Source organism: Abramis brama, assembly GCF_963993115.1.
Source record: "Abramis brama genome assembly, chromosome: 21".
Classification (NCBI taxonomy): Eukaryota; Metazoa; Chordata; class Actinopteri; order Cypriniformes; family Leuciscidae; genus Abramis; species Abramis brama.
In genome coordinates this window covers 32400538-32472626 of record NC_139983.1, presented here as the reverse complement: position 1 = coordinate 32472626, position 72089 = coordinate 32400538, and the positions used below count along the sequence as shown (strand labels likewise).

Below are 72089 nucleotides of genomic sequence, written 5' to 3'. Positions count from 1 at the left end.
GCGGCGCTTAGTGTGGCTCGGTGGACGCGAATTCGCCTCATTCGCGCGTCCACTTCGCTTCAAACTTTTGCTTTTTACAAGCGTCATATTGTTAACGAACTTTAACGATTTTTTTGCAACCGTTTCTTTGAAGAACATGACCGTAAATATGAACACAAGATTGAATGTGACAAAGAAAATTATTATTGGCAGTCATGTTGCCTCTGTAGCCGGTGTATGCAGGTACATTTCTCATACCCCTTTGTTTGAAGTGTGGTCCCGGAAAATATTTGTTTCAAGGGCTATCTGGCCTTTCCCCCTCCCCCTACCCCTCCCCCTCCAACCAAAAGAGAATCGAGACAACCCTACCCCTTCACGGGAACGCGCAAAACAGAGGGGAAGGGGAAAGTGAAGGGGTAAGGGGTAGAATTGGGATTGGCCCATAGTCTCGCTAACTTCCCTCCGTCTCGTTCACTCGAATGAACGTCATTGCTTAAATACACAAGTGCCTGCTACTGGTGGCTTTCTTGCTATGGGTTTACAGTAAATGAAACATCCTAAGCCCTTGATCACTTGTGGGTAAATTAAGTGTGAGCACTGACGTCATAATCGTGTTGCATTGTAGTCTATGTAGTTGCCCGACGTGTACATATGAGTAGACTCGCTCCCTCTGTCAAAATCGAGGGGTTGAGGGTCTGTTTAAATAAACTTTCTTTGCCCACTTGACGAAGTTGAATGCACTTCAAAACGGCGGTGCAGATTCCCCCAAGGAAGTTGTAGTATGTCTAGTTGCTTAGGGAAGTTGAAGTATGTCTAAAAGGCCCTGAACCAAATGGCTCACTTAATATGCACTAACGGTCTTGTGGACTTACACTGGCCGACGCGAGATCGTGAAGTCCACGAGACCAAAGAGTGTCCCATTTGTAATTTTAGCAGGGTGCTCTGCAGTCGATATGCGTCCTCGATAGGAAGACTGCGAGTGTTTAGGGTGCCATTTGGGACCGGGCCAAATTGGAGTTAAACGCAGCCTTGGTTGCATGAATGATTCAATGACTCCTGAATGAATCAGTGCTTTGAACGAATCGATTGAATGAATGAGTCAGTCGTGTGTCGCCACCTACTGGCATAACCTGCAGAAATAATGACTGAGCAATCCCCACCTCTAATACACTGACAAACAGTCCGTCTGGAAGAAAAGACAGATATAACAAATGTAATATTCTGCAATTCCAATCGTTTTTAACTAACAATTACATCTATGAGACCTTCCAATCAGGTTTTAAAACACTGCATAGTACGGAAACGGCCCTTGTAAAAGTCCTAAATGACATTTTAATGGCTACTGACTTGGGAGATTCTGTCATTTTAGTTATGCTAGACCTGTCTTCAGCCTTTGACACCATCGATTATGAAATTCTCATCTCTCGCTTGGAGTCATATGTGGGGCTTGGAGGAACGGTCTTAAATTGGTTCAAATCTTTTTTAACCAATATAACTTTTTCGGTTAAAATAGGAAATTCTAATTCATCATCACGCAAGCTAACCTGTGGTGTACCGCAGGGGTCTGTTCTTGCACCTACTCTCTTCTCTCTCTATCTGCTTCCCTTGGGATCTATCTTTAGGAAACACAACGTTTCTTTCCACTGCTACGCTGATGATATGCAAATCTATCTGCCTCTGACCTCCGAAAATGAGCATGCTCTTAGTTGTTTATCCGCGGGTCTGGACGACGTAAAATCATGGCTCTCAAAAAATTTCCTTTTTTTAAATTCAGATAAAACGGAAGTTATTGTCTTTAGCCCCTCCGAAACTAGTAGACAAAACTCACAAAATTTGGAGTTCTCAAATCTGAGTACCTCATCCCAAGTGCGTAATCTGGGTGTGATGATCGATAACAGTCTGAAATTTGACAGGCAAATTGCCTCTGTAGTGGGCTCTAGCTTTTTCTATCTACGCTTTCTCTCTAAAATTAAATCTTTTCTCTCTAACGCCTCTTTAGAGGTCGCTGTCCATGCCTTCATAACATCGAGGCTGGACTACTGCAACTCTCTATATTATGGTGTTGCTAAGACTCAAATTTCATGCCTACAAGTCGTTCAAAACGCAGCAGCGAGATTCCTGAAGGGATGTAAAAAGTTTGAGCATGTTACACCCCTTCTGAGATCCCTACATTGGTTACCTGTTCAGCATAGAATTGAATATAAAATTCTATTACTGGTTTACAAATCACTAAATAATCTTGCACCATTATATCTGTCGGACCTACTTCACCTATATACCCCTAAGCGAGGGCTTAGATCGGAAAACAAATTCCTCCTTCAGATTCCCAGAACCCGCTTGAAAAACAGGGGTAATAGAGCGTTTGAAGTGGCGGGCCCCACGTTGTGGAACAAACTCCCAATCCAAATTAAAATGGCTTCCACTTTATCTGAGTTTAAATCTGCTCTGAAAACTCATCTGTTTGATTCAGCTTTTAATATGTAATTGGATTTTTGTATTTATTGATTACAAGTGATCATTGATTGTTTCATTGTGTATTTGATTGTAATTATTGTACAGCACTTTGGTCGGTTGACAGCCGGTAGTAAATGTGCTCTATAAATAAACGGAACTTGAACTTGAACTTGAATATGTTTTACACATAATATTATGGAAGCTTGTTTCTGCCACAGAATTAAAAATAAAAAAGGTAATTGCGACTTTTTATCTCACAAATCTGACTTTTTTTCTCACAACTGCGAGTTTATTTCTCGCAATTCTGACATTATAACACACAATTGTGGCTTTATATCACGCAAGTCTGACTATATCTCGCAATTCTCACGGTATCTCGCAATTCTGACTTTATAACACACAATTGCGACTTTATATCACGCAATTCTGACTTTATAACACACAATTGTGACTTTATATCACGCAATTCTGACTTTATAACACACAATTGCGGCTTTATATCATGCAAGTCTGACTATATCTCGCAATTCTCACTGTATCTCGCAATTCTGACTTTATAACACACAATTGTGGCTTTATATCACGCAAGTCTGACTATATCTCGCAATTTTCACTGTATCTCGCAATTCTGACTTTATAACACAATTGCGAGTCTGACTTGCGAAAAAGTCGCAGTTACTTTTTTTATTTTTTATTCTGTGGTGGAAACAAACTTCCATATAATATAGACCTATATGCACATTTAAAAAATCCATATCGGTTGACTACAGGTGATTAAAAACTTTCCCTTAAACTGACATAATAATCTATTATAATTTCAAAATCCGTCCATTATCATTATTTCTATATTATACTTCTGTTCATTCCTGAAACGCATTTTGGATGGGCTGCAATCCCCAGCCCTCGCTGACACACTTTTGCGTGTGTAACACAGTCGAGGATGAGGACAAGCAGACTCCAGGAGATTATATAAAGACAACCTGGATGTCATTTGTTCAGCGCTTTGACCTAAAACACTTACACAAGAAGCACGTCTCCTTTAATATTCACTAGGCCACGAGGTCAATCCCAACTCAACTCACATTTACTTCAGACCGTCAGATAACTTCGAAATGAAAACATGATGCACAAACGCCATTGAGAAGAAACCGAACAATGCCTGTAGGATATTTTTATGCAGTTTTATATTTTCTGATCATGTGAGGGTGCCTGTAAAACATGCAACTATAACGCCATGCAATTCAATGCTCCCCATAATATGACTATATAATATTTATGATAATTGCAAGTAACTGCCAAGGCTATCTGAATAATGAAAGCATCTCTGCAGTCAACCGGCTCAAATATGAAAATTGGAGTACGGTGGCGAGCGCTTCACCAGCGCCATGGCAACAGGGGATGGAGGTGGTCTGTGACGGGGAGTTGGGCTAAAGCAATTTGAAGACAGGCACCAGGCACCGTGAAATCAGCTTGCAGAAGACGTCGCCGACTCAGACTCCTGCTTCTGTGCTCGCTGAAAATCCATTGAGACTACATGATCAAATATCTGATAGTTCAGCAGAGCAAACCACAGTCTATTGACTCTCTATCCACAGAAAACTCACAAACGTGCAACAATGTCCAATAATGAAGCCGGTTGTAAGTGACTGTAATGATTTCCTCGTCTCTCACTGGCGACAATCCGGCCTGCAGTGCATCTAAATATAGAAAATCATGTATTGATTCAATAGATGCTTGCTTTGCATAACAACCTTGGATGCTTTTACATTACTATTGGCCAGAGGCGGCTGTTCTGGAATTCCTCACGTATTTTATGGACAGGAAAAACTGTCGGTTTGTTTTCATTGCTTTCATTGATTTGCAAGTAGAATGTTATCTAAAAAAACAACTGTGACCTCTGGTTTCTCTGTCCATGTGCATGTATATTATACACATGATATCAGGGTGAACAACAAGAATGCGTTAATATTTATTTAAATTTAAGTGTGACCTAGACATGCTTTTGTAGGGCCCTATGAAATCCAATTTTTTTTTTTCAAAATTCCATTTTATTTATTTTTTCCAAATTCCGTTTTTCAGTTTTAATGTTTCTGGATTTCGTTTTTTCTTCCCGTTGACTCAATTTTAATGGTAAAATTCAATTTTAGTAATCAAAAAGCATGTCTAATTAATTGAAATCATGAAACGTATACAATTTAACAACGATTTATTAAAAGTTTAACAAAAATTGAATGTTTAGGGCCCTATGAAAAAAATTTTTTTCTCTCAAATTCCGTAAAAAAAAAAAAAACCAAATTCCATTATTTTTTACCAAATTCTGTTTTTCTGTTTTAAGTTTTCTGGATTCCATTTTAATGGCTTAATTAAATTTTGATAATAAAAAAGCATGTCTAATTAACTGAATTCATAAATACAAAAATGTATTATTTATTTTATTATTATTATTATTATTATTATTATTATTTGTTGTGTATTTTTATTTTTCTGGCAATCAATCAAATAAAGGCCTAAAACAAAACAAAATTTTTATTTATCTTTTAATAATATGAAATTAAACGAACTTTTTTTGCACAACTGAGCTTTACTCTTATGCAACAGTGTATAAGATTTTTTTTTGATTATTCCTTAAAAAATAAAGTTTTAATATTAATTTATTGTTATTATTATAAGTGTTAGTACTATTATTACATTGAGACGTATAGCTTAATTCTACTGCACAACAGTAATATATTTCTGTCATAATTTCTTCAAGTTAAACCGAACTTTTATTTTGACGGGTTGCCGTGAAGACCTTTGAGTTTCTGTCTGTTTATGATATGATAATACAGTAGTTTTTCTCAAATGAAAAGCAAAAATCCTCATGAAATGACTCTCAAAGCAGCTCTGGGGATGAAGTTCATGCATTAATGGACCTGCTTTTTATTCATTCATGAAAAATTTGACAAATTCCATGAAATTCCTCGTTATATAGTAAATTCTGTTTTTATGACTGATTCTGCGATTCCGTCAGTGTTCATAGGGCCCTACTTTTGTTTTCATGAATATCTATAAGCACAGATACTGTGCTTCAGGCAATAATTGAACACAGTTTTGGTGTCCTGCGAGTCCTTCAGAGTCCGTCACAATTAGTTATGTTTTATTCAATACCATCTGGTATCAGAAGATTGAGTCACTCATATGAACATTATTCTGATATTACTCACTGCTACTTTCACACATTCTGCACTTGACTCAAATGATATGATGGAGTTTGCTGGAATACGCTTGCACTCGACTGAATCATAATCGATTCTCTTATATAAAAGGGCAAGAGGAGAAAAAGAGAATATGCTGCCAAATCCACACTCAACCGACATGACCTCACTTCCTGTTGCCTTCGCTGTAGATCAACTTATGCATACATTTACACCGTAATTGTAATGCATTTTTTCAGTCTACAGATCTCAAGACTTTTTTTTCCCTGAATTAACATGCAAGACCAGAAACATGCATTATGAAAGTGGATAGGGTCAGTTTTGAATTTATGTTAAGTTGCATAATAAAAAACATAAATGCCAGTTTAGGCTCATCAAAAAAGGTGATTTAAAGGATTAGTTCACTTTCAAAAAATGTTTTGCTGATAATTTACTCACATGGAAGATATCCATGTCTTTGTTTCTTCAGTCGAAAAGAAATTAAGGTTTCTGAGGAAAACATTCCAGGATTTTTCTCCATATAATGGACTTCAATGGCAACCAATGGTTTGAAGGTTCAAATGTCCATCTCAATGCAGCTTCAAAGGCTCGACACGATCCCAGCCGAGAAATAAGGGTCTTATCTAGCGAAGATAATTGAAGTCCATTCTGTGTAGAAAAATCCTGGAATGTTTTCCTCAAAAACCTTAATTTCTTTTCGACTGAAGAAAGAAAGACATGGACATCTTGGATGACATCGGGGTGAGTAAATTATCAGCAAAACATTTTTTGAAAGTGAACTAATCCTTTAACATACTTTTACAGTATCAATGTTTTTTTTTAGTTTTTTTTCAATGTGTGGCAGGTGAGCACTTCATTTGCTGAAAACATTTAAACAGCTCAATGAGCTTAAATTATTATGATAAGATAAGATTGTGTTCTCTGACGCTTTCACTGCCGCTGTACTGATGTTATCTTACCAAACGTGCTTGTGATTTTGAGTTATTGTCTGGCGTCCCATAGAGCAGTTCTGCCTTTTAATACTATGTGACTTCCTGTTCTGCTCCTCACCCACACGCAACTCTATTCAGATCATTTCAGAGCAATTACTATTGAGCACAATCTATTAGATGCTGTTTATCAAATCTGCAGCTCCAGGTACATAAATCAATGGCAGAAAGCGATGGACGGACAGAAACACTTCAAATTAAAAATTCATCCATACTTCGATGAAAAGCTTTCATTGAAAGTGGGACGCCTCTATTAGCCAAACTCTGAGGCTATGTGAGCATTTGGCTGTCAGTGCTCCATCTGGACAATAGACTCAACCTCATTCCCTACAGACAGACATTGGAAAGTGACACCACACCAGATAAAATGAACAGCTTTGCTCTGATGAGATGTGCATTGTGCCTTTGATTCATTTAATGTCTCTTTTTAATGCTCAGGACACTTAAGGGTCTCAACCCACAGACCAGTGTTTTTATCATTTACAAAACTAAAAATACTAAAAACATTTAAGCTAGATGACATATACATGACAAAATGAAAAAATACATGTAATGTTAATTGAAATAAATTAGATGTTAAATAAATAAAAAATACATGCAATGTTAATGGAAATAAATTAGATGTTAAATAAAAATAAATAAATGTAATGTTAATTGAAATAAATTAAATGTTAAATACATAAATATAATGTTAATTGAAATAAATTAGATGTTAAATAAATCAAAATAAATACATGTAATGTTGATTTAAATAAATTAGATGTTAAATGAATGAATAAATAAATGCAATGTTAAAGGGGTCGTGAACTGGGAAACCAAATTTTCCTTGAGCTTTTGACATATAAAGGTCATCATACTATAAGAATATCCTGTAAGTTTCAGAACTGAAAACTTCCTTGTTAGTCAAAAAACAGCTTTTATTGTAACCAAGCCAAGAGAACGACTCGTTGTGGAATGTGAAAGACCGCCTCTGCGGAAGAAGATCAACGCCTACTTCATCATCGCAACTTTAGCCCCGCCCACTGGCGTTTTAGTGGGATGAGGAGGTGATACAGCATCACTGGACTAAAAATAACATTACTAAATCCTAATGCTAGGAATGTGGTTATTTATTTTCAACAATGTGAATGTCTCAGTTGAGCATTATTTATTTGTATTCTGTATATTTCACTGTGGATTCTTTGGTAAATCAGTCACTATTTCGGCGCAGGCTTTAAAAACAGACTTTTACGATATGGACTCGACAGTAATGTGACAACATGCAAGTTACCGTGTTCATTCTAATGCCTGATCTGTGACCAGTGATTTCTGATGTGATTCATGTACAGTCAGATGTTTTTTGTGTCGGTAAATCAAAGCAGTGACCTAACGGTCAACTTCACATTGTTTCACTTAGTATGAAAATAATTAGTTATTTAAATAACACAGTTATTTAAACTGTGATTAAATTATATATAGAAAGCGATCAAAGAACGCTACCTTTGCAATCACTGGAGCTTTCAATCAAACAGCGCAACTTTATCAGTGACTGAGTTCTGGACTCTCGCCAAAACTCCCGTTATAATCAACAAATCTCTTATTTACATCGTGTTTGCACTGTTAGTTGTGATGAAAGCATTAGTTAGTGTGCAGAAATCGAGTTGCAATGACGAGATCACTGCATTCATGCGCCCAACATGTCTGTGATCGGCTACAATGCTCATCACTGCAACCTCATGCCACAATGTAAATATGATGCTATAGATTTAAATATAATGCTATAATCACACTTTGAACGATTAGTTACCCTTGAGAGCTATCCACCTTACTCCTACGCCCCATGACGCTTTGCGCGAATTATGGGTGTAACTTCTGTTAAGCTGTAAACAATCAGTGAAAGGCACTGATTTTTTAATCGGTTAAAAAAGTGTCACAATGAGATGACATTAATCTACTCACCCTTCAACCATCGAACATTAAAAGGAAATTTAAAAGTGTAAGACTTTCAACAGACCGAATAACCCCAAAAATGCAAAATATGTAGTAATATATATCTGTATTATGTAACTTATGTTGCCTTAATCAAAAATGTTCATTAACTTCAGCATTACGTGATACTATTTCAAAGTGATTTCCGTCATTTTGACAGATTATAAATTGCATTTACCTGTGAAAACAAACCTGGAAAGAAACGTGAGGATTTGAGGAGAATAACGAGAGATTCACTGCATTCCAGTGAATTATTAATGGAATATATCGTAAATTAAATTCGGGAGAACAGACCACAAATGTGCAGTATATGTTGTCCTTTTTCATACTTTTACAACGGATTGGAAAGGGAAAAAAGAAAATAATCACGAGGAAAATAAAGCAGCGATTGAAAAGAGCTCTTGCCATAGATATTCTTGTTATAACATGTCACGTTAAAATACCAAGTATAACGTTACTTTCGTGATGTCTGAAAATAAATCATGAAGGAAAATTGACGGATCAGCTTTATTTGTAGGGCAACTTTATGATTTGAAATGATTCGTTTCAGCCTTTTTGAATGGAAGTTACCCAAACTGGAAGTGCCACCCATAATTCAAAACGCAGTAAGGTCGTCACGAATAAGGTGGATATTAGTAAAAACATGCTAAAAGTTTTCGAGAGAGTTCCACATGTAATACTCAGCTATTTTATATGCAAAGCTGTTAGCCAATCACAGCAGTGGGCGTTTACATTGACGTCTCACATAGACACGCCCCTTCAAACAGAGCGTTCAAATCAGAGGCTAAAATCAGGCTAGGAAAATGCCTTTTATTTCTAAATTGTGACCATTTTTGATGTAAAAATCATACTAACATTATAAGTGCACCCCAGGAAACATTATAAAACAATGAAAAAAATGCAGTTCATGACCCCTTTCATTGAAGTAAAATGTAAAATAAATAGAAATAAATTATGTAATGTTAATTAAAAAAATGTAAAATAAATGAATAAATATATAATAGAATGTTAATTGAAATAAAATGTTAAATAAATAAAAATAAATGAATGTAATGCTAACTGAAATAAATAAATAAATAAATAGATGTTAATTGAAATAAATTACATAACATAGGAATATTAGTTAGTTCTAAAGACATATCTTTTATTTTTTTACTAAAACTAAACTTTAAATAAAAATGAATAAAAAATAATTAGGCATATTAAAAAACTAATCAAAACAACAAAATTACCAAAGAATTAACCAAAACTATCAAATAATAAGATAATAGTAATGATACTAAAATAACTCTGACAACCTGATCAACAAATATCGCACACAAAACTGGGAAGAACTTGTGTAAATAAACAAATAATAATAATAATAATCCTCACACACGCTTCAATCACACTCCATTGGTTTCTGATTTGAGAAATGTTACCTTATTCTGATCGGTCCAGTACAGGAAGTATCCCTGCGGATCGACGCGCAATGTCACTGGGGTCACAGTAGAAGAATCCTGAGCAGAAAAATGACACTTTTAAGTCTAAATACACAGCAGATATAATATAAACATGGTTATGGACAACATATTCACAGCATGCATTAAAGGTCACGCGAAAAGATCACTTTTTCCCAGCACTGACATATTTCCTATTGGAACAGAAATTCAAGACGCTGAAAGAATGACGTAATCTCCCTGCCTTCTCGAAATACTTAAATATATGCATCTTTAAATGTTTTATATTTCTCTATTTTTAATTTGATTAGGCTGTTTGCAATGCTTCATGGGATTGTAGTTCTTTCCCTCATTAAAGCTGTATATGCAGTCTTTATTCAAACACTTTTTTCAAAGTTTGTAGTGTTGTGATTCTCCTTGTAGCTGGTTGGTTTGGTTTATGGCTTATAACGCTTTAACCAAGACTTAAAAAAATAAAAAATACTGAAAAAGTGGACAGGCACTGTTGAACTCTAAACCTTTAGTTTACATGAGCCATGATTTACCGCTTGCACAATCTTGGACAATCCACATCATGCATTTATGGATCTGAATGCAAAATTATGTCATCGGTACAGCTGGAGGAGAAAGATATCATTTCAAATGCTAAAAGTTTCCTTTCACTCCGGCATATAGAAGAGCTCAGAGCTAACCGATGGAATATAACCCATGATTTTGATATCAAGGGTCTGTAAAGTCGACTGCAGGAGGAGTTATTTTAAGCACACTGAACAAAAAGCGCAGCAAAATCAAAGTCTTCAGTGAACCGACGTCATGTTTCTGTGGGAGGTAAAGCCTAATCTTGCCTCGCGCAAGAAAAACACATGGGATTTCTGTGGCAATCCACTTGAAAACATGTTTCTCGATACGGTCTCGGGACGGACCAAAAGTCGAGGTTTGACTCAGACATTGCATAAGTGCTCTATATTAGCGTGATTCATGCTGGCTTGTGATAATTTCCCACTGGTAGAAGTCACAGAATTTCAAGAGGCAGGAAACGAGACGTCGGTCCTGTTTTAAACGCTTTTGAGCGGATCATCTGAACAGACAAGCAGCTGTGCTGTGAGGAGAGACGTCCCTTCAGAAAGAGATCTGGAATTGATTGTGTTATTTTAGATCTTGCGTGGGTCTGCACACATTCTAACTGCACATCTAAGTTGGGCGGCGCAGCATGTCTTAATGTAAGGCAGGCCAGGAAGACGGGAATATAAAGCATGAAAGTTGCCATAGCAACAGGCCAAGATTTCCAGTTTTATTTGCAGTGAAAAGCTTTTAAACGTCAACATTTTCAGCATAAGCTCATGTAAAGCTGCATGGCATTATGATGCTGATAGCAGTCAGACTCCTCCAGAATACTGCATTTATTTGAAGTGATTTAAGCTTGTAAAGGAACGCAAAATAAATCAGACCTCATTGAAAATATGGGGGTTTTGTTACTTTTAAACCTGGATAAAGTAAAACCAAGAATAGTAAGAAACTGCACTATCTCTAGGTCAAATAATTAGATGGAGATATTGACGGTCAGATTTTCTGGAGAACATGATCTTCAGGTTTTGTTCATGCATCTCCAGTTGCTGAAGAGAAACACGCCAACACATTCACTAATGCATCCTAATGTTTCTAAAGGGAATGTTGCCTGTGTGATTAAAATAACCAAGAATGGCTTTTATATTACGCTTTAAAGCATTACCTAATAGACAAAAGTACTGATGTTCCCAACATCAACAAATGTTTAACTTTGAATAATTTTACCGAACCACATCAAAACCTCTTAACAGTTGAGTTACAGTTAATGTTTGATTAAAAATAGAACCAAATATTCAAGCTCTGTTAAAAGTCCAAGAATTGGTCATTAAAAACACAGTTGATCAACCATGAAATGCAATATTGGGGAGGACATTCTTAAAACCTGTAACAAGATGAAGCATGTGCAATATAAGAAAAACTGAAATCTTGTCAATGCATGCTTTAGAACAAATATTTGACAATTGTCTTATATCAACGTGTCTCAATTCTCAGAGTGCAGTGAGTTTTTCCTGCTGGCAAACTCTCATCCAACAGGTGAATGTGAACATCCAGTGCTGGTGCTCAATCAATGCTCATGCAGCACTCACACAAAATGCGACACACTCAGTCTCCAAATGCATGCCTCTTTGTTAAGGTTTTCATATTACAGAACACAGTGAGGAATCATCTGAGCTTGTTGCATTAGTGCATTAGGTTTCTGTAAAGTGACAGCAGGGCTGAGATGCAGATACATGACTGCACATAAAGTAACCTGATGTCATTCTCATGAACCTCTGCAGAGACTCGGACAGACGGAGTCTGTGAAACATGCTGATGGACTTGAGAACTGGAAACTGATCTTATTGGCTCATTTCTCTCCCCTCTAACGCCAATAAAGGTCGATCAGGAGCTAACTGAGCGGGTCTGCGGCGTTTAATGTTGGACATGTTCATGTATACAATGCAAAATCCGCGCGAGCGATCAAACAAACAAACAAACAAACAAACCAAACGCCACGCGCGTTCACCGCAGAAGCATCATCATCATCATCATCATCATCATGTGCATTCACCCTCTGACAGCCGCAGACACACAGGCTAATAGTGACTTACCTCATCCCATTTCATAAACCTACTGCCTCGCTTCAGACTCTCGGACACGCGCACCGGCTTGAGTTGAAGCGCATGAACGCCAGGTTGAGCTCCAGCCATTCAAGCTTCAACATTTACAGCCAAAACAGCGTGGGGAAAATCAAGTCACTCTTCTTTCTTCTCCGGGAAGAAGCCAAAGCGGAGCGCACAGGAGGACAGCGGAACAGTTGTGGTGAATGGAAGCGCTTTACGCACGCGGATGCCCTTGGCATATGGACACATTACATGCCCGCGGTCTCACTCACTGAACGCCGCAGATTTGTGTTTCAGAACGGAAGGAGCAAATGAGCAGCAGAGAGAACCAGCGTTCATAAATGATGGAGAGAGAGAGAGAGAGAGAGTGTGTGTGTGTGTGTGAGTGTGTGTGTGTGTGTGAGTCCTCCGCACACTGACTCATGCGCGCGCTGAGATCCAGCGCCTCCTAGTGCGCAGCGCGTCCCTCCCCTGCTCAATAAACCTTCACAATTAAACATTTCATAACACCTCTGCAAAGAGAATCCAGGCAGGACACGTTGGGGGATTTTATTTCTAGCTATTTTAGCCCTATATAATTCGGCACTGGTTTATTTATTACAACAATTGCAAATAAATCAAAGTTTATTAATGAAAAGCACAATACAGCATGCTGCAGTAAGAAATAGAAGGGATATTAAAACGTATGGGCTATAAACTGGCTCGCTCGCTGTTTGCATTTAAATAGGCAAATATTTAAGAGTCTATGATTGTAGTGATTATTATGTTTCCAGCGTGTTAGATGTTTGGCAACAGTTCTTCTAACCCTAATAGAGTGTGTTCTTAAACAACCATGTAGAAAGACACATCATAGCCATATTCCAGGATGACAATGTCAAGATTCATCATGCTCAGATTGTGAAAGAATGGTTGTGAGGAGCATGAAGAATCATGTTCACACATGAATCTGCTCCTCTGAGTCCAGATCTTAAACTCATCGAAAGTGTTTGGGATGTGCTGGAGGAGACTTTACAGAGAGCTGGACTCTTGCATTGTCAATTCAAGATCTTGAGCAAACATTGATGCACCTCTTGATGGAAATATATGTTGTGATGTTATTTCCATCAAGATCTTATTTTGACAATGCAAGAGTATAGCACTCTGTAAAGTCTCCTCCAGCACAAACATATAACATGCTAAACAAAATAATCAGAGCAATAATGATCCAATCATAGACTCTTAAGTATTTGCCATTTAAATCCTTTTTTTTTTTTTTTTTTTTGCATTATGAATTTTGACCCTTTTTCATGACATTTAAGCACTTGTACACACTTACTTTCAGAATCTATTGTAATGTGAAAAAAGTAAAGTATTTATACAGTACATCATGGTATTTGTTTTACAGAATTACATTTTTTTTTTCTTTTGCTGTGAAAAAATACTTGTGTCCTGAAAATATAATTCTAATTAATGTGATAAGCATATTTAGGGCAATTACAAATAATTATTTGTTATGGACAACATTATACATTTCTCTTGTAATGTGATCACATTTAAATCATAAATATGTCGCAAAGTCTTTTTTTTTTTCTGCTCCACATCTGGGAATCTAAATCCTATATTATTCAACACTGAATACAGTATATTAATATCTCCTCTTCTTTTATCACTTATAAACAAATCTAAGCTTATTTATCTAATGCAAAACAACATGATTAATTTCTAGAAAATGACCTTGTCCTTCATGTTCAGTTAATGAATGTTACAATTAGGCTGCACCAATATTAATTCAGACCAGCAATAATAATTAGGCTTATGATATACTAATATTGTCAGATACGCCACATGATTACTGTTTATAATTATATAAGCCACATTTAAGCATCTTGTTTCTCTGGGAAGAAAAAATGCAATTATGTTATTGTTTTATATCAGCTTGCATTGACTAAAGTACATAAAGATGAATTTAGCTGTTATATAATGATATATATGCTATATGCTTCAGGTGTGGTTTAACAGAGGAGGTTAAAATTCTCACTGGAGCAAAATATATTAAAATCTTTAGGCTAAAACGTCATCTGAGCATTTTAGTTTTTATAATTTCTAAAGCAAACAGGTTTTTGCAAGTTACATACCAGTTGTGTTATGTAAGGCAGTTCCTGAACAGTGCTCACATAGAGGAAATAACGTAACTTGGTGAAATCCATCCCTAATTCATAGTGTGTGGGTTAGATTAGATAACACACCCTGAAATAGGTTTTTCTGAGAACACTATTGTAAAGCCTATAGTTATATACTGTAGACACAGAATGGTTTCTTGCCACATTAACAAACACTCATATAAATCACCAAAATAGATCAGCCATCAAATTAAAACCTTTAAGAGCTCCTGGTTAACAGAGAGTATTTTTTGTATTATATTACATGAATAAAAATAAAAATTGTCATATATATATATATATATATATATATATATATATATATGTTTTTATTTTTTTATATTTTTTTTTATATATATTAAAGCTAAAATATGTTTTGTTTATTTTCGTCGCTAAGGGTCGCTAACCTCTTACAATAACAAAGGCGTAGGTTGATGACGCAGTGATAAGCGGAATGATGGGACTTGCTGTCATGCTGATGGATCTAATAATGTTTATGGATGAGTGAAAACATTGATGTTTTTAACATGACTGTGGTGTGAAGCAGTGAGAGCTGAGTGTGATTGCTAATGAGAGACGGATATCAGCGCCACATGCGAGATCAACATTAGAATAACATACTGATCATATTCTAACATTTCATTATGTTGAGCTATATAAAATTGAGGTTTTTTATGTACATTTGCTCACCTGTCTAATAAAGTACATGCAAGAGCGGCATCTCTGTCAAGTTGAAGTTAGCCGCGGACGCTAGCTCTCGGCATCTTGAAAACGGCACGCCGATATTGATCATCGTTTTATTTCTCCTTTTGTCCCAAAGTCTGCTTGCCATGGTCCATAATGTTTGAACGAAACAACAATAGCGTGAGCGCGCCGCTAGACGTTCGCCATGGTTACTATGGCAGTACGAGCGGAAACCAGGGATAACGCAGATATTACATCATTGACAGGCGACACTGAACAGGGACTGGCACTTTTTAAAATTGTGAATTTCTCTGAATTTACAAATGTTTGGAAACATTTAGAATAATGGAAGTACATAGTTGAAAAAAAATATATAACACTGTGCAAGTGGTTTTTGGAGTGTAATAATATTGTAATAATACATGTGATAATAATAATAATAATAATAATAATAATAATATAGTAGTAGTAATAATAATAATATAGTACATTTTTTAATTGAATTATTATTTAACAACAATATAAAGATGAATGTGTATATAATAGTATAGTGTGTGTAGGCTCGTGTGTGTGCGCAGAAGCGCGTATAATCCTGCACATCTGTCGAGTTGTGCTTCTGCTGCTGTATTTCCTGCTTCTGCTGGATCATGTGCTCCTGCAGCGGCAATATGGCGGGACTGACACGCGCTGAACTGCAGGAATATGAATATGGCAGAAGTTCATGTTTCATGTGTATCTCTGCTGTATTTCTGCTGCTCGTGTGTCGTGTAAACGCTCAGACGGAGGATACTCATGTGCTGACAGTGGCCGATGCGAACTGGACGCTCATTCTGCAGGGCGAGTGGATGATCAAATTGTGAGTATGTGTGTGTGTGTGTGTGTGTGATCTCGGCAGGATTCTAGTGTGAATCATTGAGATGCGGTGATCAGATCACCAACGCGCGATTCTATGACGCTTTGATCTGCCGTGCTGCAACAATGTATCAGTTTACTGTAGTGTGTCGAAATAATAGCAATAACAATGTTTGTTATGCAGTGAAGTACGTGCTGAGCTGCAACCGGAAGTGTTTATAAACTCTGCTGCAATACTATACATGTAAATAAGCGCAAATCGTCATGTTATGCATTAAGCATCTACAAATATTAATATGCACAAATATTGTGGATGTTATTGTGTTTATACCGGCCTACAGTGAACATGATCACATCATCAGGGTTACGCCCACATTTACATCCAGTATGCAGGAAGTGAAATTATAGCCTGTATTATTTATGCATGCATGCAAATGAATCGCTGCTCTGTTTCATGTGATTTATTACAGTTATGCGCCTTGGTGCCCGGCGTGCCAACATTTACAAGCAGACTGGGACAATCTAGGAAGACAAAGTGAAAGTCTAGGCATATCAGTGGGCAGGGTGGACGTTACTCAACAACCAGGTCTGATTGACTAGCCATCTTTCTGTCTTATTGGCAGTGTGAAAAAACAGTATGGAAAATTTTATGGCATGCAAACAAAATATTTATTTGGCTACTTTATATGAAGTAACCATATGGTAATGCATATAAATTGGCTAATCCAGTGAATTAAATTATTTGAATACACTTTATTTTAAGGTGATGTAGTTACATTGTAATTACTTATATTTATTAACTACATGTACTTACTATAGAGTTACAGTTAGGGTTTGGTTTAGAGTTAGTTACTTGTAATTATGCATCATTTACTGTTATTACTATATTAAGTACATGTAGTACTGCTTAACTACACCTATACAAGTCGTCTGACATCAATGCAAAAACATCTTCACATTATGCAACAGTTGAGTTAAAACAAAAGCTAACACTATCAAACAGAGTGAGCCACATTCAGAGCTGTTGAGTTGACAGTAATTCTGCGCGTGAATGCCTCGTGAATGCCTCGAGTGTGAATGCCTGGTTTGCTCATGGTTTGATCATCTGCAGTGTGTCTGGCGTTTCAGAAGGAAGGAACACTGCTGGATTGTTTGCACACACACACAGCTCTTTAGTCTTTACTGACTCGCTTTAAGAGCTGTCATGTGGCTCAAATTAACTCTAATACAGTTGTGCTTTAAACATGACTGATGTCACTAAATTGAATTCCTACTGCAGTTATTATCAGCCATGTTTGTTGTGTACCATCATTGAGTGACATCATAAGCAGACGAAAGCCTTTAATATTAAAGAGGCCCTAGTATGCCCTTTTTCAAAGTGCTGATTCTGTTTTTGGACTCACAACACATTATGTTCCTCATATTCTCCATTGTTGCAGCTCCTCTCTTCCCAGTCTGTCAGTAACGCTCTGTTTCTCTCTATGAAGCCCCTCCTTCTGAAAAGCACACTGTGCTCTGATTGGTCGGCTGGATCAGTGTGTTGTGATTGGTCGAGCGCTTCGAGTGTGTTTGGGAAATGTCCCGCCCCTTTCCATAACTGCCAGTTTAACACACTACTAACTAACTCAACCAGGCCCCGCCCCTTTATTCTGCGTATGAATTATTTAAATGAGGAATATTGTGACGTGTTCGTCCCCGGAAGAAACTCGAGACTACAATGGAGGCGTTTCAGGAGTTCAGAAACACTGACTCTGATATAGAGAAGAACTGGAGCTTTTTCATGCGCAAACAGCAACATCACACACTAAAGAAAGAGGAACATGTGAAATAACATGATAGATCCCCATTATATCCGGACCGGTTTAGACAATTCCCTTTTGAACACAATTACAATTTAAAGACAATTTAAGCCACTAATGATGCAAATGTCGTCTTGTTCCTCCACCTTCAGCGGGTCTGGATGGTGTTTCTCCTGTAAATCTCAGAGAAAACGCCTTTTACTGTGTCTCGCTGTCAGAGAGCTGTCAGGCTTTCCTCATATTTCAGCTCCGCTATAGACCGTACACCGCCTTCCCATGCCGAAGGGAATTTTACGCCCAGTATAGGATGTGCTTGCATTTCTGCATCAATACATCCGTCCTCTCTTCTTTTGTTCTGCAGGTCTGAGTGGGAGGTTTCTGGTTACAACACTGCCGACTATTTTTCAGTAAGTCCTCAGATGGCTGAATTTATATTCCCTCTGGTGTTATGTTACAAAACTCGCTTTCACGACTCGCTTAAAATGTTCTTTCAGGTTCCATTTTTTAAAACTTAAAACAGTGCAAATGTATTTCACTGTAGTATAACAGAAAAACCCATCTCACCCACAGCGCTAAAGATGGGAATTTCCGCAAGTATGTTTCATCGCGGACTATTGAGGATATCCAAGCTTATGTTGTGGACAGAAAGTGGGCGACGGTTGAGCCGGTGCCAGGATGGAAGTCACCATCCTCTCTTCTGTAAATAAAGCCTTTCCTGTCTGCAAAAGAGCTGATGTGTTTGCATAATGAAATTCTGGATATAACATTTTCTTCTTTTACAGAATGTCAGGAATGGCTAATCTGTTTCGTCTCTCCGTGTGGATCCGAGTAAGAAACATTTCTGGCATCATTTGCTCATTCTAATCCCTTATGGCTTCATTTTTCCCATGGAACACAAAATAATATATTTGAAAGATGTTTACGCTGGTCCAAAAAGGACGAAAAACACCATAAAAATATCATATAACTATACTGATGCATCAATTTCCCAGTCTGCAGCAAAACACTTGAGACATAGAGCACTACTTTTAATATTTATATTCAGGGTTTGAAATTAACTTTTTCACTCACCGATCCTCATCACCAAAAATATGTTTGGTGGACAGATCAATACAGTACAAAGATCATCAACATTTTTTAGGATGTTGTAAAATAACTAAAATTTCTGTTAAGCAAACGCTTTTTAATCTTCGCTATTGCTTCAATATAAATGAACAAGCGTGCCGTTATTTGTTGTGTAGTGACGTGTGTGTTCAAGCCAGCCAGATATGAGCAGATTCTGAGTAATACGCTGTATTTAATATATCATGATGAATCACGAGTGGAGTATTTGCACTAAATCTGCACAGATTTGGCTTACACAAACTTCTCCAGCAAAGCGAGTGAACATAATAAGTAACACGCCAAATTGGCCAGTGATTTTACAGCGTTACTCGATACAGTTGATTTTTACCCGCATTTGGCGGGTTGGCGGGCGTTTAATTTAAACCCTGTTTACATTAATAATTATTACTAGTGAATAATTTAACAGTTGATATGCACTGCAAAAATAGTTTTCTATTTATTTAATGTCTTACATCAAGATACATTTATAAGACTGAAGAAGTCTTGTTTTCTGAAAAACATATCACCATAATTACTTGTTTATGCTTAGATAAGCTCTGTATGCTAACAGAGTTTATGGTTATAATAATAAAAAAAAATCTGCCAATGGGGTCAGAAAAATACATTTTAATTCAAAGGGAAAGCGAGATGACTCCACTGGCAGATCTTGTTTCTGGTTTTAAGCAAGAAGTTTCACTTCATTTTGATAATTTTTTTAGAAAACAAGATTCATTATCTTCTTGAGTGAATGTATCTTAATTTAAGAATGTTTAGATATTTGTACCGGGGGAAAAAAAGACATTGAGTGAGACTTTTTTTTCCAGCGTAACATGATCTAACAATGAAAAATACTTCTAAAGCATTTATAAATCTCAGTTAATGTTAATTTCAACATGTACTATATCATTTAATTTAATGGACCTGAGCTGTCATGAACTAACAATGAACAGTTGTATTTTTATACTAATGTTAACAAAGATTAATAAATACTGTAACACATGTATTGCATATTGTTAATGTTACTCAATGCATGTTAAATAATGTGAGCTTATTGTAAAGTGTTACTGCTACTTTTATGTCCTTTTTGGTGCTTTACGCTTTCATTCACTTAATGGAGCTTTATTTTATGAAAAAAATATATTTTACGTATATTGAATATATCCCTTTTTTGTCCATTTAACACAGCAAATCCACACGTACCTGACAAATGCTCTCGGCATTCCTTCTTGGGGTTCTTATGTGATATTTGCCATCATCACACTATTTATGGGACTGATACTCGGCCTGGTAAGTCTAAAAACATCATTTTCACAGTTTAGATGGGTTAATGTATTATTCATGTTTAAAGCATAAATTGATATACTTGACTCTATGCATGAAAGTATCTCATGCATAAATCTTCCTGCAAACGGACCATCCGTGGTACAGATCTAAAAAGACCGTTTACCAAAGGGACCCAACAAAGTGCACTTGACTTCATCTAATGCGAGCGCTCTATGAAGCAGATCGCACGTACAGACACATGATGATTTGCTGCAGAAGGAATTATATAATGCATGTTGAAATAAAGATGTTCCTACATTATACAACTGAGTTGCGTAATACTAGTCGATTCTGCGGCTCTTTTGAGGATACTGTGGGTGGTTCTCGCATGTAGTGGATCAAACTTTTGAAAGTGAACTTCCTCTTGTGGGTTTGGAATAATGACTCCATCTAATGGTAAATATCTCGATTAGATGCTGGTTCTGATCGCTGACTGCATTTGGCCATCCAGACCAAAGCATAGAGAAGACAAAACAGGTGAGATTAGAAGCACGTTTATTACTTACTTTGCTTTTATTGACTGTAAAATGTTTTTACAGATGTTGCAATTTCTATATTGCATGAATATCACACTGCTGTTTGGCTTTTATCATTATATATTGCATGCTATTTTTGGTATCACATTACAATAAGGTCCCATTAGTTAACAATAGTTCAACTTTCGCAGTGGTTTTAGCACGTTATTGAATATGCCATAGTTAATGTATTTGATCTTGGCGGATTAGATCTGCTATGCTTCTGTTGATTATTGCTGCTGCTCCAGAGTAAGGATGGACATGCTTATGCTAAAAGACACACACACACACACTGCTGTGAGCATGTAAGATATGATAAACATATGAATCCTGTAGCAGATCTAGGCAGGTGGAGCTGGGGAGGTGGAGGGGTTCAGAGGAACTCTGGTAGTTGCTGCAGGACTAGATTACAGCAAACAATGAACAGACTATTCAAATGTTGAGCAAGTAATCTCATTGGCTGCAGGATCAGCAGAGGCCAATCAGCTTGTGCCATGCGCTAATGATGTGATTGCTGGCAGACTGTATGTAAAGAGCGTATCATCCTGCGCCCTCTAGAGTTTCTTGACTGAATGCATTAATTGACATTAACAATAAGCAATACATTTGCTACAGTATTTATTCATACAACTGTTCATGGTTAGATCATGTTAGCTCAGGTTTAATAAATATGAAAAGATACAGCTTTTGATTTTAATAAAGTATTAGTATATGTTGCAATTAACAATTGCCTTAGAAGTGTCATGTAAGCTCATGTTAACCAATGTATTTAACTAATGTTAACAAATGAATCCCTTATGTAAAGTGATACTATTTTTTATTTTTTTTAAATATTCACTGATTATGATTTTCTTTGTGTATATTTGTACTGGAAAATAACACTTTCTTAAATCAAGATACATTTATTTAAAAATGAAAATACATAAGATATTAATTCTTGTTTTCTGGAAGAACAAAAAGATAAAAATAAATAAATAAGTAGTTTAAATAAAGTTTAAGCTTAAAGAAAGAAACAATATCTGCCAAATTACATAATTCAAAGGGAAAATAAGTTTTTGTGATAAGATTTTTTCTTGTTTTAAGGAAAAAGTCACTTAATTTTTATACTTTTTTTAGAAAACAAGACTTAATATTTTAATATTTTGCTTCACAAGTAAATGTATCTTGATTTAATAATGTTTAGATATTTATACTGGGTAAAAAAATACCATTTTATTTGTTTATTTTTTGCAGTATACACTACAGTTTGTACTTAAGTCAAACATATATATATATATATATATATATATATATATGAAGAGTTCAGATGCAAAAGCCTCTAAGTGCCATCTGAAATTTTCTTCTAGAATGATAATTTTTATCAAGCACATATATTTAAGTTCAGTAGTTTCACTTAAATGACAATTAATAGGTCATTTTCATTGCTATTTAAGTGAAATTACTGAACTTAAATATACGAGCTTGATAAAAATGATCATTCTAGAAGAAAATTTCAGATGGCACTTAGAGGCTTTTGCATCTGAACTCTTCATATATATATATATATGTATATATATTAAATGCACACTGAGTGATCGATTCACTGAAATTGACACTTTGAGCTGATGAACAGATGGAAATATTGTTGCTATATTTTGAAATCATTGTAAATATATTGTGCATATTCAATAGTAACGCCCAGCTCTACTTGTAAGTGCAACTTACTATACTTGGTCAATAAAGTCGAGAGCCGTTTCCCTGTTACAATGAATCATTTTAATCTTTGTACCTCTGCAGTTGTGATTGTGAAAGAGGAAGTGTCAGAGGAAGAGGTGGAGGAGAAACACACGTCTGACCTGGACAACGAGAGTGAGAGAGTGTCTGGAGACGACTCGACTGAAGAAGAAGGAGTGATGACAGACGGAGCAGGCAGTGGCAGTGAGCAGATGCCGTCAGCAGAGAGTTCAGTGAGGAAACGCAAACCACAGGGACCGGACACTGCTGAGGGAACCTAATGTGCTCATCTCAACCGAGTGCGGTTACCGCCAAAAACAAGAGGAAGCAGCCATAACTGCAGATATGCAAAGCAACGCCAGCTATCGGCTGATCTCTGCGCCATCCATGCAGAACACGGTTTGCCCATTTGACGCTTTCCTCGCATTTTACCTGCTTCTCGCTCCAGTTTAATTCATTTCAGTTTTTAAGACTAGTTGCTTTAAGTTAATGCTAAAAGTTGCCAAACATTGACAGACCTTCTTTTAGACTTTTAGAAGTTACGATAAAAACATGTTTACGATGTGTTTGGACGAATCTCAAAATCTGTCAAGAAATATCTGTCTCATATTTTACCTCAAAATCAAAAGCAAAAAAATGCAGCATATTAAGTATTATTGTTTTTTTGTGTGTTTTTTTTACATTGTGATATTTTTTATCATGATTAAAGGGATAGTTCACTTTGAAATAAAATTTTGGTATGTTTTAGCTTACCTCAAGGGCATCCAAGATGTAGGTGTCTTTTTTTCCGCAGTAGTTTCAATTTTTATATTTTTAGGTCAAACCGTTCTTGTCTGTCAGTCATTTCATGCAGGTCTATGGTCACTGTCTCAAAGAGCATGCACAAAGTCCAAATTAAAACAATTCCCCATCGTCCAAATTAAACAATTCCCCATCGTAAGTACACATTGATGGCCTAAGACACGAAACGAGCGGTTTGTGTGAGAAAACGAACAGTATTTATATCGTTGTTACCTCTTGAACACAGCCGCGTCCAAATGATATGAGGGCGCGGGCGGGTATAGAAATATACACTAGACGTCGCCTTGGCTACTGCAGTTCATTGGAACGAAACCGTAGCCAAGCGACATCTAGTGTATATATCTATACCCGCCCGCGGGCGGGTATAGAGTATACACTAGATGTCGCCTTCGCTACTGCAGTTCATTGGAACGAAACCGTAGCCAAGCGACATCTAGTGTATATATCTATACCCGCCCGCGCCCTCAGATCATTTGGACGCGGCTGTGTTCAAGAGGTAACAACGATATAAATACTGTTCGTTTTCTCACACAAACCGCTCGTTTCGTGTCTTAGGGCCATCAATGTGTACTTACGATGGGGAATTGTTTAATTTGGACGATGGGGAATTGTTTTAATTTGGACTCTGTGGATACTCTTTGAGACAGTGACCATAGACCTGCATTATATGACTGACAGACAAGAACGGTTTGACCTAAAAATATCAAAATTTAAACTACTGCGGAAAAAAAGACACCTACATCTTGGATGCCCTTGAGGTAAGCTAAAACATACCAAAATTTTATTTCAAAGTGAACTATCCCTTTAAGCACAATTATATTCATCATGGTAGTATTTGTTGAACTGGCTATATGCTGATTTTAATAAATTGTAAACTGTAATTTTTACATTTCTATATCTTTGCTGCAATATACTGTTTTATTCTGTAAAGTATTTTTTTAAATTACTGTATTACAGTATTGAGAATTGAGAATTACAGAACTCAAAACTAAAATATACTGATGCATTACAATAATGACTATATTAATATTAATATATTTGGAGAAATGTGCTTAACTGCATGACAATTTCACAATTTCTTAATGATCCTATAAATATCTGTTTTGTTTTATTATTATTTAATTTTTTTGAGTGAAATATGAAGGACATGTTCTTAGCAGGTTTAATGATTCATCCATTACACTGCTGTTTTACCACAATTTCTTAATTATTCTATATTTGCTGTAAAAATGAACACTTCCATGTTTATTCATGTTTCACATTCCTGTGCCGAAACTGAATTCCTGCATTTACAATCCTGACTGTTTTCAGAAGGAATGGTTTTTAAAGTATGATAAATATGAAGAGAATTTTTTGCACTATTGCATTCATCCACACATAATTCATATAGTGTTGAACAGCACAAACTGTCCGTAATCATTGTTACATAAACACGGCAGATTATCAGAAGGATGTTTTTGTGCACCAGGTCTCAGGATAAGTATTTATCAATGGTATGATGACGTTGTTTTGTACAGTGTAGATTTATAATGTATTCCCTGTAATTGCAAATGAAATTCATAATTTGCACAGTAAAACATTGACAATGGCTTTGGTATTAAAATTGGTGCAGTCTTTGACTGGCGGCTCGACAGTCAATTGCCTTTAATTTTTTATACTATTGACAGACTGTTTAAATCTGTGTAGTGTAGCAAATAAATATTGGTGATTTTTGTCAGTTTTGTAACTGGAAACCAGCACAGAAACACACCAGTATCTGTAAAAATTTTCTTCATATGCTGAACATCTGATCAATTTAATTGTATTGTATGACAGATTGTTTTATTCTTAATATTGTGTAATGTGGTCACAACTGATGGTTGTATGTGTTCATTAAACAGTTTGACTTGATACTAAGTATTTTGGACTTTTAGTTTGCCATGTGAGCATTAAAACAAATAATTGCATTAATCCCAGTGCAATGTCTAAATCCCCTTAGACTTCCATAGTAATTGCATTTACTGATCGACTTAAACCTGACATAAATTTCGAAAGCATCACAAGATTTTAACATTATGGGCCAGATTAACAGTTTACGCACTTCTTGTGGGAATACCCGCCACCGGGGATTCATCAAGATTTGCCGCAAACTTCGTCAAGTGGATGAGGGAAGTTTTTTTGGACAGACCACCGACCCCTCGATTTTGAACGAGGTAGTGGCAAAACCATGGAGGCAAACCTGTAACCTTACACCTTGTCCTAACCAGACGCTAAGATTCCAGCGACAAATAATTTGTCTGTCCACACTAGACGCGACTGCGAGATGCATCGAAATCAATCAAAACCCACAGCCAACCAGAACAGCGTGTGGGCGGAGTCTTGCGGCGAGTGCACGGCACCAGAGAGTATCTTGACGGCACTCGCAAGAAAATGGATGTAGGCTGCATAATCAATTTCACAAATATTACACCATTCAAACATTATTCAATACATAGGCTAATGAGTTACTAAAACAATCTTTGTCAAATAATTCACTTGTTTGTTCACAGTTTGAACGTTCTTGTTTCCATTTGTTTAATTTCAAGATCTGAGGTGAATTATCCATTGTTGCTTTTACAGCTACAAAGCTGGAGCACTAAATGTTATTCAAAGTCACATTACACGATTTTAACGTTAAATAAAGCACATAAACTACAGTACCTGAGATAATCGTTGCCACATTTTGTGTTTGTTGTTTCAGCCACGACGTCGCAGAAAAATAGAAACCGTTTCTAAAATAGAATCGTCGTGTGTCGCCGTCGCGGCTGGATAGGACAAAAACTCTGATTAACATGGAAAATAACCTTATTTCGCGCTTCGCGTGTAGTTAGGAGGGGCGTCAGACGGGGTAATAGTGGAACTGAGTAACGGGCCCTTGGCGAAAGGGGGGAGGGGGGGAGGGGGGGGGGGGGCACGAAGATATATTGATATATATTGGTGTTGTGAGGGGCCTACCCCTTGGTTGTGTGACCGGGGCCCAACATTTGGTGCTGTTAGCCGAAAAAAATCGTAATAACAGTAGCAGGGAAGGAGACAAGAGGCCGTTTTTTTAATGGATGCCAATGGAGGAGAGGCTTCACTACACGAATACAACACTTTTGTGAGGAAATAGCTTATCATTTAATGACTAGACAGCCCATCGGCTAGTCTTTAACATGTTTGCTCTTAAATATTTGCACCAAAAAAATACTGTAGCCTATTATAAGAGAAGTCACGGACAATTTCACGGCAGGTAGGATTCGGTTCACGACACTTCTCATTCATTTCTATGTCACACAACTCCGAATGCAAGACTCTACATAGGCCTACAAGACGATGTTGGACATGGGAATATCCCAAATAAAATATCCCACTTCAGACCTCAGTGAGTAGCCTATGTCACATTCACATGTTGACCACATGATGTCGCCAGGACACAGCTACAGCATGTAGTGTTTTTGTGTCAATTATGGCAAAAACTGAATAAAAACAATAAAATTGCTTTGAAAACAGCTGACGAAAAGCAAAAACGAAGTTATTATTAAATAAACTTAATATCTAATGTTAAAGTTTGTTTTTACGGAAGCAGGACATACATATCTTGGAAGTGACTTTGTGTCTCTCAGAGGTTGGGGTTGATCAGTGTACCCAGAGTTCAGAGGTCAATGTCCGACTTTAAAGGCCCACAAAAGTGCCTTGAAACGCGCAGCATTGTTCAATTAATTTCCACTGAAACAGGAGGACAGGGCGGGACATATCGAACAGCTCCTCCATTTTATAAAATATTCTATATTGTTTCATTTATATCACAGCTCTGCCAGAGCCGTTGAGCTCCTTAAAGCTGCAGTTTCCTCCTAATCTCTAACCGTTTCTCCTCCTAATCTCCTCCATATCGCTTTAAAATACAGCATTCAAATGGGTCCGAATTCGATCTGAATGGTCTGCGGCGACTCAATCATATGAAGGTCAATTCTGTCATCGTTTTGGAGCACACTAGCTTATAGATAACAGTAAGTCTATTATATTCATCCTAAAAGCCAAAAAAACTTAGATTTTGATTTCATGGGGATTTTAAGTGGGGATTCATGGGGATTTTAAGTGGCGTTCCAGACGTTATCTCCAAGAACAAGGTAGCGAGGGAAGGGAATAAAAAGTGGACCAAAATGCAACCATAGTAGTGGCATTTGCACCATTATTTATAGCCAGAATGACTTTTGCATCTGACACGACATTGAATTTGTGCATTGTCAAGCAGTAGCAGAACTTTCACACACCCGCTAATTTGCCCTATTAAGTAAATCTGGCCCATATACACTCACCTAAAGGATTATTAGGAACACCATACTAATACTGTGTTTGACCCCCTTTCGCCTTCAGAACTGCCTTAATTCTACGTGGCATTGATTCAACAAGGTGCTGAAAAAATTCTTTAAAAATGTTGGCCCATATTGATAGGATAGCATCTTGCAGTTGTTGGAGATTTGTGGGATGCACATCCAGGGCACGAAGCTCCCGTTCCACCACATCCCAAAGATGCTCTATTGGGTTGAGATCTGGTGACTGTGGGGGCCATTTTAGTACAGTGAACTCATTGTCATGTTCAAGAAACCAATTTGAAATTATTCGAGCTTTGTGACATGGTGCATTATCCTGCTGGAAGTAGCCATCAGAGGATCGGTACATGGTGGTCATAAAGGGATGGACATGGTCAGAAACAATGCTCAGGTAGGCCGTGGCATTTAAACAATGCCCGATTTGCACTAAGGGGCCTAAAGTGTGCCAAGAAAACATCCCCCACACCATTACACCACCACCACCAGCCTGCACAGTGGTAACAAGGCATGATGGATCCATGTTCTCATTCTGTTTACGCCAAATTCTGACTCTACCATCTGAATGTCTCAACAGAAATCGAGACTCATCAGACCAGGCAACATTTTTCCAGTCTTCAACTGTCCAATTTTGGTGAGCTTGTGCAAATTGTAGCCTCTTTTTCCTATTTGTAGTGGAGATGAGTGGTACCCGGTGGGGTCTTCTGCTGTTGTAGCCCATCCGCCTCAAGGTTGTGCGTGTTGTGGCTTCACAAATGCTTTGCTGCATACCTCGGTTGTAACGAGTGGTTATTTCAGTCAAAGTTGCTCTTCTATCAGCTTGAATCAGTCGGCCCATTCTCCTCTGACCTCTAGCATCAACAAGGCATTTTCGCCCACAGGTCTGCCGCATACTGGATGTTTTTCCCTTTTCACACCATTCTTTGTAAACCCTAGAAATGGTTGTGCGTGAAAATCCCAGTAACTGAGCAGATTGTGAAATACTCAGACCGGCCCGTCTGGCACCAACAACCATGCCACGCTCAAAATCACCTTTCTTTCCCATTCTGACATTCAGTTTGGAGTTCAGGAGATTGTCTTGACCAGGACCACACCCCTAAATGCATTGAAGCAACTGCCATGTGATTGGTTGATTAGATAATTGCATTAATGAGAAATTGAACAGGTGTTCCTAATAATCCTTTAGGTGAGTGTATGTTTAAAATTTACAAGAAAAACAATGATTACACAGAAAAACAAGTCGACCTACATCTGTAAAAAGAGCTCAAGGGTTGCCTGGTACATGGGTCAGTTACTGAAGCTACTGTTAAACATCATAACTACATCAATCATGATTCAGCTGCAAAAAAGCATATATTTACTTTGACAGGCATTCAAAAGCAGACATGTGTTTTGAATAATTAAACACTATTTTTCAAGCAAAAAAAAAAAAAAAAAATACAAAATGCAAGTATTTCACATATTATTTCTCAAAAAATATAAAATGGACTTACATTTTTTCCAGACGTCACAGCCCAGGATGTTCACTACCGAGGGTCTGAGTCTGTGTTCGTGTTCATCAGTGTTGTAAGACATTATTTTCCTCCACAAGCAAATATGGCAGATTTCATTTCCAGTACAACATCCAACTGAAGGAACACAAACAGTGTAGAAATTAAACAGTATTTAATTGCATTAACAGCAGAAACGTGGGTTGATATCTAGTTAGTGTTATGGAGACAGTCTTTTATTCAACCCAAGTCTACCAATCAAACCTGATTCATGTTGTGATAGTGATGAAGCTCAAATATGTGACCCTGGATCACAAAACCAGTCACAAGTCGCATATATTTGTATATTTGTGGCAATAGCCAACAATACATTGTATGGGTCAAAATTATCGATTTTTCTTTTATGCCAAAAATCATTAGGATATTAAGTAAAGATCATGTTCCATGAAGATATTTTGTAAATTTCCCACCGTAAATATATAAAACATTTGTTTTTGTGAGTGAATGCAGCACAATCGCGAACATAAATGAACAACTTTAAAGGAGATTTTCTCAATGTTTAGATTTTTTTGCTCCCTCAGATTCCAGATTTTCAATAGTTGTATCTCGACCAATTATTGTCCTATCATAACAAACCACACACCAAGCTTATTTATTCAGCTTTCAGATGATGTATACATCTCAATTTCAAAAAATTTACCCATGTGACTGGTTTTGTGGTCCAGGGTCACATATAAGAGTTTTCTTTTGTGTCACGTTTTCATCACTATCATTCCCATACTTAAAAATTCCATGGAAGTTTATGAAGCAGTCAGTTTATTGAACACAGTAAACAACTGAGCATCTGATAGTTGGTGGACTGATCTTTGATTCCATCAGTGATGGATGTCTGTGGAGTGATGTGAAGTTGAGTTGTGAAGCTCTGAGAAGCTATTATGTAAAGCTGCAGAGGAGGCTCATCTGAACATCCCACACACACACACACACACACACACTGAATCTGAACATATTGCCATCATTTAAACTTGCGTCACAGAGAATCTCAGTCAGGAATATGCACAAAAAAAAAAAAATGTTTTAAGATGAAGCTGAATAGAAAGAATAAAGTCTATTAAGACATTATATAACATTATTTGATGACACTTAAGACACACACACACACACACACACACACACAAACATGTATTGTTAGAACTTATATATTAATTATTACATTTAAAGTAAGATTTGCATTTGTTTTTTGCTGATTTAAACACAAAATTATATTTTAGCAACTGTAAAACATCATGAACACTGCAAACAATTATTTTCCTCCTGCTTTCCAGTACAAATATATTAAATCAAGAAGCATAATGACTTAAGATATTAAGTATTGTTTTCTGGAAATTGTACCAAAATTTAAGTTAGTTTATGATTAAAACAAGAACAAATCAACTTAATTCAAAGGGAAAACAACATTATTTTTTCTGACCCAACTGGCAGATATTTCTTCTTGTTTTAAGCAAAAACTCGCTTATTTTTGATACATTTGTCAAAAAACAAGATTTATAATCTGAAGTAATTTTGCTTGTCAAGTAATGTTTTGATAGTTGTACTGGAAAACAAGACAAAAATGCTAAGAAATAATTTTTTGAGCTTAACTGTCATAAAAAATATTAAATATTTTTTTTCTCACATTTTGACTCAAACACACAATCCTTTTTCTGTCATATGCAATTGTTAATTTCATGCATATGAATGATTGTAATGTTTTTGTTTTTTTGACCAGAGCGTATTGATTTTTACTCAGTTTTGTGTTGGTTAATCACATATTTGTGAGCCGAAGCCGCTATAGCTGTGTGTGACGGGGCAAAGGGACCGATGCTGGATAAACATTAGCAGAAAGATCCCTTCAGAAAGTTAATTATTCATCAGTGGTGAAATACAGCGGGTTGAAGAGGTTTGAGTCTCATCAGTGGAATCATGTCAGACACGCTGGTGTGTGTTAGCGATTATGAGCTTCAAGCTCAAAGACTTTTGCCAAAGTCAGTATTCGATTATTATTTCTCAGGAGCCGACGAGCAGGAGACTCTGCGTGATAATGTAGCAGCGTTCGCCAGGTACGAGATCACTGTCATATAAGTGTCATTCGATTTTACAAGCGATGATTACAGATATAATGACATGTCCAGGTCATACGCTATAAAAAATTTTTTTTCAAATTCATAAGTATAAAGCAATGATTATTGAAGCATGTTTACAAGAAAATAATACTTCAGTTCTTCATGTTTAACTCGTGTTATTTGCTGTTCCTTTGTAATTTGTAAAATGTAATTTTTTTTTGAGTGAAAGTAAGGGTATAATTATAGGACAAGAATGCACTAAAAAAGAAAATGTTTTTCCCTTTGTATTTTTGAAAAGTTTCATGCACATACAACAACGTTATTAAAACGATCCTGTTTACACAGATCCACGAAACGCTGTATTATTCATGCCTGGCCAGTAGTTGGCGATGTCACTCTGTAAAGACACAAAAAGCGCCTCTAGACTGAACACTTAAAGGGATGCTTCACCGATTAGCATTAAGCTTTGTATCAGTAGAAACCCATAGTATTTTCGAATGACCGTGCTTCCCTCCCTCATGTCCCCCTAAGATGAGAGATTTCTGTATTGTGTGTCTGGAAAAAAAACTCAGATGATGCAAAAATCGTCATTTAGCTCATCAGAGGCTTTTTTGTCCAGAGGTGAGAGACTACAGCCAGTAGGAGGCGCTAGTTCTGCATGTGTTCAACCCGCCCATAGGGGGATCTCACGATAAAACAGCGTCTTTTCAGTTTCGAGTCGACTAGTCTAGTTGTGTCATTTCTTCCGATACTGCCCTCTGTAACCGGTAGGCGTGGCTTGGCCGTGTCCTCGTAGGGCAGCGAAGCAAGTGCATTCTGGGAGTTGTTGTCTTTTATCCACATGAGCCAAAAATACATTTTCTGGCTTTTCTCAGTCTAGAAGGCACCAACTTCTAAAATAATTTCACATTTCTACTACATAAATGACCCAATATAAAGACACATTCATCTTTCCAGCGGTGAAATATCCCTTTAATATGCATGGCCAAAATCCGCCCCCTATAGTCTCATTCACTACGTTAATCCACTAATACAGTTCACTTGAAGGAGTGAATGAAAACAAGTGAGCGAATTCGGACAGCCGTTGAGCGTACATCGGCTGTACACTCATTATTACAGTGCATTGTGGGATTGAATAAGCGCACTCGATAATGTCCACTATGGTTTCGGACACCACTACAAATGGCTGTTTATAGGGTGCAATATCGGATTCAGACACCGTTTTCACAAATTCATGTTTTTTTTACACAGTGACAATAAAGGTAATAATTATCAAAAACTTGCACTTTGAAACCTGTTTTTAAAAGTTTTAATTTTTAGGCCCCCAAAACACTAAATTAAGTGCAAAAAGGCATAAAAAAAAGTTTTTGGTTGAAATGGTGACGTGTAAACGGCTCCTCAATCTAACACCAAAGTCTATTTTAACTCAAATAAAGCCAATTTCTAAAAGCATTAACATGTTTTTCAATTGACTAAGCACAATTTCTTTCTAATGTATTGCTGTTTTACTTTGTATTTAATTATCATTACTCTCTATTTAAAGGGATAGTTGACCCAAAAATGAAAATTCTGTCATCATTTACTCCCTCAAGTTGAGTTTCTTTCTGCTGAACCCAAAAGAAGATGTATTGAAGAATGTTGGACACAAAACATTTGATGGGCCCCATTGACTTCCATAGGACTTTCCCCCCCGTACTATGTAGGTCAGTCAACTATCAACTTTTGAAAATCATTTTTGGGTCAACTATCCCTTTAAGAACAGATCAAGAATTTAAATGTCAGATCAACACAATGTTTCACAAAATAATGTTTAAAGATCAACTTCCATGAATCCTTATGAAGAGAATTATGTCACTGTTCAATCACAAATAATGCATCTTATACTCTGTACTAACAAGCTGTTTATGTAACTAAAAATGTATATAAGGCCTGACTGCACAAAAGACAACCTTGGTGATAAATATAAACTAAGGGTTTTCTGAACTTAAGGTTTTGTGCAACCAGTAACCCGAGGGTTGAAGGTTCAAAGCCCTCGAGCAAAACACGTAAACGGCCGTTTCTCCCGGTGAAATACAAACATATTCCAAGCTGATCGAGACAAGAAAGTGTCTGCTAAATCAACAACAAATGCATAATCAAAAGACCCAATTATTATCTGATACAAAGACATCTAATAAGTGAGACTGGGGCTAGTTGTCACAGTCAACAGTCAATGTCTCTCAGGGAGGATTTATAGTTTAAAAGTCAATCTCTGTACAGACACAAACCTTGACATCTGGACTACAACAGACTGACCGTTTTCTTTTTTAAAAATGTATCTTAAAATTAGATCAAATTAGATAAAAAGTCAAAATTATGACAAACAAATACACTATCACGACATAGGTCTCATCAAAAAGTCTTAATTATGAGGTAAAGTCAAAATTATGGCAAACTAATTCATAATTATATAAAGGTTACATTTTGACAAAAAAGTTTTAAAATGATAAAAATATTCAAAACAAAATTAAATTTTTAATGTTATCATTATGACACAACCTCATATTTATGACTTAGTATGCAAAACTGTGGCTGTTCATCAAGTAAACAGTCAGTCTGTTATAGTTCGAGTCAGTCCATCAAAATGTTGACAAGTATTACACTTGTTCTTAAATGTTTTGGCCTAATTTTAGAGCAGTGTGGGCCAGTTATAATTGTGTGCGTTTATCTTGGCCTGAAGCGCTCGTGTGGGTGAGCAGACCTCAACGACTTACAGCACTGTCCAGATGAATAATGACACTTTATATTAGTCATATATATACATATTTATAAAATGTGCAAACAAGACGTCCTTCAGGGTTACAGACACGCGTTGTGAAAGTTAAGCGAGCTGTGGTCAGACGACCTCATGAGTCACGAAATCAACACAAATATTAAAAGTCAAGGGTGAATTCATACGGCAATACGGTGCACAGGTAATACAGGACGAAATAAGCAAACATATGATCTATTTAAAAGCAGAGTTCCCACAATCTGGTTGTAGTTGTGTTTCAGAATTGTTTTATTGAATACATTTAGCTGAAAATCACCTGGAATATATTTTAAATTCATTTTGTGGATTTGGGTTAGTTTTGACCTAGAAGAGATAGATAAACAAACAATAAATAAATAAATAAATAAACTGTTTTTAGTATGGGAACCAAACTTTCCAAATGATATAATGTTGACTTTCAAAATACACATCATTTAATAAAAAATAAAAAAAGAGTTTTGAAAAGAGTTTTTTAAGAGATATAACCATTTCACTTTAGATTGAATTTCATTTATCAACAGTGTGATGTGACAACATGCCCCACAGAAGGGGTAAATGTGTTAAAATAACCATTTAAATAATAATAATTATTATTATTATTTTTCTGAGCAATAACAGAAATGTTCAATAGCTTTTTTTAGTCAAGGATTGTGTCTAGAAGATATTACTGGAGTAAAAAGTCATTTTTCTCTTCATCATATAGTATAATATGATCCTCAATAATATGGAATATACTATACTACACACCACTATATACCCATATACTATAATCATCAACTTTTTAATCTCATAGTTTTGAATGAATATCATAATTTCACATATATTTTAAATCTCAGAATTCACTTTTGCTCATTATTCTAACTTTTTATTTCATACACTAAAAAATGCTGGGTTGTATCAACACATGTTTGGGTCAAATATGGACAAACCCAACCGTTGGTTTAAACTTTTAAACCCAACGGTTGGGTTTGCCCATATTTGACCCAAACATGGAATGGAAAAACCCAGAATTCTTTTGTGTAATTATGGCATTTTGTGAAAATGAACCAGCCTCGGTATCATCTACATGTGTTATTTGTGAAGTATGAACTGTCTCTCTCTCTCTAGGTGGTGTCTTTACCCTCGAGTGCTCAGAGACGTGTCCTCAGTGGACATGTCCACCACAGTCCTGGGTCAGAGGGTCAGTATGCCCATCTGTGTGGCAGCTACAGCCATGCAGAGAATGGCACATCCCGACGGAGAGACGGCCACTGCCAGAGGTCAGACACCAGCAACTACACTTATTTGACATCACATGCAATTACTATAAGCAACCACATGGTGGCGTCATCAGTCCTTCCTACATACTGCATTATCTCCTGCTCCCAATCACACTCTATTATCCCTTACAGTAATGAACAACATCTACCATAGTATGAGCTAATATACTGTAGTTTTGTGTGGCCATAGTATGGAAGCCCATTTCTGCCCCACAAGAAATCATAATTATGATATACAAAATATTTATGAGATAAAATATTGAAATTATGACAGACTATTATGACAGTTATAACTATAACAAAGTCAAAATTACAACACTAATTCATAATTATGAGAAAAGGTCAAAATGATGGCATAAAAAGTCATAATTATGAGATAAAAAGTGAAAATTATGACATTTATAATTATGAGGTATAAAGTTGAAATTATGACGTTAAATAATTCTGAGGAAAAAAGTTAAAATTATGACATCATAATTATGAGATAAAAAGTCAAAATGTATGTCTTAATATGACATAATTATAACAGTCAAAATTATGACACAAGTCAATTGAGATAAATAGTCAAAATTATGTTATATGCGATAAAAAATGAACAATCACGACAGTCATAATTATGACATAAAAGTCCAAATTACATACTAAGTCAATTATGAGATAAGTCAAATTAAGACAGTCATAATCATAGCAGTCAAAATTATGACACTAATTCATTATTATGAGACAATTGACATACAAGTCAATTATGAGATAAAAAGTCAAAATTATATCATGAGATCAAAAGTAAAAAAAATAAAGACATCATAATTTTAACAGTCAAAATGACATACTAGTCAATTATGAGATAAAATGACAAGATACTTTTTATCTTGTGATTTAAACCTTATACGTCATAATTGTGCATGTATTTTTTCCTTCTGTGGCAGACATGGGCTTCCACACTTGCTGTTACCGTCAGTAGCAGTGAATACAAACTAGCTAGTAATAATTATTAACTAGTAATTATTAATTATTATCTAGTAATAATTCTCCTGACTGTAGTGCTCAGGCTGAAACTTTTTAGCATGGGACTTTGTGAGGGATCTAAATGATCTCTGAGCAGATCCTACATGATGGATCACTCCTTCCTGAAGGTTTGAACCCAAGCCCAATCATGTTGTCCTGTTCTGACCTGTCCTCAGCCTGCCTGTCCTCGGACACGGGGATGATGTTGAGCTCCTGGTCCACCTCCACCATAGAGGAGGTCGCGGAGGCCTCACCTGGAGCCGTGCGCTGGATGCAGCTGTACATTTATAAAGACCGAGCGCTGACTCAGTCTCTGGTCAGGAGGGCAGAGGACGCTGGGTATAAGGGGATCTTTGTCACAGTGGACACACCTTATCTTGGCAGGCGACGTGATGACGTGCGCAACCGATTTAAGCTGCCCTCTCATTTGAGGTAAACGCAGAGACAACCACACGTGACGCGCGTGTGTGCCAGCTGCATGCTTTACAGACATCTCTGGCTGTGTGTGTTTGAGTGTGTGTGTGTAAACTCACCAACACTGTGAATTCTTCATCAGTAATAATCTGACTGCATCTCTTTAACAATCAACACCTGCTGATTAACTGTCACTCTCTCTGCTGCTCTGGAGGTTTATGTCCTTGTCCACAAGGAACAAGTGATTTTTGTCATTTTAACAGCATCATATGACTGGACATATTATCATTGCATATTTGCTTACTCTGATCTTTTTTCTCTCATCATATCAACCCCTTGGCAACATCTTATCAATCACATAACAAGCTCACGGCCACTCAGAACACCTAGCAACCACATAGTAACACCCTGGAAACCACTTGGCAACAGCTTAGCAATCACATAAGCTCACAGTCACTCAGAACACCTAGAAACCACATAGTAACACCCTGGAAACCACTTGGCAACAGCTTAGCAATCAAATAACAAGCTCACGGCCACTCAGAACACCTAGAAACCACATAGTAACACCCTGGAAACCACTTGGCAACAGCTTAGCAATCAAATAACAAGCTCACGCCCACTCAGAACACCTAGAAACCACATAGCAACACCCTGGAAACCACTTGGCAACAGCTTAGCAATCACACAACAAGCTCACAGCCACTCAGAACACCTAGAAACCACATAGCAACACCCTGGAAACCACTTGGCAACAGCTTAGCAATCACACAACAAGCTCACAGCCACTCAGAACACCTAGAAACCACATAGCAACACCCTGGAAACCACTTGGCAACAGCTTAGCAATCAAATAACAAGCTCACGGACACTCAGAACACCTAGAAACCACATAGCAACACCCTGGAAACCACTTGGCAACAGCTTAGCAATCACACAACAAGCTCACAGCCACTCAGAACACCTAGAAACCACATAGCAACACCCTGGAAACCACTTGGCAACAGCTTAGCAATCAAATAACAAGCTCACGGCCACTCAGAACACCTAGAAACCACATAGCAACACCCTGGAAACCACTTGGCAACAGCTTAGCAATCACACAACAAGCTCACAGCCACTCAGAACACCTAGAAACCACATAGCAACACCCTGGAAACCACTTGGCAACAGCTTAGCAATCACATAAGCTCACAGCCACTCAGAACACCTAGAAACCACATAGTAACACCCTGGAAACCACTTGGCAACAGCTTAGCAATCAAATAACAAGCTCACGGCCACTCAGAACACCTAGAAACCACATAGTAACACCCTGGAAACCACTTGGCAACAGCTTAGCAATCAAATAACAAGCTCACGGCCACTCAGAACACCTAGAAACCACATAGCAACATCCTGGAAACCACTTGGCAACAGCTTAGCAATCACATAACAAGCTCACGGCCACTCAGACCACCTATAAACCACATAGCAACACCCTGGAAACCACTTGGCAACAGCTTATCAATCACATAATAAGCTCACGGCCACTCAGAACACCTAGAAACCAAATAGTAACACCCTGGAAACCACTTGGTAACGGCTTAGCAATCACATAACAAGCTCATGGCCACTCAGAAACACCTAGAAACCACATAGCAACACCCTGGAAACCACTTGGCAATGGCTTAGCAATCACATAACAAGCTCACGCCCACTCAGAACACCTAGAAACCACATAGCAACACCCTGGAAACCACTTGGCAACAGCTTAGCAATCACATAAGAAGCTCACAGCCAATCAGAACACATAGAAACCAAATAGCAACACCCTGGAAACCACCCACAACACATCACTCAAATTTGCATGACACCACACCCCATTTTTATAGCATCAAATATCTAACTTAAACCAGACTTATTGGAAAAACGATAAGAATCATCATGCTGGATTTTTCTTCAGGGGCATGATAAAGAAAACTCACAAGACTGATCACATCAACTCTTTTTACTATTCTTCTGAGGTTTCTCTATAAACAAAGCCTCAGTTTTCTCTCACTCATGGACATATTATTTTACTGATTTGTTGTCCCTTGAAAACCGACGCGCTCACTGAAGAGCTTTATGCATTTATGGAAACAGAAATCTCTCTCTTGAACACGGGAAGCGTTTACTGCCGCCGTACCGTCGATCACGCCGCTCATGGGGATTAATACTCACGCTTCAGCTCCGTCAACACTCGCTACATTATACTTTTTATGTGGGGAAACATTCAGATATCAGCAGTTCTACAGATATATGCCAACAGCGGCGCGCTATAAAAATGCCCTCATGAAAGTAAAGCCTTCCTGCTCCGGATCCCACGAGAAGAATTATAGCAATTAGAAATCCAAAAAAGCATCACGGCCCCACCGTATATTTCAGCACAACTGCCTCCGTTTCCATCAGCAGTGACACAACATGAACTTCATCTCAACCCTCCCGGAGACCCCACAAATCAAAGCGCACCAGCGGCAACAAGGTGCCATTGAGCGCGAGCGCCCGTGTTTGGATAAAACCCCAGCTCAGTTTTCATACACTGACCAAAAACAACACTCACAGGACTAATTCCATTTTGCACTCTCATTTTTTTTCCCACAGGATGGCCAATTTCGAATCCCCTGATTTAGCGTTCTCCTCAAAAGAGGGTTATGGGGAGGACAGCGGCCTGGCGGTGTACGTGACTCAGGCCATCGATGCCACGGTGAAATGGGACGACATCGCCTGGCTGAAGAGATTGACCTCCCTGCCGGTGGTGGTCAAGGGCGTTTTGACAGGTGAGGGATCCTCTTGTGTTTTGGGTCATATACTGTGGTTGTGTGTCTGAAAGCTGTCCGGTAGGTCAGTGACTTCACAGGAAGAAAACTGGATTCAGACAGGCTTCCAATGCGCTATAACATCTGATTCTGAAACCAATCAAAGTGAGCTTTAGAGACAACCAAACAAAGATGTAGTGGCAATGCTTATTTTAAAATAAAATTAATTAAAACAAAATATTATATTAAAATGTAATATAATAAACTAAATCAAATAATTTTTAAATAATAATAATAAAGAATGTAATATAATAAATAAAAAAATAAATATTTTTTAAATAATAATAATAATAAAAATAAGTTTAATAAAACAAATAAAAATAATATATTAAAGTAAAAAAAAAATAAAGTAAAAATACAGTAAACAAAAATGACAAATGTTAAATTAAACTAAATTAAAACAAATAAAGTAAAATAAATATAAATAAAATAATGAAGAAAATAAATTAATAAATAAGTTGAATTAAGAGATGTTTATGAATACATTTAATTTACACCTACCGCCAAACTGCACACATAAGGATTGTGGGATAATTTAAGGGCAATGAAGAGCACATTGTGCCTGCAAAAAGCAACCAGATGAATGCATGTTATGCAAACATTATATATTTAAAATGTGAAAACTTACACTAGTAGTTGACCTCAAAACTTACAGACATGAACTAAACGCTACAAAAGCTACATAAAGGTTATTCAATTGTTCTATTCAAGAAAGCATCTTCTTTTAAAAAACAACTTGAGTTGGTTATATGGTTCTTTTGAGAAATTAAAAACATTCTTGATGTTGCATTATAAGTTTTTATGATCAATTTATAAACACCATAGATGTTTTCTAAAACACTACAGAATAAAAGTTCTGACTTTCTGGTTCTAACTAGAACCTTTACCTTTAAGAGTGTGGAATGTTCATCGTCACTGATAGAGAACAAGCTATTAGCATAATATAATCAAAACGAAGCGGACGTTGACCCCGTCTGTCAGCGAGGGGCCGCTAATTAAAGATAATGTGTCATTTATCTCGCGGGAGGAAGAGGCAGCCAGACCGTGAGCGGGGAGGTTATCTCGCAAACGTCTGCAAGCTTTACTGCTGTTATTGTGTCTTCAGATAAACTTTTATCTTCTCTCTGGCTCTGGAAATGGCACATTCTGTAAAGAAAAAAAAAAGTATTTTAATTTCAGCACAGACCGAAAGATATAAATGTATTCCCTGACAAACTCGGGGAGGGTTTGTGGAGTAATTGGGGAACGCCATTAGTTATTTTAGCTCATGTGTGGAACATAATTTTCCTTGAAAAAGTGCATCCTTTCCTCTTGGCTTCGGCTTAAAGGAAACCGCTATTTAATCTTTTTTTTTTTTTTTTTTTTGGGGGGGGACTTTTCCGAACGGAACAGACTTAAATTACAGTACACTACATGCAAAGCTAAATTTTCACCTTTTTTGAAGATACTTTCCAGTGAAAAAACTGGCGTCTGACTATTCTGCTTTTCTCCATGTTCCTCTTTCTTTAGTGTGTGATGTTGCTGTTTGATCATGAAAAAGCTCCACTTCTTCTCTATATCAGTGTCAGTGTTTCTGAACTCCTGAAACGCCTCCATTGTAGTCTCGAGTTTCTTCCGGGAACGAACACGTCACAATATTCCTCATTATAATAATTAATGCGCAGAATAAAGGGGCGGGGCCTGGTCGAGTTAGTTAGTAGTGTGTTAAACTGGCGGTTATAGTAAGGGGCGGGACATTTCCCAAACACACTCGAAGCGCTCGACCAATCACAACACACTGATCCAGCCGACCAATCAGAGCACAGTGTGCCTTTCAGAAGGAGGGGCTTCATAGAGACAGGAACTAAACAGAGCGTTACTGACAGACTGGGAAGAGAGGCGCAGCAACAATGGAGAATATGAGGAAAATAATGAACATTCAAGCAGGAAAACCTGTTCTAGTAGAGACTAAAAACCAAAAGGCATAATAGTTCCTCTTTAAATGCAGATAAAGACAGCACTGCACACCATAGCCATTCAAAAGATTTTGGCTTCAAATTGCAGCTCCCTTGCAGAATGAGCAAACGCAAAACTGCTTTAGAAGAACCACAGTAATTAATGTTCTGCTCATTGTGAATCTCGCCGTTTCAGCTGAAGATGCCAGAGAAGCTCTGAAGTATGGGGTGGATGGAATACTTGTGTCAAACCACGGAGCAAGACAACTCGATGGCGTCCCAGCCACCGTAAGCGTCTATTGAAGAAATGAGACCTCCAACCCACAAGTCCTCTTTGCAAACTATCCTCTGTGGCCTTTAAATTGCATCTTTGATGGTGTGAAATACAGTCACGGGTTTACCAAAGTGGTGCCAAACTAAGGTTTTATGAGCGCAGAACTCAAATGAGCGTGAAGAGATTTCTGAATATAGACGCAGATGTGGTGTATCTGCTCCTGGTCCTCCAACACTTATGTTTTATGTTATGATCTATAATTAGTGCTGAGTTGATCTACTGAGGCTCTATCCTTCTAGAAGTTTCTGACACCGTACCAGTACCACCGAACCAGAAGCACCAGATGTGTATTTTGATACTTTAATGCACTACTATTGTACAGTATGTTTGGAATAATTATGATTTTGTAAGACGTCTCTTCTGCTCACCAAGGCTGCATTTATTTGATGAAAAATACAGTAAAAACTGTAATATTGTGTAATATTATTATAATCCAAATTTGCTGTTTTCTATGTGAATGTATAGTAAAGTGTAATTTATTCCTGTGATCAAAGCTGAATTTTCAGCATCATTACTTCAGAAATCATTCTGATATGATGATTTGATGATCAATTATTATTAATGGTTCTTATTTTTATCAATGTTGGAAACAGTTTTACTGCTTAAAATATTTGTGGAAATCATGATTTTTTTTTCAGGATTCTTTGATGAAAAGAAAGTTCAAAGAACAGCATTTATTTGAAATATAATTATTTTGCATCATTATAAATATATATTTTTTGATTATTTATTCAATTTCTTTCTTTCTCTTTCTCTCTTTCTTTCTTTCTCTCTTTCTTTCACTTTCTTTCTTTTTTTCTTTCACTTTCTTTCTTTCTCTCTCTTTCTTTCTTTCTTTCTTTCTTTCACTTTCTTTCTTTCTCTTTCTCTCTCTCTTTCTCTTTCTCTTTCTCTTTCTTTCTTTCTTTCTTTCTTTCTTTCTTTCACTTAATTTCTTTCTTTCTCTTTCTTTCTTTTTTTCTTTCACTTTCTCTCTCTTTCTCTCTTTCTTTTTCTTTCTTTCTTTCACTTTCTTTCTTTCTTTCACTTTCTTTCTTTCTTTCTTTCTTTCTTTCTTTCTTTCTTTCTTTCTTTCTTTCACTTTCTTTCTTTCACTTTCTTTCTTTCTTTCTTTCTTTCTTTCTTTCTTTCTTTCTTTCTTTCCCTAAACTTTTAAATGGTAGTGTAATGTTTCTTGAGCATCAAATCATCATATTAGAATGATTTCTGAAGGATCATGTGACACTGAAGACTGGAGTAATGATGCTGAATCACAGGAATAAATTAGGAATAAAACAGGAATAAAAAATCTTGACCGGTAGTGTACACCTGAGAATGAATAACATACAGTAATGTGCTGGTGTGTGCCAGTGCAGATCGACGCTCTGCCTGAGGTAGTGGAGGCTGTTGAAGGAAAGGTGGACGTCTTCATGGATGGAGGGGTTCGTAAGGGCACAGATGTGCTGAAGGCTCTGGCGCTGGGAGCAAAGGCTGTTTTTGTTGGAAGACCCGTCCTGTGGGCGCTTGCCTGTGAGGTAAAACACTGTAAATATGCAATTACTGGACAAGCACGTTATTCCTAATGTCTAACAGGACATCAATCTTTCTGTTTGCAGGGTGACAAAGGAGTTACTAATGTTCTAGAGTTACTGCGAGAGGAACTTCACCTTGCAATGGCACTTACAGGTATATTGGTGTGAGCATTAGTTTGTGCATGGGTGAACAAAACAACACAACACAACAACACAACACAATAAATTAAAATAAAATAAAATAAACAATAAAATAAAACATGATAAAATAAATGAATAAAACAAAATAATAAAATAAACAATAAAATAAAACAAACACAAAAAATAATAAAATAAAACAACAAAATAGAATAACACAATAAAATACAATACAATAAGATGAAACAATTAAAACATTTTATAAAATAAACAATAAAATAAAACAATAAATTAATAAAATAAACACAATAACATAAACACAATAAAATAAAACAAACACAAATCAAATAATACAATACAATACAATAAATAAAAAATAAAACAAACACAATACAATAATACAATACAATAAAACAATAAAATACAATAAAATAAAATAACACAAATTAATAAAATAAATTATTTGAATTAAATTAAAATAAAAAGATAGATAAATTACAATAAAGTAGAAACAGTACTGAACTACATAAAATATTTAAAATTCTATATATACTGTATATATATGAATCAGTGTGATTGTATTTGGCATGTGATATTGTTTTTACAGTGTGTTGTCTTCTGGCAGGGTGTCGCTCACTGAAAGAAGTCAATAGATCCATTCTGAGAAGATCTGAGTTCATTTCGAGGATCTAATGAGCAGAACTGTTGCATGCTGGGGGATTTCATGTGTGCCAGTGACTGGACCGACTTGTGTAGTTCAAATGAGCCCAGAGGATTCGGGCACGACAGATTTAGCATCATGAATAAAACATTTGTGTAAGTCATTTGTGTAAAGTTTTGAATAAATGCATCAAAAGCATGTGGTTTGTACAACCCTACCGTGCATGACAGCAGTAATCCTTCCTGTTTACTCCAGGCATGCAATGTTTAGAAACCCAAACCAGTTTTGTAACTCTTCCAATCTGCACAGGGACTATTTTCCTCACTGTCCGGACACTGGGAACAGAACGAAGAGGATATTTAAAGGAATATTTCATCTAAAAAACAGGGTTTTTCTGTTAAAACTAAAACCATAAACAAACATTTTTGCACTTGAAATAAAAATTCAGCTAGTTGCCAAGGAAGGATTTTTCATTTTCATTTAGTTTAAAATGAAAATTCTTACATATATAGACTATTTAACTAATGCAAGTGATTTCATAATTTATGTGAATGCTTTTTTCTTGCATGCACAGGAATTCAGAGCTCATATCACCACACCGTACTTGTCATTTACATTCCTCTATTTCATTACAGTAATAGTCAATTTGCTGTAAACAGGTTCCCTGCTTTCTCATGAATATGCATATACTCCCTCCACGGGGCCCGAAAGGCAAATAGGTTTGTGAGAGGTTCAGAAAGGTCACACACAAGGCATGGGATTTCTTCACTGGCTCTTTCCATGGCTGAACCACAGGACCTGAATGAAGCCATTATATGCATTGACTCTCCACAGGAAAACAAACTTTGTCAGGGCTCTGTTCATTAGCACCTAACACTTTGTTTGAAACGCCTACTTCTTCAGGGGCCAGAAAGGGGAAGTGAACTCCTGCTGAAATCAAACAAAACCCACCGTTTATGAGGTTTTAAGAGGTTTTGCATTGTTTGCATGCACCCTAGATACTTAGATGATAAATATAGTGGCCCTAAAAAGTATGTGGACAATTTCATCATGTTTTGCATTAGATAAAAATATATAAAAACAAGCAGTATTGGGTGTAATGCATTACAAGTAATTAATTACTGTAATTTAATTACTTTTCCCTTGAAAAAGTAAAGTATTGCTCTTAATTTGTCTGCAATTTAATTACAGTTACTTCTGATGTAAATGCATTAAATACTGTACAACAACTACTGAACAGTTCTATATAAAACAACAGTGGATTTAACATTAAAATTTAACGTCTAATGTTAAAATGTATGCAGCCTTCTCCCTTGAAGTGTACTTTGGTCAGTTCAAAAATAATGTATGCAATTCTATTTTATTTATTTGAAATAATTAAAAGAGCTGTTCCATGTCTATCCTTGTATTGTTCAACAAGATTGAACAGGTATTAGTAATAAGTAATTCAATACCTTTTAGAGATAGTAATACTTTGTTGAAGATATTACCCAACATTGAAAACAATTTGCATATGCATAAAAATTATGATTTTTTTTTTGTTGCCTATTGCGTTAATGCTTTGTTATCCAAAGCAATGACATTTACACATTTTTATGTGTGACCCAAGCATCCAAATCCTTTTTTATTATTATTATTATTATTGCCTAGCTAACAGGGAATGTTCTCAAAACTCTGACTAACGTTCTGGCAAGGTTCTCTCAGAGTTATGATCAAAACGTAACATTAGAACATTCGAAGTGATCTGGTCTTGAGTAACGCATCTGAAGCTGTCAGATCACTAGTGCAGACACAGCAGGTCACCAGTTATCTCAATATAACCTCGCCTGCGCACCGCAGAAATACAGCTGCAGTGAAGGATATCATTTTGAAACACTGTGTGGCCATGAAGAATCTAACCCAAAAGCGCCCGCATCACACAGCTGTTATTCTAATTTGTTTGAGCGTTTGCAAATAGCACCAAGACCGCATCACCCATAAAAGTTAGCAGAGGTTTTGCTTAACAAGGCGCTTTTGTCTGACCAGAGGAGGGCACTTGTTCAAACACACAAACCAAAGTGAAGAAAACAAAAGTGGCTCATCTAGAGAGAGAAGAAACGTTGTCCTCTCCTTACACCAGCCCTGCACGCAGATACTCAGAATGGCAATTTAATTAATTGTGCTGTAATATTGTGGGAATGGAATATCTAATATGTGAAAAATGTGCATACAACCAAAGCGCGTTTGGGATCATGCATCCCACTAGCCTAGAAATAAATGTATTTTGCAGCCAGGGCAGTCTAGCAACTCTCCATTGACTTTCGAGCTGCAAAAACCTAAATTGGGTCAAGCCAATCACGTTGTGTATAGAGTAGGCGGGGCGGGCTTAACATAATGACAGAGTTGCGACGGTTACCTGCACTTGAAAACAAAGAATGACGGCTGCTGCTGGCAAACATCTTTCGAATCGGCTTTGTCTGCGACTCTGGAGGACTTGGAGTTAAGTTTTTCTTTGAGAAAAGAGCATAGAACGGCACTTAAGTCATTCTTAAAAAAAGGAAGATGTGTTCGTAGTTTTGCCGGCCAGATATGGCAAAAGTTGAATCTATCAACTAGCTCCGCTGTTGGGAAAACGCTCTGGGGTGCGTTTCCCGAAAGCATTGTTGGCCAACTATGGTCGCAAGTTCATCGCAATGTCCATTGAACTCTATTGGTAACGAGGGAACTTGCGACCATAGTTGGCTAACGATGCTTTCGGGAAACGCACCCCTGGTTGGTTGAAGCGCTGTCCTATTGCGTGCAGAGGGATTTTGAAAGACAGTCGTTTATCCCGCCCCTCGGATTGAGCCGTGTCTATGGTGAGTTGCCAGACCTAACATCTTGATGTAGGTCTGGCTTGCCAGGCTAGCATCCCACAATACAGTGCACTAAACTTGACCTTACATTTCCAGTGCAGTGTCGTTATGTTTAACTAAACTTAAAACTATCAAAATAATTTAAATTGAAAAAACTTAAATGAAAGTTGAAATAGTCATGACAACTCTTGGAGTGTTTGGCATGGTAGTCAATATGACAATGCTATGTTTTGTCTTGGCGAAATAGATCTGCTACACTTCTGCTGATGATTATTGCTTCTGCTGCTGTTGATTATTAGCCTAGAAATCTAGATGCACCTAGCGGCAGCAAATTCTATTTTGCAGCCAGGGTCGTCTAGCAACTCTCCGTTGACTTTCAAGCTGGAAAAACCAAACTCTAGTCAGGCCAATCACATCGTGTATAGAGTTGGTGGGCGGGCTTTACATAATGACGGCAGAGTTGTGACGGTTCCTGCTACTTGAAAACAAAGAATGGCGGCTGCTGCTGGCGAACAGCGGTCTTTCAAATCGGCTTTGGCCGCGACTCTGGAGGACTTTAAGCTTTTCCTTGAGAAAAGAACAAAGAACAGCACTGAAGTCATTCTTAAAAAAGGAAGATGTGTTCGTCGTTTTGCCAACCAGATATGGCAAAAGTTTAATCTAGCTCCGCTGGTGGGAAAACGCAGCGCTATCCTATTGCGTGCAGAGGGAATTTGAAAGACCACCGTTTATCCCGCCCCTCGGATTGAGTCCTGCTAATGGTGAGTTCACAGAACCAACATCTTGATGTGGGTCTGGCTTGCCAGGCTCGGTGATTATTGCTGTTGCTGCTGATTATTGCTGCTTCTGCAGAGCAAGTACGGGATTTGCTACTGCCAATCCATACAGGTGGAGCTGGGGATGGTGGAGGGTTTCTGAAAGCGCGCTGCACTGCCACAGCAAATGCTGACAAGTATTTGAAGGTTGAGCAGGGAGCTTATTGGCTACACATACAGCAGGAACCAATCAGCTGTGCCTTATATATAAAATGATGTGATTGCAAGCAGATTGAGTTAAGGACCCATCAGCCTGCGCCATCTAGAGTTTCATGACAGAACTTTGTATTTACATAGTACTAAAATAACACTGCTCCAGTGTGATGAATAAACTGTAAGCTCAAATATGTTTTCATCAAAATCTACAGCACTATAAAATAAATATAAATAGATCAATAATGTGATATTTTTAGTGCCTATTCTTCCTCTGTATTTGATCAATAGTAATTACTTTCATTTTATTTAGTGGTAAAGAATCACTTTTACTATTTCTCATACTCAGGGTTACATATTTGAACAACCCCCTAATTATAAGTATCAAACTTTACAAACATTTTGGCTTGTGAAATAAGCCCTTGGTATCATATGCATCTCAGCTGTAGTCTGTTTAGATTTGTTCAGCCGTGATCTGGCAGGAGAAAAGCTGCAACGGTCTGCGTGTCTGTTTCTGAAATACAGCCTCTGGCTGTGGCCCAGCGTCTATGGCTTTAGCTTTGGTTTCTGCACACTGAAAGCCTTTGGGGGAAGGCAGTGTGGGACAGGGTGTGTCCCGCTGAAGCTGTGGTCGCTGTGACAAGACACTGGCTGAGCGTCTCTGCACACGGGGCCTGGAGAACCAGAGATCTGCACCTGTGTGTCTAGACAGCCACCCGACGAGAATAAGAGCGCGTCAAGGGACAACTTCTCACACGATTTCTTTCCTCTTTGCTACAACTGAACATAAATATATAAAGTGAATATGGGAAATGCTGAGAGCATAATTCACTAGATTTTATTGCCTGTGCAAATCTGAGTGCTGCGAGTGTTCGCCAAAGTGTTGTTGTGCGGTTGCTAAGGTGTACCAGGACATTTGTCATGCAAAACTCTCCACCATGATGCTAGAGTGTTGATATGTGGTTGCTACGGTGTCCTGGGGGGCTCTTAGGGTGTTGCTATGGTGTTCTACATGTTCTTAGGGCATTGCTATGCAGTTGCTAGGGTGTTCTTGGTATTTACCAGGGCATGTTGGCCAATGCAAAACTCGTAACGATGCTGGGGTGTTGCTATCTTGTTCAATGCATTCTTAGGGCATTGCTATACTGTTGCTAGCTTGTTCTGGGTCCAGGGTGTGCTTACCCATGCAAAACTCGCTGACATGTTGCTAGGGCGTTGCTATGTGGTTCCAGTGGTGTTCAATGCATTCTTAGGGCATTGCTATGAAGTAGCTAGGTTGCTATGGGTTGTTTCCTGTGCGTAATTGCCCATGCAAAACTCACCACCATGATGCTAGGGTGTTGCTATGTGGTTGCTATGGTGACCTGGGTGATTCTTGGGGCGTTGCTAGGGTGTTCTGGGTAGTTACCAGGGGTCTCATATGCTTGTTCTCTTCAACAAGCAAGTGCGATATCATTCATGCCTGTAGCACAACTGTTTGTTTGAACCCCAAACCCTTAGTCTGGCAATGCACCTCTAAAAATAAAATTAAATAACTATCTGTGCATGGTCACAGCCTCAGACACCAACCAAAGCATTCAACTAAAACATAAACTCTAATACACATAAAAATACCCAACACACACAAATACTGGGTAAAATAGTTCATATTTCATTTAGACTTCTTAGCATTGAATGAATTATATTTTTAATCAACATTTCTCAAGCTTCATCCATTCCATTTTTTTTAGCTTGTTTCAAAGCATTGAGGCATTTGGTTTTCCATTAAAAATGCTGTGGCCAAAAGAACATATCTTAGAAGAACGTCTAATTATACTGCCTACGTTCTGAAACGCACTTCACTCCACTAATGTCCTCCTACGTAGGACCTAAATATCTGCTCCCTACTTACTGGATCATCAAGAAAATGATTCAAGTCATATATCCAGGAGAGGGCAATGTTTAGCTTCTCATCTCTGAAAAAAACGTCTGTCTGATTATTGGTTTTCCCCTGTAAAGACAAGCACGTTCTTATTTAAAACTACTGCATTGAGACAAACATCTTTTCCTCATTTTTCAGAAAACATCTTTGCAGGATGCGATTAATGCGCTCCAAATTAATGCTGCAGAGTGGGATTAAACAAATACGAATTAAACAAAACCGAAGCGCAGATTGTTGAGTTATACCCTCATTAAATGTCAACAAATGCATCTGATTAACTCTTTTATTGCTCTTTCAAGCCCAACTGTTGATGGAAAACCAGCCGAGTTAAAAGATCTGGCATGGGCGATACGGCAAACAGAACAAGGCAGTTCCTTCCTGTGGCACAGAATGTAATGGCCTGGAAAACCATATCAATGTGCAAGTAATTACTCCATCATACTTCCCACAGTAGTCATCTGCCCGGGGATCAGGCATGATTGTTAACCCACCAGAACTGATCTCAAACTAACACTCAGGGTCACTAAAACAACTTTGGACTGACACTAACACTCGGCCGTCAAGATGGTCTCGACACGTAGGGCATCCACAAGAAGAAACGAGAAGAAAAGAAGGGGAAAAAGAAAAACAAGCAGTGCATGCTGTGATTTCATAAGTTTAGGGACGGCTCTGCTTCTGAAGGCTTCCCACGTGTTTCGCAGATTTTCGCAGAGCAGTATACTAGCTCGCTGTATACTGCAAAGTGCATACTCGTTTTTAAGAATACAATGTACAACTGCCATTCCTGTAGCAATGCCAAGGTCATGGGTTCGATATACCCTATGCAGGGCAAGTCACTTCGGATAAAAGCAATATGTATGCAAATATAATGCAAACAGTATCATGCTACATTGGTGCCACATGATTTCATTACGTTGAATGTGGTTGATATTAATGGAAGGTCAAGTCATGTGCATTGCATTAAGGGATACAGTATTACACACAGTGTGTGCTGGTTGTGTACTGCACATTTTAGCAAACCATGCATGCAATTCACAAATCTTACCTACTGCTGAAATGCACTGGAAAAAAAAAATTACTTACAAAAAACAATTAATTACAAAGAAATGGCATTGAATTAAACATGAAATCCTACTCTGATAATCTTTGTTTTTACAACTTTGAAAACAACTTTTTTTTCTTTTTTTTACAGTGTAGCGTGTGATTTCAAATACAGCCCACATTTTTTAGTTCATCAGACAGAACGCTCAAATTCTTTGTTTTCGTTCTCTACGTGTAAGAATGTGCGAGTTTTTCAAATGACCGTTTAAGTCGTACCAGGTGAAGAAATATGATTGCGGGGAAAGCAGTTTTGAAAACACTCTGTGTCTCTTTAACACTCAGTGACAATTGCCTCAAATTATCCATTTATTTTCGCACAGGCCTGGTGACAGTACGTGTTTTCAGATATGGAACTCACAGCTGCGTCCAATTAATAACAACTTCATGTGCAACGCTGCAGCAGGCCACAGCCGAGGGAGGGGGTTCGGTTCGAGTAAATTTAGTTTCAGAACAAGAGGAACGTTCAGACCAGAGAAAGAAAGAGGAGGGAAGGAGGAAAAAGCACACATCTGTTGACATCAAAATTGTGGAACCTTGAATTCTTCTTTTTTTCAGTCATTGTGGTGTTTTACTACCACGAGTCCGAGTCCAACATCTGGGCCTGTTGTTTTACGAAACATTTCCCACAGATCTTTCTGTTTTGTTTGTCAATTCACGGACGTTTAGTGCATGAATCCATAAGACATGAAAGCAAGAGCGTTGTATGTGGTCTCGCGCTCTCCGCCTGATGCAGCTGTGTCTGTTCGATATCCATCTAAAATCAATATCTGTTGATGATTACGGCCAACACTATTTATTCTTCTTGGGCTGGGATGTGGCCTTTGGTCAGCAGATGTTCGGCTGTGATTTGCATTCCTGTTTTCTTCCCATTTACCAGCAGATGTGCAGATGTTCAGAAATATTAAAGTTGTGTTCGTAGGCCTGGCTGCATTCTGAATAGCACACTACCACACTAGCCTTACTATTTGGACACTTAAGCCGCACTTAGACACAAGATATGAAGCCAAACATTTGATGAAAAGATGTTTATACATTCTGAAATGCTCTAGCATTGAACATGAATATAGAAAGTATTGTGTCACACAGTGGAACATGTTGATGATCTACACCTGTGATTACACTGCTAGGACACCTGTGTGAACTTGAGATGAACTGACTTCATGCATCCACTAAAAAACCCCAAAACACCAGCTGACTCAAAGAAATGTGGATGAACTATGATATCTGCCAAGATGTGCAGTATAAAACCACAACATACTGCATGGAATAGTGATGAACAAGTCAGCAGCAAATGTAACCGAACCTACTCAACCCGCTTTGAGCGGGATTCAAACCGGCATGGGAGGCGTGTGCGCTAACAAGGATGATAAAGACCCCAGTCACTAACATCAGTCGCTAGTGTGCTTCTTGAGGCCAGGGGAGTGAGGTTTATGTCCCCAGCTTTTACTTGCTCTGTTACACTCACTTTCATCCGGGTCACGGCACCAAATGTAACCAGTCCTTCTCGCCCTGCTCCGAGCAGGATTCGAACCACCGGCATGGGAGGTGGGCGTGCTAACAAGGATGCTAAAAGACCGCAGTCTCTAACGTCAGTCGCAAACGCCTATTGAGGACAGGGGAGTGAGGTTTACGTGCCCAGCTCTTACTAGCTTGCCTCCGTTCCTCTCATTCCCATCCAGGTCACGGCACCAAATATAACCGGTCCTTCTCGAACCACTCAGAGCGGAATTCGAACTTCCGGCATGGGAGGTGGGCGCGCTAACAAGGTCCAAACCAAAGACCGCAGTCTCTAGCACCTCTTGAGGCCATGGGAGTGAGATTTACTCGCCCTGCCTCCGTTACACTCAACCCCTACTTAACCTTGCTCCCATCCGGGTCACTGCATCAAATGTAACCAGTCCTACTTGACCCACTCAGAGCGGGATTTGAACCGGCGTCTCCGGCAGGTGGCCGGGCACGCTAACAAGGACGCTAAAGACTGCAGTCTCTAGCGTCAGTCGCTAGCATGCCTCTTGAGATCAGGGGAGTGAAGTTTACTTGCCCAGCTCTTACTAGCTTCCCTCTATTACACTCACGCTCACCCGGGTCACGGCACCAATTTAAACAGTCTTACTCGACCCTCTCCAAGCAGGATTCAAACCTGTGTCTCCGACATGGCAGGGATGCTAAAGGCCACAGTCTCTAGCATCAGTCGCAAGCGCCTCTTGAGGCAAAGGGAATGAGGTTTACTCACAGAGCTCTTACTAGCTTGCCTCCGTTACACAATATCAGCGAGACTTTTAACATCTTGTTCTTGCCTCATTATTCAAGACATTACAGTATCATTGCATTCAAGCGTACAGTATATACTGCACAATATTCAGTAAGTAAGCTAATTATTCATTCTGGAAACAGCCTGTCTGCATGTCTGGCAGGTGGAATGTGTTCATGCAGTCCAAAGTTTAGAAAAGAATGAATTTATTAAATGAGCATGTTGATGCACTGCTTTAATTAGTTGAAATATTTTATAGGGCTTACTCATAACTGCAGACATACTCAAAAAGAAGACTTTTAAAGAAAGATATTAAAGTGTCTCGTAAAGAAATGCTTTACTGTTATCCCTCTGAGAGTCTGGGACTGGAATATAACAAGCACGTTTAAATCATCTGAACTTCTCTGGAGGACTCGGCATGCTTGATGTAAGAAACATTCTCTGCAAAACAAATAAAAAGAAGAATTTGAAGTCATGAATAATGTTTTTAAAACATGACATAATTAACATAACAAACGAGAACTACAGTCCTGCAACATATGTTATCATATGAATGAAAGATGAAAACGTGATTGATGTTAGCATGTTGCAATGCAGTCGCATAGGGTGTTCTGGGAGATTGTCAATTCACCATCATGATTCTAGTGTGTTATGGATGGTTGCCGAGGTGTTGCTAGGGTATTCAGCAAGTGGTTGTTAGTGAGTTCCGAAAGTCCACACGTGCAAACAATGATAGCATGTTATGGGTGGTTGCCACGGCGCGTCTATGCAGCTGTTCAGTTGTTTGGAGTGATTTTTAGCATGTTGCTATGCGGTTGCTAGGATGTTATTGATGGTTACTGATTCAAGCAAAAAGAGTCCTGCACCCTCAAGTCACTGTGATCTTCTGGTCTATAGACATGGCAAAGAACAAAAAGTATCAAATGCTTATAGCACAATTTTTTTGCAGTAGTCAAGCCAGGACTTGCTAGGACCTCAAAACAGTTTCATTGTGCTTATAGACATTGATAAGCCATTCGTCCACGACTTGCTATATGGCAGCTGTCCATTCATCTTGGCCAGAGGAGAACTGAGGAGGTTTCTTCCAAGGTTTTTTTCTCCATTTCTGTCACCTGATGGAGTTTGGGTTCCTCGCCTTTGGCTTGCTTAGTTGGGGTTTAAAAGACGCTTAATATTTATTAATAATGCATTTATCAATTTGACTGCTCTGACACTATTGGATATGACCAAAAACTTGAAAAGAATTGAGCTGGACTGATGACACTACTGTCTTCTGTAGAGCTGCTTTATGAATCGTGCGGAAGCTTGTTCCCGCCAATGAATAAAAAAGAAAAAAAAGAAAAGGAATTGTGACTTTTCTTGCAATTTCGGGTTTATATCTCGCAAATCTGACTTCTTTTCAGTCTTTTTTTCCTTAGAATTGGAGTTTATAAGTTGCAATTGCTGAGAAAATATATCACAAAAAAGTCATAATTGCGAGATATATCTTCACAATTGTAAGAAAAAAAAAGTCAGAATTGCGTGATTAAAAAAAGATTTCAAAAAGTCACAATTGTGAGAAAAAATTCCCAATTGCGATAAAAAGTCTGAATATCGTGGAAAAAAAGTCAGAATTGTGAGAGAAAAAAAGTCAGAATTGTGAGATATAAACTCACAATTGCGAGAAAAAAGTCAGAATTGCAAGAAAAAAGTCAAAAATGCGAGAGAAAAAAGTCAGAATTGCGAGAGAAAAAAGTCAGAATTGCGAGATATTAACTCACAATTGTGAGATAAAATGTCAGAATTTCTAGCTAACTAACTTGACCTAAAACACTATTGCCTTCTATTGTATTGCATTTGAATTCAAGTCTCATATTTGCATCATTGATTCTGTTACTTTGATGTTTAATACTGTGAAGCTGCTTTGAAACAATCTGTATTGTATAAAGTACAATAGAAATAAATGTGACTCGACATAACTTAATCATAAATATGAGGAATAGTAACTGTAGCGCTTGACTTAGCAAACACTCAGACAAACACATACATTCAGCTCACTGATCTCTCTGGTTGTTCAAAAGGCTTCTCCCACACTTAATTGATATGACACATTAATCTGGCTTTTGTTTTGCGGTTTTGCCCTACGAGGAAGTAAATTCACTTAACAAGCTATTATCGTATGATGTGATGTGACAGTGGTTTGGACGAGTGTCAACAGAAAGTGATGCAGGCCAGATAAAAGCCGGTGCATATGTTTATGGCGTAAGGGTTGATTATGAACTATACGCTTGCTGCCTTCAGGTCATGATGTGTGAGTCCATTACCTGAGTTAGACTTTGGCAGACGTGCTGTTGCCCTGAAGGAAAACACACACTTACACACACACACACACAACATGTATCCACAACAACAAACAAATTGGGGTGGGACTGTTTGCAAGGAAAAACTGAGACGTGTGGACATTGGCTCTCGGGCAATATTGCGCATAAACAAACCCAGAGGAAGAGACCATCAGCCATCGTACACAAATAAACGTAAACTGCACAGCTGGGCGTCTTTGGCTTTGCACCAGAATGAGAGGTACACAAATATTTAGACAGGCAGTGTTGGATTTCAACAACGAAACGAAAAGTAGCCGTAACTATAAAATGTTAAACCGTTCTTGGCACTCTGAAACTGAGATTTATTTCACAGAACCATTTCTATCATACTATTGCATAAATTGGAAATTATTCAAGAAATAAATCCCTAGAGAAAAATGTTATTGCTCAGAGGTGAAATAAGATATTCGTTGAGGGGGGTGGGATGTGATTATATCCATCAGGAATTGATTGGAAGGTGAAAAATGTTGATGACATCAGCTGAAAAGAAAGCTTAGAAACAGTAATTATCTTTGAAAAAATATGCACCAGAAACATGGATATAAGTTTGTATCTGAAATTATATAATAATAATAAATATAATATAAATATAAAAAATATATAATATTATTATATAATCAATAATAATATAAAAATTAAGGAAATAAAAAAAAAAATCAACAGATGTCTCGATTTAATCTATTAATGCTGTCTAGGAGAAATGGGAAAATATCTCTAATCTCTAATGAGATCTCTAAGATACTTTTTCTTTACTATGAAAAATGTATGCATCCAAATCAGAGCCATATACAGAATGCATGCATTAGTATACAGAAAAATTGACCTTCAACCTTTATTCAAATATTATTAAAAAATGTGTTAAAGATTTTATGAGCATATTGTGTGCTTGGAGTCTATTTTATTTGTGCGGACATAGTTTTTACATAAATTGTGGCCAAATCATTTTTGACCAGGCTCGTATACAAAGAACATGCAAAAACAAGAGAAAACCAACAAAATATTAATAACTGATTATGTTGTAGTCAATGTATACTTTTCCTGTTTTGTTTTTCTATGCATTTTCTGTAATAAAACTTGTAGCTGTCTTTTTTGCCATTTTTTTGTCAGATAAACACTTTAACCAACTTTAGTTTTTTGTTCTTCCCTCATATTTAACATATTTTAAAAAATATAAAATATTTTCCTTTATTTTGATGGTTTAATCGGTCATTAAGAACAAATATCCCCTCCGGACATCATTTCTTGTACATCTAAAGGCCAATTCACACGCAGCGACAGACAGAAACACACACTTCTCCGGGTTTTGTCGGATCAGTGTTACTCCTGTGGGAGTCTGTGGGAGCTTGTTTTTGCCGAATGAACATGTTTAATGGGAATTCGAATGTCTGATAAGTGTCGTGCTGTAATCTAGTGACTGTCGGCATTGATCTGTGTCTGTCGGTGCAGTGTGAATTTGAATAAATATATAAATTCAGTCCATTATCTCAAACCAGACTACTCCAAATGAAGTCATTCTATCCAAATGATGTTGTATGCTGGTATAAGAGCCTGTCCTTCCTCCTGTGCAGTGTCAGTGACTCCGTGTGTGTGTGTGTGTGAGAGACCTCTTTACACACCAGCCATTAAACTCAGTCAGAGCTGACAGCAGACGTGCACCTGCAGCGAGCTCTTTAAAGTGTGACGCTGCCACTTCCTCAGATCAACAGCATGACTGGCTCTGTCTTACGTAAAGCTGTACATTTACAACGCAGGTGTCGAGCTCTGTCCGATTACACAGACCTGGATCTGCTGCCAAACAAACAAAACCCTCTGCCAACCCCTCCGAGGAACGTCCCGGCCCATTTTTACACGGTATTCCTTTGCTCTAAATCATCTCTGAGTTCTGCAATGTGCCTTGCAATGAGACCCAGGTATTTCAGAAATCATCTTTCTGATGATATGCACTGTAAAAAATGATCGTGATTTTAAAGGTCAAAGACTGTAAAAATGCTGCTAATTGAAAAACTGCTAATTGGTTAACAGAAAGTTTCCTTACTATATACGGTAAACAACTGTGATAGATCTAACGGTACATTTAATGTAATTTTACTGTAAAATACAGTTTTTGGAAGTGAAAAAGAACAAGTCATTGTATAATTTACAGTGAAAAACCGTAAATTGACATTCCCACAATTCCCTGCGTGACACTTCACATTTGTTGTATTTTTGTGTATGTTTCTTCATAGTTTTCTTAGTTTTTTTCCGAATCAGTTATGACATTAGGGTTTTATGTTAGGCTACATGTAATGTTGTTAAATTAATGTTTATTGCATTTTTAAAATTTCATGTGTGTTACCATGATGGTGTTAGTGTTTGTGTGAATGACACTGTGCAGCTTCTATGCATTAGTATTAACTTTATTGTAAAAGAGCTGCTTGTGATGAGCTTTAATTCATCATGTGATTTTCATCACCTCTGTGATTGGTGGTTGTCAGTGTATAACTATGGTACAAAACAAATATTAATACTTCAATAGGTCAGTAAATTAACTTTATATCAGATAATTAAATATGGTTTATTACTGTAAATTTAAGTTAATTCTGTAAAATCTAAAATGTTGCTACCGTATTTTTTACGGTAAATTTCTGGCAACCACAGCTGCCGTTTTTTTACCGTAAATTTGACAGATTTTTTTTTTTTACAATGTGACATTCATCTCAGTGATGTTATATAGACAAAATCTAAACCTGTTCATAAACTTTTCATTAATTAACTCTTTTCACATTCACAGGGTTCTCAGAAACGTCATAGTTGGGAACTTCTATATAGTGGTGAACAGATCTACAACAAATATCAATTTAAATACATTTTTTATTAATAATAAATTTAATTAAATATAATCAGTGAGTGTTTCTGACTTTCCAAAAGAGGAAATTTTTTTGAGATGTATTAGAAATACTCATACAGCAACGTTAACTAGTTTTCTGTAATTTGATGTCAAAGAAATTAAAGTTTAGTGTTATAAATTTACATTATTTAAAAAAATAAACATTACAATAACATTGATAGTTTTTATAAATGTGAAAATGCATCATCAGTCTGTGAAAATTTTAATAAAATATAAATATTAGATGAAAAACTTAAACTAAACTAAACAAAAATTAGAAAAGTTGCCTGAGAAACTAACTTAAATAAAATAAGTTTAAGATAAAGTATAAAACACAGAACAAAATGACTAAAACCTGAACTAAATTTAAATAAAAACCAACTATAATAGTATATTAATAATGCTATTGGTTCATATGCACAGACACCTCTGACATATTTAAGAAAGAAATGAATTCTAATTATATTTGGACTGTGTGGAAATACTGTAACAAGATCTTAAAGGGATAGTTTGCACAATATATCATAGTGAATGTCTTGTACTGTGCAATGTTCCTCACACAAAGCATCACACTACTTCAGAGGACTCGAGTTGCATGAAGCGTTTTAAGGAGTTTCTGGAGCTTGACAGCACGCATCCCCATCATTAGCATGGAAAAGAGCAGTGTGTTCTTTCGTTCTCCATTTGTGAAAGAAAAACAAACAGGTCTGCAACATCATGAGGCTAAGTAAATGCAGAAGCCAAAGCCACATCACACACACTCAGCCTGGAGTATCACGACGCGCTACGCCAACAAAGGTCAGACGAACACACATGGAAGCCAAAACACACAGAGCGGGTGATGTAAACTAGAGGAACAGCGGTGTACCCCGCTGGATTCGCATATTCAACTGCTACCGGTTTCCATTTCCATTTAACAAATTCCTTGATAATGAATCCCACATGCGCTAATAAATGACTTTGAGAATTGCTCACTGGCTTCAGCAGCTGGATCCGCTGGAATGCTCGTGTGGTTTACTAACAGTTCACGATCTTCGGCGAAACACATGTGACATCTGTTACTGTGCAGCTCAGACTCCTTGTACTGTGCCTTTGAGTGTATGGTGGCAAAACCAAGTCAAATGACACGAGGAGCCAAAGCTCACCGGACTCGACTGCGTGCACGCAGAACTTCATGCACAATGGACTACAGTGCATTATGGCTATCTGAGTCTGTTTGATATATTCAATGCAAGTCTATGGAATTGTTCTTTACAAGAACATCTTGTTGGTTAATCAGCTTTCAAACATCCCACTGTTTGTTTATCAACCAATGAGCCACACTAACAAATGCTATCCTTACAGACGAACACTTTCCATCAGAGGCGATGTGATTATAGCTTCATGACTTCAACACAAGACTGTAATGCACTATATTTGAATTTAACGTAGACAAATACTCACATACATTTAGGTTCATGGATGAGGACACCATGGGACATGCAGTGTAATTCATTAGGCCTCATGTAGGAGTGAATTAAAACATCACAAAATGGCTTTGACTTATTTCCTGTTGAAACAGGAAGTTATGGCTGGATAAACTAAAGGGCTCATCCCTTTTACTTTAAAATAAAGCCATTCATCAAAGCCATGAACATGATTTGCTACTTGCATTTGATTGAGACTTTGATTTGTAAAGGCACATGAGTGTAAAATGATTTTCTGGGAAGAGGATGACTGTAGATTATAAATGCATATATCTGCAACTTTTAGCTGTACACTAGCATATAGATGAGCACAAAACAAACTAAAAGCCATACAACTTAATTTTAACTGACTTTAAATGTTTAAAATGAACAGATATTTTACTATTTAACTAATGATCAGAAGTTTGTGGTTGTCAGTAAGATTTTTTTGTGTGTGTGTTTTTGATAGAAGTCTCTTATGCTCAGTTACGGCTGCATTTTTGTGAATAAAAATACACAAAAATCTGTAATTTTGTGAAATATTGTTACAATTCAAAATAACAGTTTTCTATGCAATTATATTTTAAACTGTAATTTATTCCTGTGATCAAAGCTGAATTTTCAGCATCATTACTCCAGTCTTCAGTGTCACATGATCCTTCAGAAATCACTCTAATATGAGGATTTCCTGATCAAGAAACATTCATGATTATTATCAATGTTGAAAACAGTTGTGCTGATTCATATTTGTGTGGAAATGTGATTCAGAAGTTCAAAAGAACAGCATTTATTTGAAATAGAATCTTTTGTAACATTATAAATGTCTTTACTGTCACTCTTGATCAATTTAATGCGTCCTTGCTGAATACACCGCAAAAAAGGCTTTTCTTACTAAGTATGTTTGTCTCGTTTCCAGTCCAAATATCAAAAAATTCTTAAATCAAGAAGCATTTACTAGATGAGTAAAATGACATAAAATATTATGTCCTGTTTTCCGGGGGATTTAATCAAAATTAAGTGAATTGATGCTTAAAAAAAAGCTGATTTATCTGCCAATGTGGTCAGAAAAATAATCTTAATTCAAACAGAAACAAGATTATTTTTCTTACCCCATCGGCAGATAATTGTGCTTGTTTTAAGCAAAATCTCACTTAATTTTTATTTATTTCCTTAATTAATATCTTATGTCATTTTACTACTTTAGTAAATGGATCTTGATTTAAGAAATGTGTGATATTTGGACTGGAAACAAGACAAAAATACTAAGTAAGAAAAGCATTTTTCAGTGTAAAATTATTAATTTCTTAATAATAATAATAATCGTGCTGACCCGAGACTTTAAAGCAGTAATGGGATATGCAACACTAAATGAATAAGTCTTGAACTGTCCTCTACTTTGGATGAGTCTCTTTTCACTCACTCAGAGATGAACAGGAACTAAAGGCGAGAGATGAAGCTCCAGCCAATCGCGTCCCTGCTGCGTTGACTTCACGTCTTCGCCATCTTCAAGCAAGCTTTGTTTGCTCACAGCTGAGGATTCAGATGAAAAGAGAGATTATCGGACTCTAGCGTTGCCATTTTACACACAATGAATGATCTGTTGTCTAACAGTGGTTTTCCTGTTGGAGAAGGTTTACACGCTTCCAAAGGCACATTTCATGGAACAGTTAACAAGGTCAAAGCATCCCATCAACGAACACGATACTAAACAAAACAGGGCCCGTCTGATGCTCAGCTTCTCCATTCAGACGGCCGAGGGTTTTTTACCTGCCCTCCACACACTCACAGAAATCAACATGTACTGTGAGACCTCACAAACACTTCGCTTTCTCCTGTTTTTCCTAGCCTGGAAGTACTTCCATGTGTCCAAATACAAAGCAAAAGTCATGTAAGCTGTGAGTGAAACACTCTTTGCTTTCGTACAGAAAAAAAGTGGAACCATTAGAGAGGCAAACAAGAGCTTCTCGAGTGTCTTCTGGTTTATTTGTGTAAGGTTTTAATACCATTGCATGGATATGCTGGTCTGCCTCGAAAAATAAGCAACGCTGTAATTGGTTTCGAGTTCGCCTGAAGTAAAGAGGACAAACTCTAACAAAAATATTGCATTTAAATAACCAGAACAAAATTAAGAGGTAACAGTTTTATAGCAATACTACTGTGGCTGTTTGCATAAAAATATAAAAACAGATTGTAAGTGGCAAAAAGACACACACACTAAACTTTAAGCAAATGTAATAGTGATGCTTGCAAAAAATTAAGTAATTGTACAATACATCTTGGTAGCATTTGCTGTATACTGTAAAAAAATATTTTTCAAAGTTGTAAATTGGAGTAAATTCACAAGAAAATACTATTTCAGTCTTTCTCATTAGAAAAAATGTTTAATGGGATTCTATATAGAACTCTAGGGTTCTTGACTCAATTTTATGCCAAAAAAGGTTCTATATAAGGAGAAATGTCTTTATGAAATGGCATAATGCTTTCATGTTTAATGGGTTATTTCAGTACATCTATGAGCTGTTTAATTAATGAAATGTAATCAAAATAAAAAAGTAATTAAAAAAATGAATTCATTAAAACTAAATGCATAAAACAACTGGAACCCCTTAAGGGTTTGAAGTGAAACACTTCAAAATTTAAATTTGATCCAATGTGTTACTTATCCATAACATTTCCAAGTGAAAATTGTAAATCCTACACCAATTTTTTTTTTTTTCAGTGCACTGAATTTATTTACATTACAAATAAATTCAAAACTAAAGAGCCAGTCATATTACAGTAATGAGAATTTAGGGGAAAATGTGCTTAATGGCGATGAAAATACAATACAAAAAGACTTAAACTGGCTTTGTTTTCTTTATGCAAAACAGGGCACCTCCTTATTATTATTATTTTCCTTTTAATCATGGGATAAACTATGATCCTGGTTCCGTTAAATAAATATTGTACTAGTTCTGCTCATTATATTGATGATAACACTCTTCACTCAAACCAAACTAGCCTTTTAAGTGCTGTTATTGCCCTACTTTTCCCTCCCTTTCTTTTTTCCCACTAAATTTCAATCATGTTGGAGAAGCACAGGAACACAAAGAAGAGAAAGGGACATGCAGGGGGACAGTATCGGGGGACTCTAATGTAGAGAAGTTCAAGTGTGAAAGGCCCCGCACCTGGTCCCGCGACATAAAGAGCCACATTCATCTCACTGACGCTTTACAAATGTCAGCGAACACAAAAGCCTATCGTTTCAGTCAGAGCGCCGGCTCATGTACATCATACACAGCTTTTTTTATCTTGCATAGTATGACGTTACTGAGTGGACGCAGATACACACCAGCAGAAAGAGCTGCGATCGATTGAGTCGAAACTGAAGCGGATCCAACGAAAAAAAAGGGTTTAATTGAGTGGACGTAGACGCTGCCAGATCACGAAATGTGTCTAATTGACACAGAAGTGTTGTGCCAGGAAATTCACAGCTCACAGATTGTGGTTCGTGGAAAGAAAAGAGGAAAGCATGACTTTGGAATCAACACTGTGAAGCTTTTCTTGCTAAAGAAAAAATAGCAGCGTCCCAATTTGGTCATCGTGATTTTGCCAAGTAAGACATATTTTGTTAATCCTAGAACAACATTCTTGCCTGGAAATGTAGTCCTAACCCTAACCTAACTTCTCCCTAAAATCAGAGGGAAATGATCAGTGAATAACACTGATGTAGAAGCACCTAACCCTGATTGTAAGCCTTAATTTCACATAAACTGTGAACTTGTCCCTCAAATCTGATTGGTTGAATGGAATGTTGTTTCAGGATCAACAAAGATGTGGATCAGGAACATGTTGGACTCTGTGAAATCACATTCACGTCCCAAATCAGAGGCTGTATCCTTCAGCGGAGGGACGGAGACTGTCCCAATTCAGGCTTCCTTCGAACGCTGCCACCAAATGTCCTTCTTTTCCTGAGCCGTGAAGGATAGAATGAGTGGATCCTTCTCAGCCTATCCCAAGATTCATTGTGCTCTGGTGACAATTGGATTACACTTTTAAATGTATTGGATTTCAAAAGCTTACTCAAATCTAACGATACAAAAGTTTTTTGTTTTTTTAGATTTTATAAAAAGTTCATACTCTTTATTTTGTAAATAAACTTGGTGAGCATATTCAGACAGGTTGTGAACCCGGATTTGTTTTCAAATAGTTAAATAGAACAATCCTCCGCTAAACCGTCCCGTTCATCAACACTCGGTCCGACCTTCACGTCCTTCGAAGGACGCAGCCTCTGAACTGGGACACATCTACAGCGCTTTTCAATGGACACTTTGGTGGTAAACTCTTTTTTTGATCATTTTCACAAAAGTTTTGTGGCCACCAGAAACAGACCCTCTGCTTTAAAAAAATTAATAAAAAAAGTTTTATCCTGCATTCTTTTTTTTTTATCAACATTTGAATGAGGGTAATTTTCATAAAAAAGCATTTTGAGCAAAAAGCTGAAAAAATTGTGTTTTTGTCAAAGACTACATCCAGATCTGATTCAGAACGATTATCAAAATATAGATGGAGTAGATCGGGTCCATCAACACCCCTAATGCTTGCACTGTCCTATAGCTCGTCCTGGGTCGACATTTCATTCAGTAACATTAGGCAGTTTTGATTTATATGCTGTATAATGTTGATGGTCGCGTTATTTCACATATGCATCTGGTTATGTGCTATCGCTTGTTTCTGCTTCTTCGCCTGTGTTTTGATCAGGAGATTCTCTGCTCTTTCAGATGCGTAATAGCGCCCCCTACCAGATAACAGTGAAAACACGGAATGCTGGAAAATTCCGTCAATGGCGAGGAAAGAGTAGCCTGGAAATCCAGACCCAAATCTGAAAGATTAATGGTCTGGCGTCGACTAATGAAAATCGTCCAGCTCGAGGGGCGGCACCAAGCATGCATTTGAAAATCTCACTGCACGCAATTGGATAACACTACGACCAATCACAACATGTTATCGCTTAGCTATCAGCGGAGCTAACTGGTAGATTAGACTCTTGCCGTATCGTCGGCAAAACAGCAAAAACGGCCTTCTTGCAAAGGAAAGATTCGAGCGCTGTCTTCTGTTCCTCTTTTAGATAAAAAGCCAAGTCTAACTCGTTCATTGTAGCGGCCAAAGCCGTTTCAAACAACTGGTGTTCATCCATAGCCATCTTGCAATGTTTACTAATGACTTGGACGTCACAGCGCTGTCGTCATCCGTTAAGCTCGCCTCTGGCCCGCCTATATCAGATAACCCGATGTGATTGGTGCAGCTCGGACACAAGGGCATATTTAATGAGCATCATTACTCGACGCCAGAGTAACTCGCTGAGCAAATTCAACTTGTGCTCTCGCGAGAACTCTGGATTTCCAGGGTAGGGAAAGAGTTCATTGTGATGAAAATAATTTCCAGCTCTATAAAATATTAGCACTGTAAGCTGGTCAGGCTGGGAGACCAGTTAAACCAGCCTAAATCACATAAGACCAGCAAAACCATTGCTCAAAAAAATATTTAGGCCTATAAATTTTTTATTTATGCATTTGACCTGCATATAGAATTTCCCTTTGGATTGCACCGTTTTAACATAAACAAAATTAATACATTTATTCTGACGCATATTTGTCAATCATGCTTAAAATGAAACAAGAAAATCATGGCATAGTTTATTAATAACTATTTGCATGATTTTATCTAAATAATCATTTTCAAAATGCATATTATAATTGCTTAGAATCAGCATAAATCTGTTCATTGAGAAAACATTTAGATAAAAAGTATGATTAAAATATAGCTGTGAAACAAGCAATATGTAGTTAAAATAAATTATGATAAACAATTGATGATAAACAGTGTTGGGTAAGTTAATAGTGTAATTATAAGCTACTAATTACATCTTCAAGTGTAATTAGATTACTGTACTAATTACGCTCTCTGAAAAGTTATGCATTATTACTAATTACTTTCTAAATCCCATATCAACCTCGACCAGTTATAAGGATAGACATAAAACTGCTCTTTTAATTCTTGCGAATAAATATAAAATTGCATAGGCCTAAATTATTATTGAACTGACCAAAGTATTTAAAGGAAAAAGGTTACAAAAAGGTTACAAAAACATACATTTTAACATTATACGTTAAATGTTTGTTAAATCCACTATTGTTTTATTTTGAAATATTGTCTACTTTATTCAGTATTTATGCAATTACATCTGTCAGGTTTGCACACACGAAGCAGACAAGATGGTAGGTTTGATATTTTAATAGCAGAATGGATTGGACACAGTGTGAAAGGTGAGTAAACAGGAAGTAGATAATCAGATGAAGCTTAACTGAATGATAACCAAGTCTATCTCTCTTTTGCAGATGAAGATGAAGTTTCTCTGAAGACGGAATGAAGACAGGCTGAAGAAGATCGGGATCGACGGTGAGTATGCAGGTAGGTAATGTAGAAGGTCTGAGTGTCATGAATCAACGAGACCAGACGATGACTGAAGGGTGAGTGCTGAATATAAAGGGTGAGACTGATGAGGGAGTGCAGGTGATGCTGATGATTGATGATGAGAGAGTGAGTGCAGGTGTGCGCCAGGGAGGATTCTGGGGAGTGTAGTGCACACACACAGGTGAAGGCAGATGAACGTGACAGAACTCCCCCCTCCCGCTAGGCGCGTCCCGCGCCGAAGAAGGTCCAGAGAGGAGATGATGGAGAGAGGAGCCAAGGAGAAGCAGGATGAGGAGATGGCCACGGTGATGACGGCAGATCCGGGGGCCACGGTGATGACGGCAGATCCGGGGGCCACGGTGATGACGGCAGATCCGGGGGCCACGGTGATGACGGCAGATCCGGGGGCCACGGTGATGACGGCAGATCCGGGGGCCACGGTGATGACGGCAGATCCGGGGGCCACGGTGATGACGGCAGATCCGGGGGCCACGGTGATGACGGCAGATCCGGGGGCCACGGTGATGACGGCAGAAGGGCAGAAGCGCAGCCGGCAGCTCGGAGTCCCGTGGTGGAGCCAGGGTGACGGCTGACCAATGCGGAGATGGAAGGACGAGAGAGCCTGGCGGAGCTAGAGGGCTGACAGGACACGGCGGAGAGGAGGACACTATGGGCTGAGGAGGAGCTGAAGGGTCAGAGGAGCAAGGTGGAGTCTGAGGATCAAGGGACAGAAGCGAAGACAGAGGATCCAGGGGCCAGGGCGATGTTGAGGCCTGGACACCCTGAGGCGGATAAACAGAGACACGGGCGAGTAGCTGTGGATGAGCCGAAGGGTTGACAGGGCTCAGCAGAGGCAGGACAGGAGAACAGGATGACTCAAACAGAGGTGGGAGAGGGAGGCTGGGTGGGAACAGCCTCTTGGAGAATACTGGGCTGGGCGGGACCAGCGGTGAAGGCTCTGGGCTGGACGGGAGCAGCGGCGAAGAGGGCTCTGAGCTGGGCGGGACCAGCGGCGAAGAGGGCTCTGAACTGGATGGGACCAGCGGCGAAGAGGGCGTTGAGCTGGACGGAACCAGCGGCGAAGAGGGCTCTGAGCTGGACGGAACCAGCGGCGAAGAGGGCTCTGGGCTGGACGGAACCAGCGGTGAAGAGGGCTCTGGGCTGGATGGGTCCAGCGGTGAAGAGGGCTCTGAGCTGGACGGGACCAGCGGCGAAGAGGGCTCTGAGCTGGACGGGACCAGCGGCGAAGAGGGCTCTACGGGACCAGCTGTGAAGAGGGCTCTGAGCTGGACGGGACCAGCTGTGAAGAGGGCTCTGAGCTGGACGGGACCAGCTGTGAAGAGGGCTCTGAGCTGGACGGGACCAGCTGTGAAGAGGGCTTTGAGCTGGACGGGACCAGCTGTGAAGAGGGCTTTGAGCTGGACGGAACCAGCTGTGAAGAGGGCTTTGAGCTGGACGGAACCAGCGGCGAAGGTAGCTTCAAGCTCGGCGGGATAAAAGAAAACAATAGTTCTGCGGGCATGACGCTGTCAGTCTCTAGCTCTGCGGGCATGACGCTCACTGTCACAGGCGCGGCGGGCAGGACGCTCTCAGTCTCAGGCTCGGCGGGCATGACGCATACTGCCTTGGGCTCGGCAGATCTGGCGTGAAGTGCGGGCTCGGCTGGACTGGCGTTAAGTGCAGGCTCAGCTGGACTGGCGTGAAGTGCAGGCTCGGCTGGACTGGCGTGAAGTGCAGGCTCGGCTGGACTATGGATGAGGATGGATGCCGTGGCAAAGATGGCTGGAGACGGTGGCGTTCTGGACCCGAACTGGAATGCCGGCTTGGCAGGAACCAACCGGATGATGAACGGGGCTGAGTTGAATAGGGACAACAGGTTAACTCTGGAATCCAAAAGATTCTGCATCTTTGGTCTGGTCTTCTGTCAGGTTTGCACACACGAAGCAGACAAGATGGTAGGTTTGATATTTTAATAGCAGAATGGATTGGACACAGTGTGAAAGGTGAGTAAACAGGAAGTAGATAATAAGATGAAGCTTAACTGAATGATAACCAAGTCTATCTCTCTTTTGCAGATGAAGATGATGAAGTTTCTCTGAAGACAGAATGAAGACAGAATGAAGACAGGCTGAAGAAGATCAGGCTTGACAGTGAGTATGCAGGTAGGTAATGTAGAAGGTCTGAGTGTCATGAATCAACAAGACCAGACAATGACTGAAGGGTGAGTGCTGAATATAAAGGGTGAGATTGATGAGGGAGTGCAGGTGATGCTGATGATTGATGATGAGAGAGTGCAGGTGTGTGCCACGGAGGATTCTGGGGAGTGTAGTGCACACACACAGGTGAAGGCAGATGAACGTGACATCAGAGGTAACTGTAATTAAACTAATTTGTAATCCTTTAATTAAATTAAATTACAGTACTTAACTTAATTAAATAATCAATAACACCCAACACTGACGATAAATATATATATAAAACTGGTTATTGTGCATTTAAAACACATTTAGTTTATTAGTATTATTACAGAAACCATTTATGCATGAGTGACAAATATACATCACATACTTTAGTTGGTTTATGGAAATTGTATATGCAATTTAAATACATAAATTGTAAAATTCAGGCCTAAATATTTTGGGAAAAGATAACAGAAAATAATTTATCAATGTAATGAAAAAAAACAAAAAAAACCAGCAATAAATATAAATCTTACTTGTGTGTGTTGACACTGAGTTAGCAAGACTTCAAATACATGTCATGACTCACAACAATAGTAGTCACAACAATCAAGTGAAATGATTTACATCTGCATGTTTGTTGTCTTAACCCATCATAACATCATATGTCATGCACAGGAGTCCCTCACGCGTGAGGTGTCTAGGACATGTCCTGATGAGGGCCCGTGCCCGGGGTTCCCCGTCCAATCAAAGAGACGTCTCTGTCTTTGATGCCCAGAGCTCAGTCATTAGCGTGTGTCTTGGGATTAGCCACTTCCGGAGGCCTTTGAGATTTATTACTCATACTTTGAGTGGACTTGTTAAATCAATTTCCTCTTAGCCTTCCATTGTGGCTCTGCTCATCAAATCAGATTAGATTGTGTTACAGTTGACAGATCTGTGAATGAAGGCTTTAGGAGAGAGGTGTGAATTCTCCACATGAAGGGAAGTTTGAGGATTGAATGCAAACATCAGTTTATCACAGTGTTTCCTTCAGGAGGGGGGATATGACTGATCTTTCTTACGAGACGTATGAAAATGAAGTCAAGATTATATTATATTTATTTAGAAAATCAAATAAAAATAAAAATATTTCATCAAATTAAACAACTATGGCTATCAATGGAGAAAAAAAGTTTTATATCTATAAAGTATATATTTATACATACAAACATTAAAATATGTTTACAAAAACAGTAATCGGATGGATGGATGGAATGAAAAGTAACCTTTTTTCACAACAAAGTCATCTGAACAAAAATATGATATATTATTTTTTATTTAGATAATTTAAAAATATTTAATCAAATGAAACAAGTTTTAATGGCTATCTATAAAATTTGTATTCACAGACATTAAAATATGTTTACAAAAAGGTAATCGGATGGATGGAGGGATGGATTGAGGGATGATGGAGGGATGATGGATGGAGGGATGGATTGAGGGATGATGGAGGGATGATGGATGGAGGGATGGATGATGGATGGATGGAGGGATGATGAAGGGATGATGGATGGATGGATGGATGAGTAACCATTTGTCAAAACAAAGCCAAATGAACAAAAATATTATAAAAATAAATATTCAATTCGCACAGCAAAATAAAAATCTTATGTAATATAATTTAGTTTGCTGTGAAAATAATTTATCTACTGTATATGTATATTCATAAATATAATTAATTTTCCAGTACATCAGGACCTCAATAATCCGTGCAGGAACCCGTTTCATCAGTATACAGTAGCTTCTGAAGTCTTCCTCAATGGAGTGTAAAACAATAGAGCCCGAGAGAAACAGACGCAGTTTAAAGTAGACACAGGTACGAACACTGAGCGCTCATTCAGACCCTCAGACAAACAGGCCTTGTGGTTCTCCATCTCCACAGTCACACTGCCAAAACACAAATGAGCCCAAACGCGCACCTGCAGCTCCAAACATCCAGCAATTACAGCACCATCTCTCCTACAAACCCACAGAACAAACCCTCTCCGTGGCCTTTCAGAGCCTTTAACCTTTAGCAGTGAACATAAACTAATTACATTCCTCCTGCAGCGGAAGCCTCGGGAACGCCGTGAATGGGAATCGCCATTGACGACTTAATTAGCGTTCGCCGATGTGGAGCGTGTAATTCCACTGGACTTGTTCTGGTGAATAACCTCTCATTATCTCAGTTCTCCTGCTGAACATGGCACTCGCTGGGATGGAGGGACATTCATATTGCTGGAAATGTCAGCTGGGAGTCCCGCTCCTCCGGCAGACACAATGAGGGCCATTGTCGAGTGTCACTTAGCCATCATTTCGGCCCGTCAAAACAGCTTCTGTTTTAGCAGCGACGTGTTAATGGGCCTCGGCTGGGTGTGAGAGCGTTCTGAGCCACACACATCAGATGGAGGTCACAGGTTAACACACACTCTCTGATTCGGGTGGCTGGGATTTTCGCAACCTTTCCTCCGAAACGGAAGCCGGGGAGGGAAAAGCAACGGGGCTGATAATGTGATATAATTAGTCAGAGAGTTTGTGGGTCAGAATCATCGCGGGCCAACACCGGGACAGTGAATGGGCACAGATGGGACACCTGGAGCTCGGCGGGGGTCGGCGGCCCGGCAGGTGGAGCGCGTGAGAGGATTCCTTCATTAAAGGCCCCGGGACGCTCTGAAAGACGTTACAAGTCTCAGCACAGTCGATGCACTGAGGAAAAAAAATATATTATTCTTGGTATTTTTATCTTGTTTTCTTGTGAATTTTGATTGACATTGATATACAGTTCCGGTCAAAAGTTTGGAAACATTAATGTTTTTTTTAAATGTTTTTTTGTTTTTGTTTCTTATGCTCATCAAGGCTGCGTTTATTTAATCAAAAATACAGTGAAATAATATTACAATTTAAATGATCTGGTTTCTGTTGTGATATACTTTTAACTGTCATTTATTCCTGTGATCAAAGCTGAATTTTCAGCATCATTACTCCAGTCTTCAGTGTCACATGATCCTTCAGAAATCATTCTGATATGATGATTTGATGCTCAAGAAACATTTCTGATTATTGTTAATGTTAAACACAGTCGTGCTGATTAATATTTGTGTGGAAACTGTGATTTTTTTTCAGGATTCTTTGATGAAAGGAAAGTTAAAAAACAAAAACAATTTATTAAACATTTTAACTTTTTTGTAATATTTATTAATTTCATAAATAGTTTTTGATCAAATTAATGTGCCTATGCTATGCTAAATAAAAGTATTATTATTT

The 72089-nt window shown here is 37.9% G+C and overlaps 3 protein-coding genes across 4 annotated transcripts in view; 2 read left to right on the top strand and 1 right to left on the bottom strand.

Annotated features, from left to right (window-relative positions):
• plcb1 (phospholipase C beta 1) overlaps positions 1–13061 on the bottom strand; it is a 71067-nt gene extending 58006 nt beyond the window's left edge. Inside the window, exons 1-2 of one of the 2 annotated variants that reach the window (XR_014603990.1) lie at positions 12681–13061; positions 10006–10083 (exon numbers count right to left, since the gene is read on the bottom strand). Coding sequence is in view for 1 of the 2 variants with exons in the window: in XM_084097262.1 (XP_083953388.1) it covers positions 10006–10083; positions 12681–12779 (177 nt within the window). In the remaining variant the exon portion in view is untranslated. The remainder of the gene's footprint in view (positions 1–10005; positions 10084–12680) is intronic. The other variant, XM_084097262.1, reaches the window with a different exon arrangement.
• A 3089-nt stretch (positions 13062–16150) lies between these two features.
• tmx4 (thioredoxin-related transmembrane protein 4) lies at positions 16151–23438 on the top strand. The gene is made up of 8 exons (XM_084096702.1): positions 16151–16370; positions 16837–16952; positions 18527–18572; positions 18736–18864; positions 18948–18993; positions 20455–20556; positions 21006–21069; positions 22884–23438. Exons 1-8 carry the CDS (start codon positions 16162–16164, stop codon positions 23099–23101), a joined length of 930 nt encoding a protein of 309 aa, XP_083952828.1. The 5' UTR covers positions 16151–16161; the 3' UTR covers positions 23102–23438.
• A 7911-nt stretch (positions 23439–31349) lies between these two features.
• On the top strand, positions 31350–44647 carry hao1 (hydroxyacid oxidase (glycolate oxidase) 1). The gene is made up of 8 exons (XM_084096123.1): positions 31350–31538; positions 35440–35591; positions 36773–37028; positions 39633–39808; positions 41978–42069; positions 43471–43629; positions 43711–43780; positions 44390–44647. Exons 1-8 carry the CDS (start codon positions 31402–31404, stop codon positions 44455–44457), a joined length of 1110 nt encoding a protein of 369 aa, XP_083952249.1. The 5' UTR covers positions 31350–31401; the 3' UTR covers positions 44458–44647.
• The last annotated feature ends 27442 nt before the right edge of the window (positions 44648–72089 follow it).

What these genes read in the sequence shown, in the direction of transcription:
- tmx4 (XM_084096702.1), top strand. Translation starts at nt 16,162, where the DNA reads ATGTGCTCCTGCAGCGGCAATATGGCGGGACTGACACGCGCTGAACTG. An exon ending in GGCGAGTGGATGATCAAATT is followed by an intron (nt 16,371 to 16,836) that starts GTGAGTATGTGT and finishes GATTTATTACAG; the next exon opens with TTATGCGCCTTGGTGCCCGG. An exon ending in GCATAGAGAAGACAAAACAG is followed by an intron (nt 21,070 to 22,883) that starts GTGAGATTAGAA and finishes GTACCTCTGCAG; the next exon opens with TTGTGATTGTGAAAGAGGAA.
- hao1 (XM_084096123.1), top strand. Translation starts at nt 31,402, where the DNA reads ATGTCAGACACGCTGGTGTGTGTTAGCGATTATGAGCTTCAAGCTCAA. An exon ending in AATGTAGCAGCGTTCGCCAG is followed by an intron (nt 31,539 to 35,439) that starts GTACGAGATCAC and finishes CTCTCTCTCTAG; the next exon opens with GTGGTGTCTTTACCCTCGAG. An exon ending in GGTCAAGGGCGTTTTGACAG is followed by an intron (nt 39,809 to 41,977) that starts GTGAGGGATCCT and finishes TCGCCGTTTCAG; the next exon opens with CTGAAGATGCCAGAGAAGCT.